Below are 70512 nucleotides of genomic sequence, written 5' to 3' on the forward strand. Positions count from 1 at the left end.
GAACAATTGTGTCTCACTACCACAAAACTCTGAGTTAGATTAAAGGCCATTTTCTACAGCTCTTTGAAGAAGTTGAAGATTATCTATCTATACTGAGTATAAACTCTATATATCTAAAGAACCTGATTAGTCTAATTATAAATGACAAACTTAGATGACTATTAATCTATATAATTCTCAATATTTATCTAACTTTAAGACTAAGAAAATAAACGACTGTGAAACAAATGAGGACAATGACCTCCAAATATAAACAATGTACAAATATATATTGCAGTAGGTAAATATATATCAATACACAAACATTATATAAGTATCTTAACCAGAGGTAGAAATGTACACTGCAATATGGTAAATATATACTATATATATCAATACAATATATGTCAATACATAAAAAAATTTTTTAAACAGAGGTAGAAACATGCATGCATACAATAGTCAATATAATTTAACTTTGTATCAATATACAAGAATCTATACCAATCTATTTGTCTAAAAACAGTAACTCACAAGTACAAATCTATTATCCCATCATCCCTCTTTTTTTTCAAAATGATCCCTGAGCTTATAAAATTCCTCCCCCAACCCTCAATCGTATACTAATTATAATCAACCCCTAAATGATGTCCCTAAACCCAAGGGCAAACTTTACTGGGAGAGGGGACATCGTCCTCTAGAATTACTTCCAGCTGATATGGGGGCGACATTCTTTCTGGGGTATCCTGTGAAAGTAAAATGATGGTTAAATTTCAAGATCAGTGTCTTTAAAAATTGCCAAATTTTATTTTGTGCAGGTCTTGCCAAAATGTTGTATAAGATGTATAAGATGTGCACCATTTCAGCTAACCAAGTTGGAACTGTCTTGTGCAGCTGGTACCCAAAGCAGGTCTTGTAGTAGCGCTATCAGTATCATGACGTCATATCAACCAGGTGGAGTTGTTGTTATGGGGCCCCATCTTCTTCCTGGAAACTTCAAATATCACTTCAGGAAAAACTCATTGTTCATTGTGAAAAACTTAAACATTAATCATATATATATATATATATATTCACTGAAAGGCATGATAGATATATTCAATGAAAAGTATGATAGATATGAAGAAAAGCAAAGATGTTTTCTAAACTCATATTTCTTTCTGTCCCATATCATGGCTCTTGACATGAGACAGAAACTCCAGAAACTCTGGGTTTTTCTCTTACTAACAGGCTTGGAATTGGAGAGGGACTGAGCCAGAGTCCAACTTCAAAACCAGCTTTATAAATTTAGAAATATGGTTTAATATATTTTACTTACACAACCCATTCAGTTTTCTTGATATTTCCTATTGGGCAGGTATTTTTCCATCTGTCAGTATCCAAACATCCAGGGTCCCTTGAAGTTTTCAAAGATGAGTGTTTTCCTGTGGAGATAAGAACAGAACCCTGCCCCCATTCTATATGTTTTTCTTACCACCTATATGAATATCATCATTGTGGATGAGTTGTCATTTCTCCTTTCCAAGAGGTTTCTCCTCTTCAAATCGAAACTTTATTAATTTTGATGGTATCCACAATTTTTCTTCTCCTGTGGAAACAAGAGCAAAACCCCTTCCCCAACGTAGCACATCTCCTGGCCTCCATTGAGAGGTCAGCACATCTTTGAAATAAATCGGTTGATTTAGTTCAGCAGACTTTCCCATTACCCAATGTCTTTCTGCTGCTGCCGTTCCTTTCTCATTAGCGTTAAGAAAATTCAAGGTTAATAAAGCATTATGTAATCTATTTCTGGGGGTATTTTCGGTCCCTTTCTGTTTGTTCAGCATATCCTTTATTGTACGATTTGATCTTTCTATAACTGCCTGACCTGTAGGATTATTTGGCATACCTGTAATGTGTTTTATATTATAATAATCAAAAAAGCGTTTCATTTTCTTAGATACATATGCTGGACCATTATCTGTCTTTATTTGTGCAGGTATACCCATGATGGCCATAACTTCCAAAAAATGTGTGATTACTGAATCAGCCTTTTCTGAGCTCAGGGCAGTAGCCCAATGAAAACCTGAATACGTGTCTATGGTGTGGTGTACATGGTTTAATTTACCAAATTCCATAAAGTGGAACACATCCATCTGCCAGATTTCATTTCTCTTAGTACCCTTTGGGTTACTCCCTGCAGGCAACGGTGTTTGATTATAGAAAGAACAAGTAGGACATCTCTTTATAATGTCCTTAGCTTGTTGCCAAGTAATGGAATGATGGAGGAAGGTCATTGGCCAATAAAGAAACTGCTTGGCCCTGTGGGTGGAGTAAACAGAACAAAATGCTGGGAGGAAGAGGAAGTGAGGTCAGAGTCGCGACAGCTCTGCTCTCAGGAGCAGATGCCTGAGAAAGACGCCATGCCCCACTCCCGGAATGAAGCTCCGACCCAGGATGGACATAGGCTAGAATCTCCCCGGTAAGCGCACCTTGGGGTGCTACATACAGATGATTAGAAATGGGCTAAATTAATATGTGAGAATTAGCCTAGAAGAGAATGGGCCAAGCAGTGTTTAAAAGAATACAGTGTCCGTGTAATTATTTCGGGGCATAAGCTAGCCGGGCAGGCGGCTGGGGTGTTGGGGACGCAGCCCCGCCACCGCCCTTTTTACTACAATGGAAAATTCTTTCTTTAGGCCTTTACTATTGACATGATGCTTCTTATGAAATTCTGAGGCTTGCAACACACTTCCAACCAATAATTGATCAATCTCAGCGTTGCCTTGGGCTAGAGGACCAGGCAGACCTGTATGAGACCGGATGTGTGTTATGTACATCAGACAAAGCCTGTTCCTGATTATGTCTTGTACCTGGATAAACAATGAAGTCAACTCTGTGTCATCTGGTATAAATTCAGCGGTTCCAATATGCAAGATAACTCTTTCTGCATTTTGTGAATCTGTAACTATATTTAGAGGTTCTTTAAAATCCCTTAGCACCATAAGAATGGCATATAATTCTGCCTTCTGGACAGAATTATAAGGGCTTTGTTCCACCTTACTCAATTCATCTGACTTGTAACCTGCTTTCCCTGATTTATTTGCATCAGTATAGAACGTATGGGCTCCAGTTATTGGAGCATCACGTACAATTCTAGGAAGAATCCAAGAAGTTCTTTTTATGAGGTTAAGTCTACCACTTTTAGGATAGTTGCTATTAATTTCTCCCAAAAAATTAGCACAAGCCACGGTTGTCTTCCCATAACTTTTTTATTTCTTCAGTAGTAAAAGGCACTATAATTTCTGCTGGGTCTATACCTGCTAGTTGACGAAGTCTCAGCTTACCTTTTATAATTAATTCAGAGACTTTTTCCACATAAGTTTTTAATTTATTACTTGGTTTATTAGGCATAAATATCCACTCTAAAATAATATCTTCCCTCTGCATTAGAATCCCTATAGGAGAAATTCTGGAAGGCAATATGACTAGGATGCAGCTAAGATTTGGGTTCACCCTATCCACATGTGCCTCCTGTAATTTTTCCTCAATCATTGTCAGTTCCTTTTCTGCTTCAGCTGTCATTTTTCTTGGACTATTCAAATCTTTATCACCATCTAAGGTTTTGTTTAAATGAACTATTAGATCAGGTGTCATCCGAACAGCTGGTCGTAGACTGGAAATGTCTCCTAACAATCTTTGGAAGTCATTAAGAGTCTTTAACCGGTCTCTCCTATTTTGTGCCTTTTATGTTTTAATTTCCCCTAACCCTATTCTGTAACCTAGGTAATTAATAGAATTTCCTCTTTGAAGCTTTTCAGGGGCTATTTGTAATCCCCACCTAGGCAAGACTTTCTTTACTTCTTCAAACATCCTTTCTAAAGTATCTTTATTTGAATCAGATAACAAGATGTCATCCATGTAATGATAAATTATGGACTTGGGGAATTATTTACGAATTATTTCCAATGGCTACCTTACAAAATAATGGCACAATGTAGGACTATTGAGCATGCCTGTGGGAGGATAGTCCATTGATATCTTCTGTTAGGCTGAGAATTATTATAAGTAGGCACTGTGAAGGCAAATTTTTCTCTATCCTTTTCTTGTAATGGTATAGTGAAAAAAAAATCTTTCAAATCAATAACTATAAGAGGCCATCCTTTTGGTAACAGAGAAGGCAAAGGAATTCCAGATTGTAGTGAGCCCATAGGTTGAATTACTTTGTTGACAGCTCTTAGATCTGTCACCATTCTCCATTTACCAGATTTCTTTTTTACAACAAACACAGGAGAATTCCAAGGGCTGGTTGATTCTTCAATATGGTGAGCATCTAGTTGCTCTTGCACCAGCTGTTCCAATGCCTGTAGCTTATCTTCAGCTAGAGGCCACTGTTTGATCCATATTGGCTTCTCAGTTAGCCATTTTAAAGGTAGGGCTGTTGGTACCTCTAAAGGTTTGGTATTTGCTGTATGTTCTTGTACAGCCTGAATGGCTGGTGACCTTTTTCCATAATACCTCATCATATCCTTCCCAGAATTATGAGTTTCTGGAACTACAGGAATGTTAATCTGGGTATTCCATTGCTGTAGCAGGTCACGGCCCCATAAATTTATGGCAATATTGGTTATATATGGCCTTAGTCTTCCTATTTGCCCTTCGGGCCCTATGCATTCAACCCATCTTGTGCTTTGTTTTACACGAGATAGGGTTCCAATTCCCAGGAACTGAACATCTACCTCTTGAAGAGGCCAATTTGGATGCCAAGATTCTGGGGTAATGATACTTACATCCGCACCTGTGTCTAATAAGCCTTCAATAAAAGTGCCATTTATACAGACTATTAGCTTTGGTCTTTGATCATTAATAGAAGTCTGCCAAAATATACGTTTACTCTGTCCTACTGGGTTTTTTGACTCATCCACACGTAATTCATCATTTAGACCAGTATTGCTTTTTACAGCAGAAATTGGAGCTTTTAATTTTCTTGGTGAGGCACGTTCTCCACTGTGACTGGGAATGACTGGGCCACTGTTGGCTTGGGGGCCTGCGAGAGGCCCCCCAAGGAGTTTCCCGATGATATCGGATTGCCCTGTCTGTCTGTTGTTCACCTGCATTCGTTGGACCAATGTCGGCCTTTACCACATCTCCTACATATACCTGAAGGCTGAGGTCTCCTATTTTTGTCATTCCCAGAAGAGATAATATTCCTAGAAATTATTTGCCTGTAATCCTTTTGTAAATGTCCTAATTTACCACAATTAAAACACCTGGAGTTTTATGTCCCCTCATTGCTTTGGAAATTGCTTCTCCTACCCAAAATTCATCATTATAGCTAAACGTCTCAACATTCATCGTATGCTGAATCCATTCATCCGTAGGTGCTGATCTAGACTTTAAAGGCCTAATTATCTTTTTGCATTCTATGTTTGCATTCTCAAAAGCTAGAGATTCAAGAAGTATTCGTCTAGCTTCTGGGTCTGTTACCCCTATGTCCAGAGCCTTCATTAATCTTTGCAAAAAGTCAATAAAGGGTTCTCTTTGTCCCTGCCTAATTCTGGTATATGATTCAACCCTTTTTGCTGGATCTTGTATCCTATTCCAAGCATTTAAAGCTGCTTGGTGACATAGACACAGTACTTCATTGTCATAAAGAGCTTGGACCTGTGGATCAGCATATTCTCCTGCACCAAGAATTTGATCTTGGGAAACCTCAACACCTTTTGCTCTTCCTTGATGTTCCATATGTTTGGATTCTTCTCTGAAATAAATTCCAAACATCAAGGAAGGTCCATTATCTAAAACTGCAGACACTAACTGATGGAAATCATAGGGGATAGCTCTAGCATTAGAAGCCCAAGTCCTTATCATTTCCTTTACATATGCATTGTGCAAGCAAAATTTACAATAGCTTGCTTAATTTCATTCATTACTATTGGTGTCCATCTAGCTTCTTTGACTCCCTTTGGGCCTTTAGAAGTTGATGCTTTGTCAGAATTAAGTATAGGGTATGTCGCTAGAACCCTGGGTAAGCCAGTTCTAATAGCTGGTGGAGGCATTGTATCCTGCCCTTGTGCCTCCTTACTCTGTTCACCAGCTGCAATAATTTCTCCAATCTTTTCAAATCTTTTTATCATTGTCTCTCTCAAATCCTGAATCTCCTGACCTGTATATATTTCCAGTGATTTCACTGAAGTATCAATTTTTTGGTCCCCATTCTGTACCTGTGATTCCAAAGCTTTAATTTTTTCCTTCAAAGATAACATGTCCTCCTTAAACTTTTCTTGTATATCATGTAGATTCCCATCTTGGAGGTACATTCTGTCTGTTACCTTATCAAAACTTTGTGATAAAGTCTGAACGTCAAATTCAAGAGCCTGAACCCTTTCAGGTAACTTTCTAATACCCTTGGATATGGAGTCAATTTTGTCTGTCATAGTATCCACTTGTTCAGATAACCTCTGATTTTCAATAATTTTAATCCTGTCAATTAGTTGTTCATTATTAGTTCGTAAAGATTCTATCGTTCTTAGGAGTGCCATATTCTTCCTTAATGATAGAATATGGAAAAGAAAACTGAAACCTAGTAACAAGCAAATTAAGGTATCCCCATAATCATATAAACCTTGTATGATGTAATCCATTGTATTAGTAAATATAAATTTACTAACCCATTGTATTAGTGAAAACAAAGCAGTAAAATTTGCGTTAGAAACGAAAACTGCCATATTACCTATTATCCAGCAGGTGGCGCTGTTGCCAAGTCGCGATGAAAATGGGGTCCTGTTTCAGTGCCTTAGTAGATGTTAAAAACTGGAAAATGCAAGTTTCTCAACAAAGTAAATGCAATTAAATCAATTCCAGAGACGGAACCAGAAACCCTGAATCCAGGGGTAGAGAAGAGCAACCTGGAAGCCGCTTATGCCTCCACGTGACAGAGTCACCCTGAGGGGTTGCAGCTTTCAGCAACCGGCAACTGCGTGCTCTGGTTCGCGCTACTTAAGAGTTGTGCTTGCAAGGGTGATTTAAAAACGACTCAGAAAAGAGCAAACCACGCGGGCAGAGACTATGCAGGCCTGTGGAGTTTAAATCCTCGTGGGGAGGCAGACGATAGGGTGCGTGGGGACTTGAAATCAATCTGAGGTGTCTAAGGGGAAAATATAAAGAACTGCAGCAAGAAAAGCCAGTGCGTGATGATTTATATTAAGCTGCTGGCTCCACGCACAAGACACAGGTCACAAGGCTGCCGCCGCCTCCGCAAGGCACAGGCCTTGGCTGAGAAAGGGAGGCTCGCACCAAGCTGAATTCATGGCCGGCAGCAGAGCGGTGGAAGGAGAGGTCCTAACACCAAACGTTGGGTGCCAGTTGAAGGCACCCAATTGAAGGCACAAACAATGCCACACCAGTTTGGAATTATGATTAATAGGGTGGTATTTATTTAAGGGGAAAAAATTTACAGATTACCGTCCCAGACAATAGCCCTCTGTGCAACCAGGAAGGGAGTCTAGTCGCAGAGCAGGAAGTGAAGAGAGAGGAGAGGGAAGTGGCCGCTTTTTTAAAGGGAGAGAGACCGCGCCCCAATGGGCTGGTATCTCAGCGGCTATAGGCTGGAGGAGCAGGAGGACCTCCTGCAACAAGGAAGGGACTATTTTCAAAGCTACAAAGGGAACTTATCTAATCTCTGACCCTCTCAGAAATGCAAGATTCAAAGGCTGAGGTGAAATTCTGCTCCTCAGAGAGGGTGAAGAGCAAGCGCTCACCTCCTCTCCTTGGTCTCTTCAGAACCATTCTGCTTCTCCTCATCCTTCCTTAAAAACCCTTCTCCACCTGACCTCCCTACTACTTACTGTCAGCCAGTGCTGGTGCAGCCTCTTGACTGCAGGTGAATTTTATTTAATCAAACACATCTTTGCATCATTAAACAAATGTTCCAGAGCATAAATAAGTAACACACCTTAAAATAATATCCTACAACAGAGTTTCCTGTACTGGGGGTGCTGGAGATCATCAAGCTCGGTCTATGAGCAGTATTTGAACATGCAGTAAAGGCAGAAGGTTCATCCTCAGACAAAGTAATGGTAATAGCTTTGCTGCAAACAGCTCCTTCAGGATGGAAAAGGCCTAGAGCCAGGAGTCCTCTAACTGGACTCTGAGTTGGGTGTTTCACAGACTGTTTCCCCTAGGGGTCCTGTTTAGATACAGACCACACACCTCATCTTCTCTCCTCACAGACATCTAGGAACAGGGAGCCTGCTCTCACCTTCCCTGTCTGCCTGAGGGACTATGAGTTAGATTCCTTGCTAGGACAGAGCGAGAGGGTCTAAAGATGGGGAACTTGAAAGATGGCTGGCTCCTTCCTCCCCCTGCTGGTGTGAGACAGAAGCCCGAGAAAGCTGAAAGAGGCCTGAAAGACTCTCCCGCCAGCAGGCCCCCACTGAGGGACTTGCCCTGAGAAGGGCTGGCTAGTACAGTTTACCCCAAAGTTGCATTCCCTTCGGCTACCTTGTCTTTATTCAAACTGACCAACTCCTAAATTAGGGAAGGAAGGGCCCTCAAAAGCTGGTTTCAGATTCCTAAATCCTCCCTCTGCTTTGCCATGGGTCTCTCCCTCCTCGCCTGAGTTTCCTCACCCTGATAAAAGCATCTTCTCTGTTTGAGAATTCCTCTGCTCTTACTTGTTGCTCCAGAGATTCCACCCCCTCCCCGCCTTCCATTCTTTAAGTGTCAGAGAAAAGGAACCTCATCAAGACAGTGACAGGCCTGTGTTCCCCTGTCTCTCATCCCACTGAAGCTCTCTTTGACTTAGTATTTTCATTTCATAATGATTTCTGTTTGGATTTTGTTCAGAATTTTTGTCTATTTACTGAATTATATTGTCATATCCCAAATGTGACTTCTTTATATCATTCAGATAATCTGTCTTCTCTTAGAATTCGTTCAGGGGAAAGGAGCATGTCCTTGAAGAGGAGAGCCAGTCCTCAGTGAAGAGGCCAAGAATAAGAAAATAAAATGTAGATTCCAAAAGTAAGACTGTAGAAATAAAGAAATATACAGTTATAAGTCTCGGAGAATGAGAACAGACTGTCAGCAGATTAAGGACCAGTCATTCACAGTGAGCTATTTTCTCAGATGCTTGGGAAGCCTCCATCAGCCTAGGTCATTTCATTTTACAACTGGCTGTTCTATTTACAAAGCCTGATATTGAGAGTAGTATCCTGGCCATCCTTGATAAACAGCAGCGTGAACTCCTCAAGGAGACAGAGAGACTAACCTCTGGGTTAGGCACTGTCTCTGTTATGGGAAACTGGCACCATCAAAGGGGAGGCATGGGACTCCAGTATACACTGCCTGAAGGCACCAGGAGAGACAGTGGACAAGGTAGAAACACCTGGTTTCACTAATGAGCTCTGATAATGGAGGCTGTAAAGTAAGGCAGTCGGTATCTGAGTTTTATCTTTAGATAGTGTTATCCTGATTTATCAACCTTCTAGTATTACTAGCAGTCCCTTTTTCTAACTAATTGTTAAAGACATCTGTTTTCTTGCAATTAGTGACTTTCGCTGTAATCTCCTCTAAAACATATTTCATGAAAGCTGCCTAGTTTCCCATTGACATTAAAACCCACTCCCCTCCTTAGGGTCTATGTTGACTGACTGTGGTCAGGGCAAGATCATAAAAATTCCTTTGTTCAGAGCTAATGCTTGGTGTCCCTACTACAAAAAGTGGGTTCAGAAACTGGCCGTTTGCCACAGCCTAAAAAAACATCATCTCTGGCTGTGGTCTCAGCTCGCTGATAAGCTTCTGTGCCCCGTGGTGTCTTTTTTTTTTATTTTTTATTTTTAAGTTTGCTTCTTGTTTATTAAATTTGGTGGTGTTCTCATCTTTGTGCGACCCCCCTAGACCCAACACTCAGGCAGCCAGGAAGCTCGGGCCACCACGGGCCTACCTCACCCTGTGGGCTCCTGCTAGGACAGCAGGCTGGCCCATTGCATGAAGCTGTCACTACTGCAGGCGCCAAGGGTAGGATGGTGTACAGAGCCTGGATCTTTCCCAGGTCCTGCCCCTGGGCACACTGCTCAACCACAAGATCCTGACTCTGAACAGTAACAAGATATCCGAGACAAAGAAAGGTTCATTTTCCGGGCTAAGTCTTCTCTAAAGACTTCCGTGATCCATGCTGCAGCGAGAGACCATGTTGATGTTGGTGATCTGTGTTGCCACCAGAAGCCACACTGATGTCCAATGATCTGTACCAGAAACCATGTTGACGTCTGTGAGCCATGCTCCCGCCAGCTTCTATGGGTAGGGAAGCATCTTTTACAGTGGTATTGATGAGTGCAGACTCACAACTAAAAATGAATGATATTGCAGGCTTCTATGACAACACCCATCCAAAAGAAGCAGTCCAGACACGAAGCTATTGAAGAGAGTCCTTAAAACCTGTGCTAAAGATGCTGAAGTGTAGCTCTTCACAGCTGATGGATTCTGCACACACACACACTAAATTCTCTTTAAGGGCTGGTCCCTGGAGGTTGAGCATGCTCCAGTGAGTATATGGATAGCACAGATTGGACTTGGTTTTTCTTTGTGAGGCACAAGTGTGTGGGAAGGGGAACCTGGGAGGAATGGGAAGCAAGTGTGACTGAGGTGAATTGTATGAAATTCCCAATAATTAATAAAAGCATGATGATGGGGAAGAAAAGAATTCGCTCAGGAGTTTGTGTTTTCTATGAGCATATTTTAAATTGTTCTTTTGTTTTTTTTGGTCTGGATTTTCACTTAAGTTGTTCTTCTTAAGGGTTACTGGGTGTTAGAGATTTTTGGAGGAAACACGTTGTTATGGATTTTCATGTTGCTTGTGTTTTGTGCTGGGCTCTTCCCATCTGGGGTTAGATTGTTGGTAACATTTTTGCTGTTGTAGCTCAGATAACCTTCCTCAAGTCCAGGAGCGTCTAGGTTGCGGGAGTGTCGAGGTAAGTCTCTTTCCCCAGACCTCCCCGAAACGTGAGAGCTGTTTCCACAGGAAACAGTCACTCTGCTGCAGTAAACCCACCCTGGATCCAGGGTAAGTGTTTGCCACCACCCAGTCTGCAGTAAACCCGCCCTGGATCCAGGGTAAGTGTTTGCCACCCCACAGTCAGCTCCTTCAGTACCGAGTGTTCTCAGTATGCAAGGAACATTAAATATTAGTCTTTCTGTTAAACACTGTAAAGTTTCTGTTTCTGACAAGGAATTTAATTCTTTTTTTGTCCCCTACCTGGTAAAACTTTTGTTTACACAGAGGCCAGGCTGCATTCTTGGATCTTGAGATGCCTGCCCATTCTTCCTTTCACTTCCTTTGTGCCAGTTCTTTTCAAACTAAGCAACCGTGAAAGGCTGAGGTTGGGGCTGGGGGGGGGGGGGGGGGGGAGGACACGGTTCTCCTGCATTAAGATAAAAGCTCCTGGGTTTCTCACTCTGTGGGTTTGTTCTGCTCCTGTGAGCTGCTTGCCCTTATACTTCAAGCTTTGCCTTGTCAAGATGCTTTTGTTGGATTGGTAGTGCTGTCTTCTGAACCCTGCACTGACTTCTAACAGATGGAAAAGGGAAACCTGCTACTGTGTTTGCTAATCTCTCAGTTCGTGGATCCAACTGGGGAGAATGAACGACCAGCAGCGAGAAATCACAGTGGGCTCAATGGTCAGTGCTAGGTTGTTACACAGGAAGGAGCAAAGGGGATGCTCCAAGCAGAAAGGGATGCTGATGTGCCCTCGGATACTGTGGAACCAATCTCGTTCCTCAGAAGTTGAGGCATCAAGGCCCTAAGTACCAGGAAAGGTGAAAGGAAAGGAAAGAGTTCAGGACAAAGGGAAAGAAAAAATGAAGAAAGAAAAGAAAGGAAAACCAGAAAAAAATACGAACCATATGACAGAGTAGGGGCTGGGCAGATAGATCCCTGAAAGACAGATAAGAAAAGGGACCCCTGATAGATAGCAAAGATAGCAAGTGTCCAACTTCATCCTCACTTCTCTGTAAAGTCCCCCAAGAGCCTTTTCCTCCCACAAGCTGGGAGCTTGTGTCTGACTGGGCCAGGTGGGACAGATTCGTTCAACGTGGGTCCTAAGAATGCCCCTGAAGTTGTTAGTAACAGTTCTCTAGAGGAACAGAACCAGCGGGACACACACACACACACACCTGTTTAAAAAGTCGCAGCTCACTCACACCCAAGAGCTGAGAATCCAGCCGTTACTCAGTCCTCAAGCATGCAGAGCACTCCACAGCGGTGTCTCTCACCGAGATGGGAAAGAGTAACAACCAACAATCGCTCAGTCCACAAGACCTCAGCAATCCCAGTCTGGTGCTAAAAGTTCAGAAGATTCCTGGGGAGCAGCTGGTCCCTAGGCCACTAGGAAAGCCTGGAAAATCTGATTCCTATAGCCGTGAAGGAAGCAACAGCCACAGCTACTGGGCAAATTAACTCAGCGGGGGAAAGGACAGGCTGGTCGAGCAGACAGCAAGAGCTGCTTTTGACCACTTCTCTCTTATCTCAGGTGCGACCAAAAGGTGCCACACCCAATTGGGAAGAGTCTTACACATCCATCAGGGCGGTCAGCACACTTCCTCCAGACAGGCTCTGTGTTCAAGTGATTCTAATTCCTGGCAAGTCGACATTAAATAGAACCATAATGGAGGATAAGCCTTCGAAGGTCACCAAAGCCACTTAGAATCCCAGACCTCCATAGGAAAATGGACCGGCCCCCTCTCTGCTCTTCAGGAAAGTTTTCTTTCTGTGCCCCTCCCCTTTTAATAAAGTTTGTTTTTGCCTATGGCCATCTGCTGTGTCTGGGATTTTTATGTCAACATAACACAAATTTTCAGATCCTGGAGATCTGAATTTGAGCCTTCACACTTGGGCATCAAGTACTCCCCAGTAGCCCTTCTCCCCAGGCCCTAAAGACAAACATTGTAAAGAGAGAATCAGCAGATGCTATCTGTCTGTGGTTGACGGAGGAAGAGTTTTGAGGGTTTGTTTTGTTTTTTATTTTTCTCTGGGACTAGAGAGACGCATCAGTGGTTAAGATGCTTCTCTCGGAGAAGACCTGAGTCTGGTTTACAACATCTACCTCCAGTGCCTTACCACCACCAGAAACTCCAGCTTCTGGGGATCCAGCACCTTCTGGCCTCCACAGGCACCCCCCACACATACATCATAAAAATTTAAGTCATTAAAATGTATATTACTCGTGTGTGTGTCTGACATGTATGTGTGAGTGTGTTGTATGCATGGCGTGACATGATGCATACAAAAACCGGAGGACAATGTAGTATCATGAGTTCCTTCCACCTTTGGGATAGTTTCCAGGGATCAGTCAGGTCACTAGGCCTGAGGGCACGGTCTCTTCCTTACCTGCTGGATTAGCCATTTTTCTGTGGCTATGATAATAGACCACAACCAGAAACAACTTACAGAGGAGGGGCTTTATTGTGACTGTGTTCTAGAGAGAGAGAGTCCATAAAGGTGGGGAAATATGGCTGCAGGTAGCTAGAGCAGGAAGCCGAGAGACCGCAAGTCCGACCACATTCAGAAGGCAGAATAATCAAATTGGAATTTGAACGAGGTTATCAACTCTCTGAGACTGTTCCAGCAGTGTGCTTCCTCCTGAAAAACTCCATTACCTGGAGGTTCCCCACCTCACCAAGCAGCACCACAACTGGGAGCTAAACGTTCAAATGTGTGAACCGAAGGGACACTCTCACTCAAACCTCCACACCCACTGCCGAGCCACACCCACTGCCGAGCCACACCTACTGTTGACCACTCCCACTGCTGAACCACACCCACTGCTGAACCACACCTACTGCTGGACCACACCCACTTCTGGACAAAACCTGCTGCTGAGCCACACCCACCATTGAGCCACACCCACTGCTAAGCCACACCCACTGCTGAGTCGCACCAACTTCTGTTTTAGTCAGGGTTGCTTGTTGGAACACTGTGAGGCTTCATTTGGTTTACATTTCCACATGACTGTTCATCGTTACTGAAGGAAGTCAGGACAGGAACTAGAACAGGCCAGGAACCTGGAGGCAAGAGCTGATGCAGAGGCCATGAAGCCGTGCTGCTTACTGGCTTGCTGAACTTATTTTCTTATAGAACCCAAGACCACCAGCCCAGGGGTGGCCCTTCCCACAATGCACTAAGTCCTCCCACATCAATCTAATCATTAACTAAGAAGATGAGCTAAAGGTTTGCCTGCAGCCTGGTCTTATATAGGCATTTCTCAATGGAGGCTCCCTCTTCTCTGGTGACTCTAGCCTGTGTCAGCTTGACATGAAACCAGCCACTGCAACATCCCAGCAAAGATTAGTTTTGATCAGGCTGTGTTTATGGCTTGTGCACAAACAACAGTCTAATATCTGCCTTGTTTGTTTTTCTTTTTCTTTCTTTTTTTTGGTTTTTCGAGACAGGGTTTCTCTGTGGTTTTGGAGCCTGTCCTGGAACTAGCTCTTGTAGACCAGGCTGGTCTCGAACTCACAGAGATCCGCCTGCCTCTGCCTCCCGAGTGCTGGGATTAAAGGCATGCGCCACCACCGCCCGGCTCTGCCTTGTTTTTATAACAGATTTATTTTTATTATTTTTGACTATGTGAAGGCATGTGTCTGCATGTGGTTACGTCACAAAGTGCAGGTGCCCTTGGAGGCGAAGGGTGTTGGATGACCTAGAGCTGGTCATAGACGGTTGTAAACCCCCTGATATGGGTTCTGGAAACAGCTTGGGTGCTCTGAGGAGTGGCAAGTGTCCTTACCTACAGAGCCTTTTCTCTGGCTCCCCTACTATTTGTTTTGTGTTAGAAAACTTCTACAGTCAGGGAGAACAAATGACTGGAATACTTTTCATGTATGTTTTATCAAGGTCAAAATAAAAATCCTAAACCAAAGGATAAGAAAGGAAAAAAAACAATAAAAAACTATACAAACTTCCTGGACCAACTATTATGAGCCAGAGACATTGCAATATTATTTGAGCCAACTTGGTAGTTTTCTGCTCCCTTCTGCCCTGATTTCCCGTTCACTGGCCAAATCAAGACTTGTGTTTACCCTAGCACACAGGCCTATCCACATGCATGTAGGTGCACACATGAAATGAGCCCAAGTGTAAGGTTCTAGTCATACTTCAGATAACAGGTCACTACACTACTCATACTAACACACAGTACAAACTCTGCATGCATACTGTGGATATCTATGACACACAGTGGAATAACGATTTATTTGTGGAGGATCATTCAGTTTGGATAGGCATAAAGATGATAACATCAGAAAAAAGAAAAAGAAAAACCTGCATGAGTCCAAAGAAGATGCATTTGACTTGGCTGTCCCGTGTCCGACCACAGGCTCCTGTGCTGATGACTTCTTTGCTGGGTCATGAAGGTTGTAACTTACTTTGGCGATGGAGCCATCCATTGATGAATTCACAGCTGAGTGGGTCTGAGGGTCCAGCTGGAGGAGGTAGGCCACTGCAGCGACGACTGTCACCTCTTGTCCCCACACCCTCCCCCTGCTTCTCTTTCTACTTCCCGGGCTCCTCCACATTTTCCCACCATGATCCTCACTTTTCCCCAAGGACAACAGAACAGCAGACTACACACGGAAAGCCCTGAGACTCGGAGGCAAATAGTTCCTCCTGAATGATTTCTCTTTGTCCCAGCGACAGAAGCCGTGCGAGCCGAGTCAGGGCAATGTGAATGGAAGTAGGTAGACAAGGGAGGAACGGTGTTGTGGGCAGAGAGCAGCATAGCATGATCATAAAACGAGAATCAGCGTGGTGGGGAGACACTGACATTCAGTCAAGTGGAGCAGCAGCGGGTACTGTAAGTAGGGGCTGACTGGAGAACGCTAACAGCTCTCCCAGAGAGCCGGGAGACTTTCTAGGCTAAGATGGGCTCCATCAACATCATGTCCTCTATGCCATCAACATACCCATCTGCGTTACAATGGAACTGAACATAGTTGTAGTTTCTTATCTCTGTATATTTCTTTTTGAATTTCTCCCAATAGCAATAGAGTACCTTAACGGGAGTCTGAGTCCAGACATAGGAGTTTTTGTAGCGATATTTCCAATTGCCGCTAATACATGTGTGCTCAACTTTGTACCATGGCATATAAACAAATATGTGTAAGCTCTTGGGTTTCAGGCCTTTCTCTGTCATGAGGGCATCGCAGCTGTATAAAAAGAATCCTTTGTCTGTATTTAGGTGATGTTGATCCAAGAACTCCCGCCTGGAGGAGCTCTGTGCACATGGGCTGAGCTGCAGGCACAGCAGGGGAGCAAGCACACCCCAGGCCTTCAGAGAGGATGCCATGGCAGGCACCTGGGCCACCTACGTGGGCACAGAGAAGAGAGAAGAAAATACTGAAATACTAACCTGTAGGCTGTATTCATGTAACACAATTTTGTTTTCCTGGAGATATCCTTCATTAGATAGTAAAGTTAATTGCAAATTTAAAAAGTATGTTGCAGACTGAGTGAGCCAAGAATAAAACTGCAAAAGAAGATGGAATTTATTCTGAAAACTCGAAGTTCCTCTTAAATGCCCTGGCTTCTCCGCAACGGGCTCTTGCTAACTCCTCAGCACGCACACGGCAGTCTAAAGACCAACCAGGGAGAGCACTGCTTGGGAGTCTCTGCCAAGCAGGAAAGTTCTGGGTCCCTGCAGTTGTAGCCCAGGTTGCCTGTCACACCGATTGCACCCCAATGCTTCTCCTATCTTGACCCCTTCCAGCATTTCCCCCCAAACCTAACGGAAATGCGACCCCATTACAAACTCTCATATTTTCTCAGGAACTTGATGTCTTTGTTTCTTCCAAACCCCAAGATTTGTCAGAGGTACCTGCTGAGCACGTCTAAAGGAACAGAGTGTCTGAGAGTGTTGTTTCAATTCTCCAAATGCCAAGACTAGCTTCACAGAAGTGACTCTGGACAGAAGGTAGGCTCCCGTGTGTGGAAGGACTTCCGCTTAAACAGCGTGCCCTCATTATGTGAATGTACCTGGCCCTACTGAATCTTTCGTCTGACTCATAGCCTTGACCACATATGGGCCTGTGAGCCAACAGAAATGCTTTGGTAGACTGTATGAGGGTGGGGTAGGGTAGGAGCCACATCTGTGGGGTTAATGCTGAGCTGAGTTTGAGGTCTTGTGTTCTCTGATTTGGGTCAGTTTTCATCCTTAACCCTAAAATGTCAGTCAATCTCTTTCCTATGATGCCTGGCCTTTCAATCAAGCTTCCTATACACCAGTCCTCACTCACCTCGTCAGCACACACGTTGCTGGTTGAGGTGGGTACAGAGAGATGGGGATCTGAAGAGCAGAGTCTCCGTTCTTTCTGGAGATCCCAAGAAGTCCACAGTGGTAGAAAAAAAGGAATGGCAATAGAAAGTATAGCTGGATTTGCGGAGGTGGTGGCATCTGGCAGGGCCAGGAACATTTTTTTATGCAAGCCTGTTCTTGTGTCTTCTCATGTGGAACACTTGGGTTCGCCCTGAGAATAGCCGTAAGCAAGGTCTGCAAACATCAAAGAAGGATGCCCAGGCGGAAAGGAATTTCAAAACATTGGAGAGCGATAACTCCAGACGGGGGTTGAGGGTAGACAACCAGAAAACTGGCCCTGAAACTTGCTTCCCAACAGACTTTCTAGGGAAAGCCCACGAATGGCTAGGCCATATTATGTAGGGAGTTTGGCCATGTCACATAGCCAAAAGTACGATCTGTAGGCAGGTGGAGATAAAGGAACGTGCTTTCTATTGATAATGCAAGGACAGCTAGTAGCTCAGCTGCACTGATGGAGCTTCTTTTCAGTTGTTCTGGCATGAAAATGTCTGCCTACAGCAGTTTACAGTTAGAACTTATTTCCAAAGCCAGGTGTTGGGAGGTATGTTGGGGATCTTAGGAGGCCCAGTTGTTTCAGGCCAGCCTCTGTACCAACAAGGAAACCTGGTCACGAGACAAAGGAAATCCACCACCTGGTGTCTGCAGGATCCTGCATCGACAGGCTGGGGCAGGGGATTGGCTCGAACTACATCCCACACATCCTCCTCTTCTCCAGCTATTCGAGGGACCCCAGGGAGAAACTGAGTTTAGATAACTTAGAGATTAATATGAGGAAAAACAAAGTGGCAATCATATGCACAGCTGTCTGGAGCCCTTTCTAGCAAGTCCCACAAACTATTCAAAACTTCAATGCAAGTAGTGACTTGATGGATATAGAGAAGAGGGAAGGACCTGCTGAGAGGTGGCAGAAGAAGGAAGGAAGGAAAGAGGGAGGGAGGGATGAGGGAGGGAGTGAGAGAGGGAGGGAGGGAGTGAGAGAGGGAGGGAGGAAGGAAGGAAGGACGGAGGGAGAGAGGGTGGGAGGAAGGAGAGAGGGAGGGAGGAAGGAAGGAGGGAAGGAGGGAGAGAGGGAGGAAGGGAGGGAAGGAAGGAAGAAAGAATGAAAGAAAGGAAGAAAGGAAGGAGGGAGGGAGGGAGGGAGGGAGGGGAGAGGGAGGAAGAATTCTTCTTTTTGGTGGTGCTGGGAGTTGCACCTAAGACCTCGAGCACGCTGGGGTGATGCTCTAGTACAGACTTGCTTCCCCAGCCCAAGGCATAAGTCTTTGAAGGCATCTGTCTTAGAGTGTAGCACAGGCTTCAGCAAGTTGCTCTGCGAATTCTAAGAATGTGTGAGCGTGAAATGAAAGCCTGTTCCAGTGCCTGTCGTCCATATCAGGATCACATGCCTTCTGCCTCCTAGTCAATCCAATGTTCGTCAAATAAAGAATAACCCGCTTTTAATGTGGAAAATGTCTTCTACACATACATCCACAAATCCTACTCTGAAGTGAAGCTGGTGTTACAAGGGCCACTTGGATACACAGCCATGTTAGGAAGCAAAGCAGGCCAGATGGGAGAGCAGTACCCCTGTCTAAATGTGAAGCTACTGCTGTGGCTCAGAAGTTACAGCGACCCTTAGTTCTGGAAACTTCTTACAGGGTCTCTCTCTCTCTCTCTCTCTCTCTCTCTCTCTCTCTCTCTCGACAGGGTTTCTCTGTGTAGCTCTGACTGTCCTGGAACTCACTGAGATCCACCTGCCTCTGCCTTGTCAGAAAGGCTTCTGCCAGGAGACACGGAGAGGAGTTTGTTACATAGAGAACAAAAAAAAGGCAGGCTGTTCAGGAGGGCGTGCATGAGCTCTTCTTTACCAGACTCCATCTGCCTGAGGCTTGGACAAGTGGCTCCATTTAGTCTGACTGACCATATCCACTTTGATAAGCCCCTTCTCTGGTGTCCTCTTCAGTCAGGCCATGGTGGACATGGTCTAGTTTAACTAATCCCACAGTCGAGGAGAAAGTCTTCAATAACTATGATTCAAATTCAAAAACAGAAAATGGAAACAAACAAAAGTAGCTTCTGGTCACATCTGAGTATTGGGGACTAGAACTGGAAAACGGTGGATAAGACAGGATGGAGTTTATTACTAAATTCTGCTCTCTGAACAGCGGTTCATCGAAAGGATGCACCGACTGCACCAGCGATCCTGAAATCAGAATTTGGTTCACAATGCCTGGCATAATAAACTTGTTCAAACCTTCCAGTCTGTAAACCCTGCTGCATTTGGACAGTCAGTTGTCTGGGAAGTCAGAGGGAAATCTGTCTGGCTCATAAGTGTATTTCCTGGCAAACCAGAGTAAAACCATTCCAAAGTCTGGTCCTCTCCTTCCATTCAGGTCATCGGGCTTGTCTCTGAGACTCACCTCTGACTTCATCGTTTCTTGGTGCGAATGGGAGGTAAGTACACTAACACACACCAAGGCCCCCTAGTCTTGCCTTCTTCCTGACCACTGTGGATAATGTGTTAACTGAAAGGCTAGCAGGTGTACAGCTGCACTACTTAGGTTTGTGGGAAGTTTCCTCTGCAGAATGAAGAACAATGGTACAGACAAAGAATGAGGGGGAATTGGACTAGCTGATCTCGGTAGAGGGTCTCTGGAGGAGCGTAGTCTCTGGAGGGGCTTGGTCTCAGGCTGCAGGCGGGCGGAAGGAGCTGTGGGTTGATCTGTTCTCAACATTGGAGCTCCAACCACGGAAAGCCTTTGTTATTCCTCTGAGCCTGGCTCAAGAAAGTCATTGCCATGACTCCGCGTGCATTAGGGTCCGTGCTCACAGCAACAAGACACTTCACTCGAGACTGCGTCTGATCCTTACAATAGTGTATCTGTGTTGTGTGGCAAACAACAGGCAAAGCTTGAGTAGTACAAGATCGGGGGTTGGAGAGCTGGCACAAGGGTTAAGTGTACTTGTTGATCCTGGAGAGCAGTGTTTTTCAGCCTCCTGACGCTGCGACCCTTTAATACAACTCCCAACCATAAAATTATTGTCCCTACTTCATAACTATAATTTTACTACTGTTATGAATCATAACGTAAATATCTGTGTTTTCCAATGATTTTAGGCGACATGTGGAAGTGTCTCTGTCGTGATGGCTCTGATGAGCATTTGCCTCTGACCAGATGTGTGGTGACACCCAGGACATGAGAGTTCACAGACTCGACAGGAACCTAAAGAGATCGGGGGAACACAAGGCCATGACACAGTACTTCAGCTGACACCTCTTTATTATAATGAACATGCAGAAAATCTTTCAATTAAGGAGGGTAAAAAAATCTTGGTGATCTACTATCTTTTTTGATATAGCATTTAAAAAATCTTAGTAGCCACAAACCATAATTAATATCAAACAACTCATATCTTTTAATTTTGTTGGCATGTTATTTCCAAATTCTTTTTTTAATTTTTTTATTTATTATGTATACAATACTCTGTCTGCATGTATGCCTGTGGGTCAGAAGAAGAAGACACCAGATCTCACTATAGATAATTGTGAGCCACCATGTGGTTGCTGGGACTTGAACTCAGGACCTATGGAAGAGCAGCCAGTGCTCTTAACCTCTGAGTCATCTCTCCAGCCCTCAGTTCGATTTTTATCTGAGAATTTCCAATGTTTTCATGGTCTTCAAAGTCTTTAACTCTAACAGTCTGAATAAAGTAGCAGAATAGGCATGGGGTAGGGAGTTAGGGCACTGGAATGTGACAGCTTAAACTAAGAAGGCACTTTGTGATAGCTGTAATACTGTCTAAATACACGTGATGCAAGCGTCAGAAGACACTCTGGGAGTCAGGCTGTGAGGAGAGGTTTCCCTCTTCTCCATTCAATACAATGGGATATATAGGGTATACATGGGTATACGGCATGAGCAATGGGAACAAAGCCCGAGGCCTATCAAAGGCATCTCTCATTGCTATTGTCACTTCCTCTGAGGCCAACTGCAGTTACTAGCTGTAGCAGCCGCAGGGTGGCATCTATCTATCTATCTGTCAAAGTGCACCGGGACCTCTGGGTTACCCTCGCAGGCAATGACAACCCGCCTGGTGCTGGCACTGGCCCTGTATCTGCAGTTGGGAGCCCTAGAGCTCCCTGTCTCTCTGCAGTCTGTGACCTTCAGTACACCCTCGTGACAGTTCATCTGGCCATTCTTGCACTGGATACTGGCAGTACTGCAGATGCTACGAATGTTCCAGATGTCTTCGTGGATGAAGGTGTTGAAGCGTTTGCACTGATGAGAAGTCATCTTCCGTCTCTGCATCATCAGGTTGCAGTAGCTGTCACTGCCTCCGGTCTGCTGAGAGTCAACATGCTGCCGCAGGAACCGCTGGTACATTCGGTCCTGGCCGTAGGAGGGCTGCACGAGCCCTAGTCCCAGCAAGGCCAGGATCAAGAGCAGAAGCAAGGACTGGGTCCTGGGCAGAGCCATCATGACCTAGAAAGGGCCTGAGAAGAAAGCAAAGACAGAAGGAAAGAGGGTAAAGACTGGGCACTGGCCTGCTGAGAACGGCAAAGTAAAATCTCTGAGCATCTGAGCAGAACATGCTTGGCTTAATGAGTTAAAAAAAAAAACGTAGGCTGTGAAGTTGGGTGGGCAGATGATGGGGGGACCTGGGAGAGCTCGGAGAGGACAGTGAAAATGACCAAAAGCACCTGTGTGAAATTCTAAAGACTTAATAAAAATAGACAGGAATGGCTTAAGGAAGGGCTATCAGATGCTGCCATCTGGTGGTCAGTCCTCAGATTGACTTGCAGGTTGACTCACAAGAGAAAACTAAGTGGACACCCCAAAGTAACAGGGACAGTTTTTTTCAGAGTCAAGCAGACTTCACAATGCAGGTACAGTCCAAGAGCCGTGTCTTTCGGAGCTGGTTTGAGGTACACAGATACACATGTGTACTTCATCCTACCTGAAGCCTCTGTTTTGCTACGTGATAACTACCAGTATGAAATGCAAGTATTACTCTTTAACACCCCCCATGTTCACAGCCATGCCTGTGCCCTGCTTCCGTGCCTCCAGGTATGAATTTGAGATAGCGTTGCTGCAGTTATTAGCAGCCCTGGAGGTCACTGAGGATGGCCCCCTCCCTCATTTTTGGTTTGGCACCCTACTTCCTGTTTCCCTGATTCCACTAGAAAGGTGAACCTCTGCTTGGCACTCACTGGGCCTCCCAGTCAAAATAGTGAACTATCTCCTCTGGGTAGAACAGATATTCTGCTCCAAAGATTAGAACACAGCACGTGTTCTCTCCCCTTCAGGGTTAGTTAATCCAGCCTTCAGAGACCTTTCTTCAGAAAGATTAGAACACAGCACGTGTTCTCTCCCCTTCAGAGACCATCCTTCAGAAAGATTAGAACACAGCACGTGTTCTCTCCCCTTCAGAGACCATCCTTCAGAAAGGCTGATTCCCCTGAGAGCACACCTAGGGGATGGGCGGGCTGATGATTCCGTCAGTGAGACAGAACAGTTAACCTTTCCAAGAGGGTGACTGCTTCACACAGGCTGCTTTTGAAATTCTCTGTGTGAAACCATGATTCTGGTTCGGTTAGAGTCGAGGTTTCTAAGAGAATTAAGGCACTTCATCAGGTGGGTGAGAACAAGAGCGTGAGGTTTGTCTGCCCCTCAGCGCTGATGGTCTCACAGTGGTTTGTGCTTAGGGGTGTGTACAAGAAGGGAGGAGAGGTGGGGAGGATGCCTTTGGTCCTAACCCCCTTCCCCCAAGGGCTCCTTTAGTGACCTATTAGTTCACAGACAACTTAACTCTTTTGAGAACTCCCATCTGCCTTGTCTGTAAACAATTATCATCCTCACTGCCACAGAAAGATGAAGTCCCTCCTCCCACTGATTGGCAGATAAAGAAGAACATCTCTGTTTCCGTCCCTCTCCTCGAGAGCAACTGAGTAGAAAAATTAGGAAACACTAAATTTCCTAGGAACTCGTGACTCTGCCAGACAGATTCTTAATGGCTTTAAAGACATCTTTATTTCTGTGCGTCGTAAATCAGGAGACACAAGTTTCAGATAGTTTGTATTCTTACAGTGACCGTTGCCATCAGTGTTCTGGGATAAGGAGGGGATCAAAAGAATGTAGAACCAACTCTGTGCCAGGGGCCTGCTGACTATTGTCTGAAGACAGACTCATCTAAGTGGACAGGCAAGCCATTTTCACAGGCAACAACAATGTGTCTGGACCCTCTGGAGGCTCGGTACTTGCATGGAGGCCGGGTATTCCCCCCTCTATGCTTGCAGTTGGTGACCTGGAATTGAGAGGTGCTTATTATTAAGTTATTTTCGTAGGGCTCTCCATCCTTTCTGCAGATAGCCTTGATGCTGTCCTTGCTGCCATGAACAAAAGTGTTGAAGTCCTTGCAGGGAGAGGTCAGGCCTCGCTTCCTCATGGTGCTTTCACAGTATCTATCGTCACGGCCACTTGGATTGGCATCATAGTGCTGAGTAAGGAACTTTTTATACCTGAGGTCATTCTGAGCCAGAGCTGGTGGGATCACAACCAGACCCAGCATGAAGACCAGCAACAGGGGGCCCAGACTCACTGTCATCTCTTCCAACAGAGATTCCTGCCAAGAACAAAAAGTAGCAATGATGGGGTCATGGCACCACATTCCAATTTAGGCTAAAAAAGTGGAGACGTTTCTCTGTGATAGGACATTATAAATCAGTTGTCCCCAGGCATCGAATTCTATCTTTGCTTTCCCCTTCCTAGTTGGCACCATGATCTACATCCTTCTCTTTCTTTTAGGATCACCATCAGTCATAGCATAATTTAAACTGTTTATATCCTTAGCCACTTATTACTTAACTTGATAACAAACATCACTCAGCTCCCTGTTGGCCCAGAAACAGGCTAGATCCTGGGACACAAATACCTTAAGATATACCAAGGACAGGGGCAGCGGTGTCCTCCCAGCTACTTAGGAAACCGAGCAGGAGGATTGCTCAGGCCCTGGAGTTCCGTGCTAGCTTGGCCAACACAGATGACTCTGGGGGGGGGGGGGGGGAGAATAGAGATGTGGCACCCAGGGGACGCTACGGGACCTCCTGAGGTGAGGTAGACTGTAACACAGGAGCTGAGAGCCATCTGGCGGATGTGAGCACAGGGACAGCCAATGCCCCAAGGCCACTAAGGTGGCTTCCGGGCATTCAGGTGTAAGGAAAGCTGTTGAGAGCAGATGCCTTGGTGTGAGGGGGCAGGTCTACTTCTCCCAGAGGGCAGAGTTCCTGTGCAATGCGAGGAAGAACGGACCAGCGTGTAGCCCTTGTAGAGGATCTGGGAGCAATGTCTGCAGAACAGAAAGGGGAACAACACAAGCTCGTGCTCCAGACTGTCTCACTTCAGCATCGTTTGGAAGATTTGAGAGAATAGGTGCTAGTCTTCTGTGTCTGTAATAGAGTCACACGAGCACGTGATCTTACAGTGTGGCAAAATAAAACATAAAAAAACAAACTGAGATCTCTTCATGAAGCCAAAGGGTTCACAGTCTGCTGTAAGATCTCTCTGAAAAGGACAGAGGAGAGCGCTGCCGTGGTCTCTGGAGAGCTCTCGGCTCACCCCATACCACACACACCATCACAAACCACATACCTTAGAGCCAAAGGCGCCTTCTGCTGGAGCTTGGCCCCCTTATGGAGTTTTAAAAGATGTTATTTTTAATGTAATTTGAAATTCTGAGAACCAAGAGGCATTAGGTGTTTGTGGCAAGCAGTTTTTGATAATACCCGTAAATCTTTGAAGAAGAATGTAAAGACCTAACAACCCTCCTCACAGTGGGGCTGCAGAGATGGCTCAGCAGTGAAGAGTTCAGTTCCCAACACTCACATTGAACGGCAGCTCACACCTACCTGCAACTCCAGCTCCCAGGGATCTAATGTTTCTGGCCTCTGTGGGCACATACACTCTCTTACTGATACCTGCCCACAGACACGCATGCATACACTTAAAATAATAAAAATAAATCTTTTTAAAAAGCTCTGTAAGAGCCGGACAGTGTGGCGCACGCCTTTAATCCCAGCACTAAGGAGGCAGGGACAGATGGATCTCTGTGAGTTCGAGGCCAGCCTGGTCTACAAAGTGAGTTGCAGGACAGCCAGGATTGTTTAACAGAGAAACCCTGTCTCAAAAAAACAAAAAATGAAAACAGCAGTATAAAGAGAAAGTAGTTCAGTCGTAAATGCTCGGCTTGAAGATGCTGTGACAGGAAACTTAAGGAAGCCAAAGACCAGTGACTGCTGAGCTTCAGGTCCCAGGAAACATGGCCTGAAGGAACATGGGCACAGAACCACGATAGACAGCCAGACAGCCGTGAATGCCCCACATTTAACAACAACAGCAACAAAGTTTTGAGTTTTTTCTTGGATACAGTGTCTTGCCGTGTAGTCCAGGTTACCTCAAACTCTTGATTAAAAACTACCATGTCCAGTTAATGTAGTTCTGGGGAGATGGAGGCAGGATAATGGGAAGTTCAAGGTCATCTTTGGCCCCACAGTCGGCTCGAGGACAGCCTGGGATATTCAAGACCTTGTCTGTAAATAAATATAAAGACTGTTGCATCTTTTAGCCTGAAGAAATGTGTTGTTGAAGGAGAAGATCAGCCCCAGGTAAAGGGTTTTTTGTTTTGTTTTTTCTTTTCCTTAAAGTGTGGTACATTTTCAGCGGCGTTAAGTTAATCATTAGCTTTATTTTGTGTTTCTCTCACGTGTAAGCCTGAACACTTTTACTTTTACCTCGTGTGTGTGTGTGTGTGTGTGTGTGTGTGTGTGTGTGTGTAAACGACTGTACTGGTACTCAGCTTGTATGTAGTCTGTTCCTCGTGCAGGGTCCGGGAGGATAGCAAGACTCTAGGTCAGGTGGGTCTAAGGCCCTACTGAGCATGTGCGAGACAGGTGATGGAGCGGGGGGAGGAGGGGGAAATGAACTGCTTTCTAATTAGCCCCTGACGGTAACTCGCCCTGTGCGATTCATGATGACCTCAGACAAACTCGGTGTACGGCTAAAGAACACCACATTTCACAGTATCGAAATAACATGCGCATTATAATGTGCTACAGAATCAAACGCTAGTGCGTCTTGTTCATGGAGGAAAGATAGTGCCCGGGTGCAGAAGGGAAGGTCACTCTGAAGAATAACCAGCGTTCACGCGCTGCCTCTGCTCTAGAGGAGCTGCCAGCTGCTGGACACGGGCTTGCTGAGCTCTTCGCATTGGTCTTGGGGTTATCTTTCCTGGGTGTGGGTTGTTTATTCCCTGAGAAATTAGGAAGAGTTGTGTGTGGTGCTGCATGCATGCCTGCAATCGTAGAACAGGCACGGGGACTCTCCTGGCTGCCTAGTGAGATCCATGCAGACCTAAACACACGTAGTAACAAGAGCTGCAATACTTGAACGACTCAGCAGGTGGCAGTCGTGGATAGGGATGCTGCCATTCGGCAACCACGGTCAGCCTGTACTGAAAACCTTATAAAAGTACAGACTGTGGGGAATGTGAATCGGCAAGCAATCTTGCCGGGCTTTGGGTAGTTAGGACACCAAAGCAAAGTCCACAATGTGGAGAATCCAAACGCCGAGGATATCACAAAGCAGATGTTGACCAGCTCTCGGGTTTCATGGCGGCTGTCTCAAAAGCACATCGGTACTCATGAGATCCTGTCCATATTTCCCGATGCTGTATAACCTACGATTGAGTAGGATCCGTATTCTTTGCCTTGAATCATAGTGCTTGCGCACGGCAGGCTCTCAGTATGTCCCGTGATTAATTTCCCTTCCCTCTCCAGGCCTATGGTACCAACGGAAGAAAGAGGTGATGGGGTAACCTTGGCCCAATCTCTGAAACACATCTCCATGAAGGTTGTCTGTGTAAGCCCAGTCCGTGTATCGACTAACACCACGCCGTGTTTCACCTCCTAAAAAGACACTTCCTTCTAGACTTTGAAACCAAGCACGCCTGTGTGGCCAGGTAAAGGGCTTGCCAGGTCAAACTGCGTGAAAACAACGACAGCTGGATGATCTGGGGTGCGGGTGTAAACCATCAAGACCAAAGGGCCGAGCCTAGTCAGTACCCAGCACGTGACGTCATTCGGACTTCTCTGGACTCATTTTACCCGCTCTTAAGCTGATCCTGCAGTCCTCACAAGCACTGATGCTCTCTTTTCTCCCCACTGCCAGGGCTTTGTACCAAGAGACGGAGCAGGGCTGACCATATGGGGCAACCCTTTCACAGCTACGCCCTCATTACCTGTGTCTCCCTAGCAATGCTTGCAGAGGAAGCCATAGCAACAATGTCTCACCTTCCTTTGAATCCTCCCTCCCTCCTTCCCCCATTTACCGTCTTTTGATCTTAGAACGCTTTCCGCTTGTTTCCAAAGAGCATCCATAATTGTTTTTTTAAAAGGAACTGCCGGAAGCTCTTCTCTTTATTCCTGCGAAGCCACATGCTTGCCCAGGAAGGTGAGCACAGTCCCATGCCTTAGGAGATTTTGTCACAGCTGAGCCTCTGATCTCTGCCCTCACCTCCCACACCCCCATCTCCTGGCTCCCAGTCTCATTCATTACCTTCGCCCAGAAACAAACTATCCCAAAAGAAACCTGCTTTCATTTTAAATTTAGACTCTGACTTATTTTCTTTTTAAAGCATGAGGTTGGGTCTAGAAGTCCTAAGGAGGGATAACTGGTTTCTTTATAGATGAATGGCTAGACAGAGTGCAGGGGAGGAGAACAGAGCAGAAGGAGGCAGAATCTTACAAAAGTTGGCCAGCTTTCCTCCAACTGGAGATGAGTCCAGATGTTTGCTCCTGGAGACCAGGTCCAGCGGTGTAAAGCAAAGGCTCTCTCAGTCTGGTTTTATACAGGACTGTGTGAGGGGGCGGAGAGACCGTTTCTAAGGACCAGCTTTGTCCGACAGATGTAAACAAGGACACCACTAGGGGACAAACAAGGGGTCATTCACCTTTTCCTGGGCGTGACGGGGTCAAACATTAACCGCCTGGCAGGGCTGATGTTTGCTCAGAGACAACAATGTTTGCTAGGCATGGCCTTTGTCCCAAAGCCACCTCTTTTCCGATGCCCATGGTCCTTACCCTTCCCATGGTAGGGCTGAGGTCTCATTCTTCATATGCCGTGGAATGATGCAAAAACATGTTATCTCTGACCTTAAGTTCAACTTTGGAAGGAGGAGTGAGGCAGCTGTGCTTCCCACCTCCTTCCCAGCATTTCCTGGGCTCGTCTTCCCGTCATCCATCCACAGGAGACAGAACCTGACTGCCAACCTGATCCTAACCACGTAAAGAAGGCAGTGTGTCCCTCTGCTCTGCTTCTGAGGAAGACCATGACTAAGCAGTAGTAGATAAGCCACGTGACAGATTTCCTCTGCCCACAAAGCACACAGGGAGGGAGCAGAGAGCTTTCTGGAATTGTTATGTATTCATCTTCAGGACTGGACAGAGTGCTCGGCTACAGGCACAGGCAGCTCTTCAGAGGACCCAGGCTCAGTTCTGGGCATCCACATGGCAGTTCACAGTCATCTATAATGATACATTTTTCTGGCTTCCCTAGGTATGGCATATACCTCGTACCCAGACATACGTGTAGGCAAAATACCCCCACAGAAAATAAATAAGTATATAAAATGTAAATAATTGCTGTACACTTATCTTCCGTGTAGGGCAGGATTGAAACAGTTTAGCTTTGTCAGTTTCTAGATTTTGCTCAATCATTTTGTATAGATATTTATGTGTCATTTAAGCTGCATTTATTTCTAAATAAGTAGGGAAAAAAACACCTACAGGTTGATGATGAGGGAGGAGAGGTGCAGGCAAGCAGCAAAACATCTTTCCCCACATGAGAACCTTGTTCGGGATATTTTGAGTGAGTCTGGGCACGAGAGCTATTAGCCATGAGCTGACTAACTTGCTCTAGCAGGAGGAAGAAGACGCATGTCAGCATCATCTCCAGACTCCCTCAGCGGGGCTCTTCCTCTGCATAGCAGGAACAGAACCCCCTCAGGAAGCTCAGATGGGAAAGAGGTACGTGGGCAGCCTCAGGACCCAACTTGCTTGCATGCTCACACCTGGCCGTGGGTGGGATGGTTCTAGCTTTACTTCAGGTTGGTGTAACTGAAAAAACAGGCAGTCAGTTTTCCTTGAGGGTTAATCTCGTTGTCTCTTCATTAGGTGGAACCTTCCCAGAAAAGAATATTTGCTTACTCATTTCTGTATTCTTCGTGACTCGACACCCAAGACCCCATCAACTGACCTAGAGCCTCTAGTTGTGCAAACTCCCTGCGCTTCTGTTTAAAGGTTCAGAGATGCGAGATTTCGTAGCAGTTATTAAATAAAGCTTGATCGCTAAGTAGAGCGAAGTCTGGCTAGGGAGGCTGGCTGATACTCACCCTGGGGGCTGATGAGGCAGTCCAGTTGTGGCCATTGATATGGGAGTGCTCTGCTGTTGCCTGCAAAGAGTTGCTGAAGTCGCCTGTTTTGCCTTTGCCAATGAAGTATTGTTCCCAACTACAGTGTAAAATCTTTCTTTAAAAGCTCATGCTTTTAATACTAGCACTCTGAGTTCGAGACCAGTCTCATCTACAGCACCACTAGTTCCAGGACAACAAGGGCTACACAGAGAAACCCTGCCTCAAACAAACAAATATAAAGAAGCTGCCCAGAATGCGATCAGCCCGAGGGACACGCAGCCCACGACAGCTTGAGAAGGTGGCATGGGGACCTGGAAGGTTTGTGTTCCCCTTCCCTTCCCCCCACACTCCTAACCCAACTGTGGCTGTGATCAGATGACCAGCAAGCTATGCAGCCTGCCCTCTCTCTGCCCTGGTGACTTGAGGGTGCTAGAGTCTCTGGAAAGGAAGGCACAAGCACACTTCTGACCACAAGCACACTGCCCTGCCCCTGTGACAAGTGCCAGACTTTGCTCTGCCAAAACGTGAAGTGTTTCCAAAGTACAGAAGCAACAGACCGGGGACCTTCAGGGTGAGACCCGTGCTGCTATCCGGCGGGGGATGGGGGACGGAGGAGGGGAACCGACGCGCTCCGTGTGCAAACATACTGTGTATGGCGGTGCCTGTTTTAAATTAATCCCACATCACTCTTTCAACAGATGTGGAAGAACTGAGTTCTGGAGTCATCAACCACTCGCTTGTTCAGAGAGAACAGCCAAGCGCATTGCAACACTCTGATGGCCTCATTGTCCCTCGGGGGTGGGAGGAGTACCAGCCAACCCCCACAGCCAGGGATGACCTTCCGCGAGGCCCTTTCCTGCTGAACAGTCACAAAAGCAGACGCCCAACCCTAACCCGCAGCACACACACAAACACAAACCGCCTTGCCCGATAGACAGACCAGTCTCCCTTTCGGGAGCCGTGTTAGTGTGCTGAGCAGCCAAATGCCTTCTCTGAAGTCGCTGGCCCTTCATCTGACCATTGAGAACCTGCTCAATTTCCTGACAAAAGCCAGGCCATTTTTTTTTTCAAACTTGGCACATATTGAAATAGAAATGGGTATTTTTTAAAGTTTTCTATTTTATTAAGATGCAAGGTATTATAGCCTAGGAATGATAAAGTGTGTGTGTGTGTGTGTGTGTGTGTGTTGCTAGGGCTCAGACCCAGGGCCTTGCTCGTGCTGTGGTAGACTACCAACTGAGCCACATCCCTGGGCCTGAGTATTTTATCTTTTTCAGTAATTTTAACTCACATGAAACAACTGCCAATTTAAAAAAATATTTATTAAAAAAAGTTTTAACCAACCAGGTAGTGGTGGTGCATGCCTATAGTCTTAGCACTTAGAAGGCAGAGGCAGAGGCAGGCAGATCTCTGTGAGTTCGAGGCCAGCCTGGTCTACAGAGGGAGTTCCAGGGCAGGCTCCAAAGTTTTAACCTCCTGAAAACCATTCTCCTTTCCTGGAATTTTTGACTCTCTTCTCCAAGCCAATAGTATCCATGGACACGTGCGACATGAAATTCTCCCTCCAAGACATTTCCCCCTTTAGATAGAGTGTATGTTTGATTCTGTTCTTCGGACTCATTGTAGGATCAGGTGGGAAAGATATGAGAAAATTGTGTAAATTCCTGTACAACGCTAACTTAACACAATCAACGATAGAAGTAGCTGAAAAGAAAAAAGTTCATAGGACTAGGGATTGAGGAAGTGGGGGCTCCACTGGTTGAGGGAGAACGGGAACAAAGTCCTGAAGACTTCCCTGAATCTCCAAACAAGATACAAATTAAACATTTACTTCCCCATACACTGGGCTTTGGCCTATTCCTGACTTCCAGTTATTCTCAGAATACCCTACAGAGATTGCACTCTGCTCAAATAAAGATATGATGGGAAATCTCGAGAGATGTTTACCCAGCCTGCGTCAGTGCACTTTTTAATCCATGTTTGGGTCACACTAACAATGCCGCCACTGGATGGCTCCACAAACCTTCCGTGAGACGCAGAGAGAACGGGACGAGAGGGAGGCTCGTGGGGAGCTCTGCACCCCACAAAGCTGAGACCCTGATGAACTGATGACTTTTGCAGGCCCGTCTCTGACCCTGGCCATAGCTAGTCCGCTTTTTCTAAACACCTTCCTCCCCCAGCGTAAAACTACAGGTCAAGTCCACAGTATCCGAACCCGTGTTACGACACCGCACCACCCCACGCAATCAAGACGGGAACAGAGGGAAGCCTGGGATGCTCCCAACTTTCGTTTTACAGATGTGGAAATTAAGAACAGGGAAAGGGACGTTAATTGACCAAGAGACCTTTTACATTCCTGTGACGGAATGATTTCTAGAAAAGTCAAAACTAACTTTTAAAATAATACTAAAAATTAGTTAAAGGAAACCAACACTGATTATTTCCATAAATCTCCCAAACATTTGAATTCCGCTTTCATCAGCAAGGAGTTTTTTGAACTAAAGCCGCTGGCTCAACTAGGAGTGCTGCGACACTTTGAATATCTGCAGGGAGTTGGCCAGGGCCTGTTCAGATAGACGACTTTCTAGCGAGTGTGAACGAACAGTAAAAATTGCTGTCGCCACAGAGGGAAGACCCTGGCATACTGCAGAAGTCCCAGTTAAGGACGAAGATACTGCACAGCCACGGTTGGATGCGCTGTATCAGAGCAAGAGAATCCCAGCCGTCCAGTGAGAAGGCACGGACGGAGGAGGCTGTTGACACTCATCTCCAAAAGTTTCACAACACTCGTCAGGATGAGTTGCGGGCGGGAGACAGGAAATAGAAAATGAAAAACACCAGTCCTCAAATGTTAAGTTCTGCGTGCACAACCTTGACAGCTTTTCCCACAAATCTGATTCCAACCTAGGAACCCCCAGGTCTTCCTTATCCGAGCGAACGCGCGCTCAGGTAAGATAAGGGTTCCTGGCACTCATTCCCCCCCACCCCCCTCCGCAGATTCTGTGGTCCCTTCTCAGCCTAGGTTCTACACTGTGCCAAGCCGGAAAGGGAACCGTGCAAAGGGGATCTTCAACTCTGGCAAGAGCTGATGTCCGCCACACCTCAGCTCCGCACAGCTCCCAGGACCCCCACATCGCCCCTGGATGGACGGGGTTTCCTTAGACAAACCGCTCCTGGAAAAACTATCTCCATAGTTTGGAGTAGAAACCCACACGGGCGTGGAACTGTGGAGGCGGCGACTTTGTTTCTCACCTTTTTTTCCTAGTGGGATGCCGAATAGGAGAACTGCAATTTCCCCTGTAATCTCGTCCGAAATATGGGTGAGGTCGGTGTAGCCCGGCCACGCAAACAGATTGGGGCCGGGTGCAGAGGAGCGAAGGGTGGGCGTTCCAGGCTCGGTGGCTGGGACCGCACCCCATCTCTGCACGGACGCCCCTCCCCGCTGGGCAGAGGAACTAGACAGGCAGGCGTCCCGAGGACCAATCGAGGGGGACCCCACCCCGGGAGGTTGGAGGCGCGGCAGAACCCAGAAATCTTTCCTTTTTTTAAAATATTTATTTATTATGTATACAATATTCTGTCTGTGTGTATGTCTGCAGGCCAGAAGAGGGCACCAGACCTCATTACAGATGGTTGTGAGCCACCATGTGGTTGCTGGGAATTGAACTCAGGACCTTTGGAAGAGCAGGCAATGCTCTTAACCACTCAGGCATCTCTCCAGCCCCCGTCTTTCCTTTTGAACAGAGGCCGGAGGTGCGGTCCTCTTTGGCGGGGTGGTCAGAGAAAGTTTGTAGATAAGTTAACTACAGGGGAATTATTTCCAGGATGTAAAGAAAGGAGGTGTAAAATTGGGCTCGTCCGGGATTTGAACCCGGGACCTCTCGCACCCAAAGCGAGAATCATACCCCTAGACCAACGAGCCGCAGTGCTTCGTGGCACTTTACATTCTGTCCATCCTTCGGCGCTGAACTGTGGGACCAGCCAGCGTTTCTTTTTTTTTTTTTTTCTTCTTACGGGAACATTTTTTTTTTTTGTGCTGTTTAATTTCCACCCCATCTTTCTCAACTCCCACCTATGAATTCTGGGTCTATCCCCTCTTGTTCTCTATCCACGTCCCCGACAGCTCCAGGCTCAGCATGGGATCAGATTTCAAGTCATACGCCTGTTTTCCCAGGCGCCCGAAGCGAGCCGGGGTGGCGCTGCCCGCTCCGGGTGGAGCTCAGCATCCGACTGGCGCAGGACGTGTTCTGCAGGCTTGCGACCACCGCTGCTTGCAGCGGCAAACGCTGCGGGCGGCCAGCGAGGCCGGAGGAGAATCGGAGAGAATTCTGCCGACACTCACAGGAACTGCGTTTTCAATCTCATTTCCTTTGCTGAACTTTATACTCTTCCAGTCTCATCTCCGACAAATACCTAAATGAATAAAAGCGCTTCTCTGCCAGTTGGGGGGGGGGGGGCGCAATCACCGCGGTCAGTTCTGGGTTTTGTTCCGCAAATCAGAGTCCTTGCGGGCCAGCAGAGCACTGAAAACGTGCACACCATCGGGTCCGTAGGTTCTGAACTTAGGACATAGGGCAGCAAATTAGGCTCAGCTAGAAACTAAAAGTAAACAATAAAACGTGAGCCAGGAGCCAAAAGTCCACTCTCACGGGGTCCCCAAGCAGCGATCGCTGCCCGTTCTGAGGATTGTTAGGAAGGAGCGGGAACTGAGGACTAGAGTTAACTAGGGACCGGGTCGGAAGCCCAAAATGCAGGCTACTCCTTCGAGCCGGAATCGAACCAGCGACCTAAGGATGGCTGTCAGCCAAACACTACAGTCCTCCGCTCTACCAGCTGAGCTATCGAAGGGAAGCACGAGAGTGAGTGTTCAGAAAGTGGTTTTCAGTCAGCCACCTCGCCGCGGGGACGACCCAGCGACAGTTCTCGGTGTCTGGAGACTGCAGGGAGCCCAGACACCTTGCCGGGTCCTGCGTCCGGCCCCACCGCGGCTTTCCAGACGCAGCCAGCGCTCAGTGGATGTCCGCCTACGGGGTGGGCGCATGCATGCGTGCGGTGAAAGGGGGTGCATGCACGCATGCGGTGGGTGAGAGGTGGGCGCATGCATGCACGCGGTGAGAGGGGATGCATGCCTGCTTGCGGTGCGCGGACGCCAGAGAGCTGAGAACGTGCTCCCGGCACTCGGACCCCGCGGCATCCCGCCGCACCCAGTCTGCGAGGCGGGACGGCTTGGGATGCCACGACAGCTAATTCCACCCAGGGACTGGAGGCGTGGCTTGGTAGCGCGGTTACCCAAGATGAGATTTTCCAAGTTCAACCTCAGCTCCTAAATGTAATAAAACCAAACCAAACCAAAACAAAACAAAATAATAAAAAAAAAAACAAAAACAAAACAACAACAACAACAAAAACCCTCTTCTTGGAGAGAAAGCATCTTTTAAAAGGAAGCCATAACCACAGACTCTTTGAGTTCTTATCATGGTTTGGTGACCAAAGTCTCACCTCCAAACGGCGGCGCTGTATTTGTTGAGCGAGACAGTTAAGTACGGAGATCCCCCGGCCTCCGCTCCTGTGCCGACTTGGCCTCCCCGTACAAACCCCTTCCTCCCTACTCCCTCTTCCCCTTCCCCTCGCACAGCCCGCCCGGGGTCAGGCCTCCCATCTCCCCGTTCCACACCCGCGTGTGGCGGACTGTCCGCGGAGCGCCTCAGGGAGAATCAAAAAAAAAAAAAACAAAGATTCTTCAAAAACTTTTATGAGTACAGGCCCCAGCGAGATTTGAACTCGCGACCCCTGGTTTACAAGACCAGTGCTCTAACCCCTGAGCTATAGGGCCACACGTGAAGGGTTTCTCTTTCTTTCTTAGAAAAGGATAACTTTGCTGGCTTCTTGGCCGCCCGACTGTCTGAAGGAAGATCATTGCCATACACAGTATATTCCCATACACACTCTAATCCCATATATAGTTTGGGAATTTAGTCTACAGACTCTGGGCTTGTTGGAACTGGCACAGTAGTGGATTCTGATGGGGATCACTACTCTGATAAATTTGAAGAAATGTCACCACCACCACCGCAGCAACAGAGTCCTCCTCTCGGGCTTCCTTCTTCTGACCGTGAAATTCAAAACAGAAATCCAGCGCAAAGAAACAAGTCTGCCACAAGTCTGGGCGGAAACGGACGCTTCCATATCTGAATTTCCCCCCTCTGCCTCTTAAAAGATCCTTCCCCTCAGCGTCAGCACAAGCAAGCGCCAGGTCGCCTTTTAACTCATTCCTTCATTCAAGAAGCTCCCAATTCCTATTCTGTGCTACGTTCTACACTAGAAACTAGACGGGTTCAGACTCTATCAGTAATTTTACTTCACTGATAATTATTTTCTCATACTTCTTTGTGCACCACGTGGGTGCCTAGTGTCCGTGGGAATTTTTATGGAACCAAAAATAAAAGCAAGTGTACCAAGTGTAACTTGCAAGTAAGCCATTTGGAGGGCCCTTAGAAAAGGTGGACTAAATCTCAGGATAGGGAGAGGCTGAGATTTGTACAGTAGGGGGTGTGGGGTATCAGACGGTTCCGGGCAAAAGAAAATTATAAATAAAGTTCAAGAAAGACCAGATTATTTAAGGGTACATTGTTAGAACATGGTTGGTCCACCCTCCTCGAAGGGACAAGAGCTGAGGTGGTTAGGAGACAGGAAGGACGTTAGACCCTTTGGAAAGAGAAAACAGAAATTCACCAAGCATGGAATGCAAAGTAAACGGAAGGGAGGAGAAACTAGAGAGCCGGAACACCAGAGTAGGGCGAGCACATGGCAGTGGCAGCTGCGGACTCAAAGGAAAGAAAACAAGACACAGACAGGGAAGCGAAAGTCTGCTGCTTTAAATACGGTGGACAGAGTGCAGAGGAGACGCTCAATCATATCTTGATACTTGTAAAAGGGAAATTTAAAAAAAAAAGAAAGCCATTTTTTCAGGATATCTGGAAAGGAGAGAGGTGCAGAAATATCAGGGTTCGGGTGGGATAAACAGGAGGTGCAGGAGCTCTCCACCGGACACGCCTGTGTTTAGAGTCCACCAACTAAGGTCGTGCTGAGATTAAACTATGTCTGGGAGGAGAGCGGAACGGCGGAGCTCGTTCCTGAACTGCAGCGTCTTGGGTTCAATATCCAGGATCACAAAAATAAATAAAATAAAATAATAAAAGTTAAACGGAATAGTAGCTTTCACCTGTAAACCTGATTGTAGGGACTGGGACCTGAGACTCCTGAGATCAGGGCAAGCAAGCCAAGGACAATCACATAGCAAGACGCTGCCTTGATCAATCAATAAGTAGAAATTTACTTTCCTGGCTGGCCTGGAACTCGCGGAAATCAGCCTGCCTTTGCTTCTGCCTCTATTACACCTGACTCTACAATCAGTGTGCTTCTCTTTAGAACATTGATCTGGGTTTGCATCTGTATGGGGCCTTTGAGTGCCCCAGCTGGAGTGTGGAGTCAAGACTAACCTTTCACCAAGTGAATTCCAGGGATTAAAAACCTTAGTCTACAGGCCATCTTGCCACCCCCACCTCGAATTTTTACTATTATTATTGCTGTTGTGTTTGTGTCTGATACGTTTGAGGGAGTCGGAACAACTGAGTGGAATCAGTTTTCCTTACATCTTTATTTACAAGAATTCTGGGGTCCAAAACTCAGCTTGCTGGGTAAGCAAGCCAAGTATAGACTCACCAAGCCATCACAAATGCCCAAAATTTAAAATAAAATAAAGAAGTTTGAATCCCGCAGGTCATCCACTAAGTTAGCACTTCTAAGAAGTCTATGGGGCTGGAGAAGCTCATCGGATAAGAGCACCTGATACTCTTGCTGAGAACCCAGGCGCAGTTCCCAGCACACACACGGTAGCTCACCACTGCTCTAACTCCAGCTTCAGGGAACAAGCGAGCTCTTTTGGCCTCTGTGCACACTTCCTGCACATATTCTTGCAGGCTCGCACATGTATCCATAAATGAAAAGATAAATATCTTTTTTTCTGTTATGTACTCTTGAAGGAAGATGGTAAAAGTGCCACTGGTAGAATCTCTGAACTGGGTGTTTCCATGTTCTTGGTGTCTTTCAAAGAACAAGACACCTGTGCACACAGCAACAGTAAATTCCTTTGCCTGAGAAGAAAAAGAGATTCAGACACAGTAACAGTTTTCTAGTCTTAAGGACCTGAGAGATTGGGAGTCAGACAGATCTCTGATAGCTAGACAGGGGAAGAGGGCACAGATAGAGAGTAAAGATGGCAAGCTTCTAGTTTCTTTGTCATCTTCTACCCACCATGTCTCCCCTTCTGTTTGACCAATCCAGGCCAGTCAGTCAGATATGTCCAAGACCAGTCTTGATACAGAAGTTCAGGGTCTATCAGCAGTACCCCCCCCCATACCCCTTGTTTAGGCAGATCAATATAAAACAAGAGGAAGGGTCCCATCCCATGCCACCAAAACAACTCAAAATTTCTAGCCTTCCAGGGGAAAACAGACCAGTTTCTGGATCCCCTTCCCATTTTGTGGGAAATGTCTCCTGTATATGTGCCCCACTGTTTCCCCCCGAATCTGTCTGTGTGCATAACGCCCTCATTCTCGTCTTCACGTTTAATACAGTCTGTTACCTCCTGTTGCTGTCTGCTGCGTCTGAGATTTTCCTACCTTTTAATTCTTTAATAGGTGGAGGAAAAGAACCGGATCCTGACCCCTAGACAATCTCAACTTTAAGTGCACTGTTTGCCACAGAGAGGTAAGCAAGGATCAGGGACATACACAGCCTCCAGACTTACTGCCTCTATGTGGAAATTTGCCTCCAAGTATAGAGTTTAGTCAAATGGAAGATGTAATTTGAATATCACTAGGGAGCCACAATTTCCTTTTAAAGAGACAGAATTTGTTCAAACATTCCCCAATCCCAAACCCGGCGTTTTGCTGGGATAGTCACCTGTTTTTGTAGAAAACAGTAGTGGGTTCAACTCTCAGGTACTGCCACACACAAACAAATGGGTCAGATCAACAAAGCGATGTTCTGTGATTTGCACCAGCTCCGATTAGGAGGCGGGGAACTTCTTCCCCGTTCAGGGAGTATGGAGGCCCATGTTTGGTACATCCTATGCCAGAAGCTAAAGGGTGACAACTGCGGTGTGACCACTCTTGCCAAAGTCGGAGGACTCATTTGGTCCTGAGCTTGGGGAGAAAGGGGAGTGGTGGGAGGGGGTGTGTGGCGAGAGGACACCGAAGTCTCAGAACCCTGGAGGCCTGGAGCCCAGTCCTGGTTCATCTCCTCCTGGGTCTGGGCTGGGTCATCTCCTCCTGCAGCCAGCAGCCAGCACAGCTTCCACGCAGTGCACATCTGCAGCCGCCCTTCAGGCTGCTTCCTCTGGGAGGGACGCACAGAGGAGACGCAGTCTGCAGGCAAGGGCTCTGGCTGCTTCTGCGCGCGGGTTTCCTGAGCACCCGGGAACTGCGCTGGCCTCCCTCTTTCTCGATGAATTCGTCTCCGGCCTTCCAAACCGAAAAACCCAAATTCCCAGACCAGAAAAACCCTTGGAGTCGCCCAGGCAATGAGGGGTCGCTGGGTCTGCGTGCGTCGGGAAGCCACTTCGGCCCTGCTCCGGTGCGGGCAGCAGGGTTGCGGGGCTGCACACAGGAGGATAGCTTGTTCAGTTGGCTCACTCCAGAGCCGAGCCAGCAAGCAGGGTGGCCGAACAACACAACGGGGAAGATCCTGCAACTCCGGTTTCAGAGCGCGGGCTAAAGAGTGTTGAATGATGTAAATAGTTAGTGTCCGCGAGAGAGAGCAGGCGGATTGGTAGTGTGGCCGAGCGGTCTAAGGCGCTGGATTTAGGCTCCAGTCTCTTCGGAGGCGTGGGTTCGAATCCCACCGCTGCCAGTGTTTTCTTCGCAGCTAGGCCGGGTGTGTGAACGGCTTAAAGACTAAAAACAGTCTGCACCTCCCACCCACCCTGTGTCCCTCTTCCGTCCTCCCTTTCCTACACAACCCCCTAGGAAGTGATGTCAGCAAAGACCTGAACCGAAAGTCCTAGGTTGGGTTTGAAGTAAGGGGCTTGCTTTGTTTTGCTTTCTTTTCAGACTGTTCTGGAGCTTGCTATGTAATTTAACATGGCCTTTGAGCGCCGAGACAAGAGGCCTGGTTTACCATGCATTGCCAGAATTTGAGGTCTCTTATGGTGCCCTTCTAATGAAATATGGCAAAACTGTCTCCAAATATTGTCGAATGGGACCTTAGAGAGCCATTTTGCTCTTTCTAGATCCAAAGGTGGCATGGTAGTCACTGAAGAGTTTAGCCAGACTGACTCAGACTATCATGTGCTGGTTTGAAGAAGAAACGCCCACCAGAGGCTCCAGGATTCGAACACGAGGCTGCCAGTTGGTGGCACTGTTTGGGGAGGGGGTACAGCCTCGCTGGGGAAGCGTGCCCCTGAAGCAGGCTTTGAGTGTTTGTCGTCGTACCCACTTCTAGCTCGCACTCTCTGGACGTGATCAGCCACTTTCCTGTTCCTGCCGCCATGCCACGTGTTCCCTCCTTAAGGGACTCCCATCCCTCTGGAGCCGTAAGCCCGCATAAATTCTACTTTTGCCTTGGTGATGGTGTTTTCCCACAGCAAGAGAAAGGAAAGTAACATGGGATTAAGACCCGCATTTCCTTCTCTCTCTAAGCAGATCCATGTGTGCGTCTCTCTCCATCTCCTCCCCAAAATACTCTGAGTTTCTCTTAATTATTCTCCTCTTCATCTTTGGGTGCCTCTGTTTTGACCTCCACCTCTCATTCCGTCAGTTGACTTCCCTCCGGCCCCCTCACTCACCCTCCGGGGGAGTTTGAATGAAAATGGCCCTCATAAGCTCACAGGGAGCGGTACTATTAGGAGGTGGGGCTTTGTTGGAGTGGGTGTGGCCTTGTTGAAGGGAGTGTGTCGCTGTGGGGATGGGCTGTGAGGTACTGAGGCTTGGGATACGACGTCACAATTCACTTCCTGCTGACCAAGATGTAGCCAGTACCATGTCTGCCTGCAACAGAAACCCTGATTGAGACACCCTCCTTCCTCTCTCCTTTCCATCAAACTATCTCTCTGTTCTCTCTTACGGTCCATCTCTCCTCTCTGTCCCTTCCTCCATCCCACCCTTTCTTTTCTCCATTTCTACCCTCTTCATCCCCATCTTTCTTCCAACCATTATTCTTTCCTTGTCTGTGTCTGACTTCTTCACTTTTCCTTCCACACCTGGTCCGGTTGACCTTCCAGTGACCTTCCAGTGACACCGCTTTCCATCAGTACTAGGATTCTTGGCTTGATGTAGAAACCACTGAGAGCTGCTGCTTGAGAAGAAATGAAGGCTCCTAGGTATTCCACCCCAAAAGGAAATGACCCCTCTTTCTCCACGAACATCAGAGAACTGAGCTCCTCCGGAAGAGGCTCCCTTTAGAGTTCCATTTGGGTCCCTGGCATTCCTGTTAGGTAGCCACTCCATCTTCTCAGAGGCCATCCCCGTCCTGATCCTGGCATGGCCCTTGTCCTGCAAACTCTCTGATTGGGCCTCTGCATCTTTCAACTGGAGTTCACTTCCACCTGGGCGCAAAAGCCAGCAAGAGCGCCCACCAGCGGCGACCTGTGAGAAGGCTGTGAATCTGGGTGCATTGCTGTCCCATCTAGCGTGGCTCCCTGCTTTTCACTCAACAGCTCCTAGTTTCCTGGGCCCCCTGACCGCTTCCCAAGTCCCTGCTTTAACTCTGTTAAAGCAAAGCAAGGAGAGCTGCTGACTGAGAGCCGGTCATCCTTGCTCTTCCGTCGAGTGTAGTAAAACCACCGGTACCAACATGGCGAGGTTGGTACAGGGAGGCACCATGTACCAGACCAGTCCTACTACCTCTGCCTCTCACCTACCCCTGCCGTCTTAGCACCAAGAATTAGCCTTCTCCACTACCAGGAGAAAGAGGTTGCAGCTGGACAAGAACCTTGCTGAGGGCACCCAGCATGGGCAGCAAGCCTGCCCAGAGAATTTGTTGCCACCTACCCCAAGGATCTGAGGCATAGGAGGCTGGGAAGGCTCTTATTTCTTGTCAGGAATCAAGTTTCCAAGGGTCCTTAAGGCTTTTTAAATTTTCCTTATGAGCCAGTGAGTTTCACTAGGAATTCTCACAACAGTGTGGGCGAAGGGTCCTTCCCTCCCTGCATCAGTGCTGAGTGAGGCAACCCAGCGTGGGGTTTAGGTTCCCAAAAACCAGCTCAAGTGCCGGAAACAGGTCCTGATCCACTGCGAAGAGCCCCACAAACAGACCAAGCTACAGAGCTGTCAAACATGCAGAGGGCCTAGGTTTGTCCCATGCAGGCTTCCTAGCTGTCGGTCCAGTGTCCATGAGCTCCTGCTAGCTCAGGTCAGCTGTCTCTGCGGGTTCCCCTGTCAGGACCTTGCCCCCCATCCCAGTCATACAATTCTTCCTCCCAGAGCTCGGCAGTGCGTGGCTATGGATCTCTGCAACTGCTTCCAGCAGATACTGGATGAAGGCTCTTTGGCGACAATTACAGTAGTCACCAATCTGATTACAGGAGAAGGCCAGTTCAGGCACCCTCTCCACTAATTGGTAGGAGTCTTGGTTGGAGTCATCCTTGTGGATTCCTGGGTGTTTCCCTGGCACAAGGTTTTTCCCTAACCCCCAAATGGCTCCCCTATCAAGACATCTCTTTTATTACTACCCCCTCCATCTCCCCCTCAAACTGCCCACCTGATCTCTTGTTTCCATCCCCCTATCCCCCATCCCTCTCCCCACCCCCACCCCCAGTTTACCCATAAGCTCTCCTGTGTTTCCCTTCCCAGGGAAATCCATGTGTCCCTCTTTGGGTTCTCCTTGTTACCTAACCTCTCTGGGCTGTGGATTTTAGTCTAGTTGTCTTTTACTTTACAACTAATATCCTCTTTTTTTAAATTGATTTTTATTAAGCTCTACACTTTTCTCTGCTTCCCTCCTTGCCTCTTCCCTCCCCTTCAACCCTCTCACATGGTCCCCATGCTCCCAATTTACTCAGGAGATCTTGTCTTTTTCTACTTCTCATGCAGATTAGATCCATGTATGTCTCTCTTAGGGTCCTCTTTGTTGTCTAGGTTCTCTGGGATTGTGATTTGTGGGCTGGTTTTCTTTGCTTTGTATTTAAAAACCACCTATGAGTGAGTACTATGATAATTGTCTTTCTGGGTCTGGATTACCTCACTCAAAATGATATTTTCTAGATCGATCCATTTGCCTGCAAATTTCAAGATGTTGCTATTTTTTCTGCTGTGTAGTACTCCATTGTGTAAATGTACCACATTTTTCTTATCTATTCTTCGGTCAAAGGACATTTAGATTGTTTCCAGGTTCTGGCTATGACAAACAAAGCTGCTATGAACATGGTTGAGCACATGTCCTTGTGGCACAGTTGAGCATCCTTTAGATATATATCCAAAAGTGGTACTGCTGGGTCTTGAGGAAGGTTGTTTCCTAATTTTCTCAGAATTCGCCATACTGATATCCAAAGGGGCTGTACCAGCTTGCACTCCCACTCCCACCAATGCAGAAGTGTTCCCTTTACCCCACAACCTCTCCAGCATAAGTTGTCATCATCGTTTTTGATCTTGGCCATTCTTACAGGTGTAAGATGGAATCTCAGAGTTGTTTTGATTTACATTTCTCTGATGACTAAGGATGTTGAACATTTCCTTAAGTGTCATTCAGCCATTTTAGATTCCTCTGTTGAGAGTTCTCTGTTTAGGTCTGTACTCCATTTTTTTAAAAATTAGATTGCATGTTCTTTTTGTGTCCAATTTCTTGAGTTCTTTGTATATTTTGGAGATCAGACCTCTGTCTGATGTGGGGTTAGTGAAGATCTTTTCCCATTCTGTAGGATGTCGTTTTGTCTTGTTGATGGTGTCCTTTGCTTTACAGAAGCTTTTCAGTTTTAGGAGGTCCCATTTATTAATTGTTTCTCTCAAGTGTCTGTGCTGCTGGGGTTCTATTTAGGAAGTGGTTTCTGTGCCAATGCGTTCAAGTGTACTTCCCATTTTCTCTTCTATAAGATTCAGTGTGGCTGGCTTTATGTTGAGGTCTTTGATCCATTTGGACTTGAGTTTTGTGCGTGGTGTTAGATATGGGTCTATTTTCATTCTTCTGCATATTGATATCCAGTTATGCCAACACCATTTGTCAAGTATGCTTTCTTTTTTCCATTTGATATTTTTTACTTCTTTGTCAAAAATCAGATGTTCGAAGATGTGTGGATTTATATCTGAGTCATCTCTTGGGTTCCATTGGTCCTCCTGTCTGTTTTTATGCCAATACCAGGCTGTTTTCAGTGCTGTAGCTCTGTAGTAGAGTTTGAAGTCAGGGTTTGTGATGCCTCCAGAAATTCTTTTATTGTACAGGATTGTTTTGGCTATCCTGGGATTTTTGCTTTTCCATATGAAGTTGAGTACCATTCTTTCAAGGTCTGTGAAGAATTTTGCTGGGATTTTGCTGGGCACAACTAATATCCTCTTATGAGTGAGTACACCCCATGTTTGTCTTGCTTGGTCTGGGTTGCCTCATGAGGAAGATTTTTTCTAGTTCCGTTCATTTACGTGCAGATTTCATGAGGTCATTTTTTTTTTAAAACCACTGAGTAAAACTCCACTGTGTAAATGTACACACTTTCTTTATTCATTCTTCAGTTGAGGGGAATCTAAGTGATTTCCACATTCTGGCTATTACAAATAACACTGCTTTGAACATAAGTGAGCAAGTGTCCTTATGATATGATAGACCATTATTGGGTATATGCCCAAGATTGATTCCCAATTTTCTAAGAAATCACCATATTGATTTCCAAAGTGGCTGTACAAGTTTGCACTCCCTCCAGCAATGGAGGGGTGTTCCCCTTACTCCACATCCTTTCCAGAATAGGCTGTGATTTGTGGTTTTGATCTTGTCCATTCTGACAGGTGTAATTGGTATCTCAGACTCATTTTGATTAGCATTTCCCTGATGGCTAAGGATGTGGAACAATTCTTTAAACATGTCTCAGCCATTTGAGATTCTTCTGTTGAGAATTCTCTACTTAATTGGATTATTTGGTTTTTTGATGTCTTGAGTTCTTTATTTTGGAGTTCAGCCCTCTGTCAGGTGTGGTTAGGTGAAGATCTTTTCCCATTCTGTAGGCTGCTGTTTTTGCTCAGGTTCATTCTTAAGATGAGAAAAAAGGGATGGTCTGTGTTAGAACAGGCTAGGATGTGGTGGTGAAGGAGATAGAGGGTGAGGGAGAAGGGGACAAAGGAAAAGGGGCAGGGGTATCTGCCCTGGAAGGACAGAGAACTGCCTCTGAATAGAGAAGAGACAGGTGTGGCAGGTAGGAAAATGGCGGTTTATAAAGGTAAAGGGGGGGCCAGGCAGTGGTGGCGCACGCCTTTAATCCCAGCACTCGGGAGGCAGAGGCAGGCGGATCTCTGTGAGTTCGAGACCAGCCTGGTCTACAGAGCTAGTTCCAGGACAGGCTCCAAAGCCACAGAGAAACCCTGTCTCGAAAAACCAAAAAAAAAATAAAAAAATAAATAAAAAATAAATAAATAAATGTAAAGGGGGGACCACATGTTAGGATGAGGTGCTTAATTTTAATTGGGCATGTTAATTAGGTGAACCAAAGGGGGCTGGCTTCTGATTGCTTGACTCTGATAGTCAGCCTCAGGAGGAGGAAGTGGCCAAATAAGGAATAACTACAGGTAGCTAGCTTTAGAAAAGTAATCTAATGGTTTTTAGCAAGGCAGAGGGAATGGGGAGAGGGGCAAGGCCTGCCAGAGCCACATACTCGAGAGGGCTAACGTCCCTTCACCCAGGACTTATCTAGGCTTAGGTTCTCAGTGACTTGAGCAGTGACTTGGTGTCAGGCATGGGCTCCATTTTATGGAGTGGTCCTTAAATTCAATCAGATCGTGAATGGTTACTCCACGGTGTTTGAGCCACTGATACACCTATATGTCATGTAGGCAGGTCTCTGTTGTAAATCATAGGGTATGTAGGTGGGCTGGTGTTTTCTCCTTGCAGAGAACCTTCCAGTACTGTGAACACTCGTTTGTAGGTTCAGTGGGATAGGTAAGTGTTGTCTTCACCATGAGGTTGTGGGGAGAACTTGCCTTGGCAATAGCCTGAGATGTACATAGATTTCAGTAGGCCCATTTGTCTAACAACTCGACTAGTTGTAACCAGTTCCTGACACTGGAAGTTTTACTTGGTTATGAAAGGTGTCTAGTTGGGGCATTGTCTCCCTATAGTTTGGTGATTCCATTTAGATTTCATGCACATAGATTTATACATACATATGTATACATATGAAAGAAAAGCTTCTACAGTATTAAGTTTCCATATGACCCCTCAAATGGTCCTTACTGTTGGTTATCCCTCCCCATATTCTCTCCCTCACCCCTCCCCATTTAATCCTTTGTTCTAGTCTTTCCCAGTCTCTGCATAACAATATACTATTTCTCTCCCTCTTTGGGAGTTCCCCTCCATTTCTTCGCTCTATACCTAATCCCTGTGGTTATATATACTATAGTGTTCCTATCAAATGCTACATCCACATACAAAATAATACACACCAAAGTTGTTTCCTTTGAATCTGGGCTATCCCACTCCAGATGATATTTTCCCTAGCCCTATACATCTACCTGTGAGTTTCAAGATTGTTTTAATTATCAGCCAAATACTATTCTATTGTGTAAAATGCCATGTTTCCCCTTAGCCATTCACTGTTGATGCTCAGCTAGGCCGTTTCCAATTTCTGGCTGTTATGAATAAAGCAGCAATAAACATGGATGAATGAGTGCCTGTTAGGTAGGATGAGGCACCCTCTGGATTCGTGCCCCAGAGTGTATCTCTTCCCAGCTTCCTAAGGGAGCGCATATGGTTTCCACAATGGCTGTACAAGTCTGCACTCCCACCTTCAATGGATGGGTGTCCCCTTTCCCACATCCTTACCAGCTTAAGCTGTCCCTGTTTTTTTTTTATTGATCTTACTATTTGGACAGGTGTAAAATGAAATCTCAGAGTAGATTTGATTTGCATATCCTTGGTGATTGAGGATGTTGCACATTTCTTTAAGTCTTTCTCAGTTTCACCTTTGAGAACTCTATTGAGTTCTTAGCCCATTTTTAACCTGGGTTACTTGTTTTCTTGGAGTCCAGTTTTTGTTGTTCTCTATATAGTTTAGATATTAACCCTCTGTTGGATGTGTAACTGGTAAAGATCTTTTCCCCTTCTGTAGCCTGCTGCTTTCTACAATCGATGGCATCCTTTGCCATATAGAAGCTTTTCAGTTTCATGAAGTCCCATTTATTAATTGTTGGTCTTAGTGCCTGAGCTATTGGTGTCCTGCTCAGAAGTCCTCTCCTGTGCCAGTGAGTTCAAGACTATTCCCACTTTCTCTCGTATCAGATTCAGGATATCTGGCCTTATGTTGAAGTCCTTCACCCATTTGAACTTGAGTTTCGTGTGGGGTAAAAACAGCCATCTGTTTGCTTTCTTCGGCTTTCAGCCGTCCAGTTTGACCGGCTCATTTGCAGAAGGTGCTGACCTTTCTAGTGTGTAGTTTCGGCTTTCTCAAGGCTCACATGTTCATGGATATGTGAACTTATGTCTTAGTCTTCAGTTCCACCAATCAGGGCATCTGTGCTTATGTCAGCACCATGTTTATTATTATTTTATTTTATTATTACTATAGTTCTGAAGTACAACTTGAAATTAGAAATGGTGACACCTCCAGAAATTCTTTTATTATTCAGGATTGTTTTAGCTGTACTGATTTTTCTATATTAAAGTTAAATTAAAAAGTTAAACATTTTCCTTTCAATTTCTGTGAAGAATTGTATAGGAATTTTGATGTGGATTGCTTTGAGTCTGTAGATTGGTCTGCTAGGAGGGCCATTTTTGCTATATTCAGTCACAATGGCTATTGGTAATTCAGATGTCAACCCACCAGATGAATTATTCTCTGATGGGGAAGAACCCCATTCAAACAAGGCTTACAGGAAACTGACTGCTTCTGTCCGTAAATTCCCATGTGCAAAAACAGCTGGGCAATCTCCCCACTACCAAGCATTTTCGTGTAATTTGTACATGTAATCTCATGGTTACATCTCAATTACATGTATTTGTGGATAGTCAGGAAGATGACTTCTCATTAATTTGTATAATTTTAATGAACAGCAATATACTAGGATATGCTTCATAACTAGATCTATTGTTCCTGAGGACTGTTAGACTCTTAGAATCCTATTTTGTTTCTTTACCCAGACTAACATAAGAAAACAGCAAGTTCTCCCCAGTCTAAGACAAACTACATACATTTAGCTGATTTAAAACCCCAGAACAGTTTCAAACTAGACTGGGTATCTCTCTAAAGGGATCATAAATTTAGAACCTCACAGATATGCACAAGGACATGGTTTTAGGGTCTAGACCAAGGTTATTAGTACAAACCAATCTAAAATACTATATGAGTTTCTCTTCCCAAGTGTTTGGTTGAAGTGTCACCCCAACCCCCTGGCACCCCTATATCCAAGGAGTCTGGGATGTTTAATTGGAGGCTTCACCCCAGCCATTGGCATCCGGAAGCCCTGGGAGTCTGGAATGTCTGGAATGTTTGGGTGGAACTGTCCACCCCAAGCCCCCTCCCTTGGGAGTTGCTGCAGTCCAGACTCCACCTCCGAGAAAGCCCGCCTTTCGGTCAAGACCACTCCCACAGGCTAAGCTGCCCCCCAGAACGAACACATGGTCATTCTGGTTCACCTTTTCCCTCTCTGCGTTTTCCCCTGAGGAGCGCTGGCACCCTTTAAACCTGGGCTTTTTCTTTTCTAATTCAGTTTGATTCGGTCTGATTTGGAGTATTGCATTGGCGGAGAGGCTTTACATAAAGTATGTTGATAAAGACCCACTTCCTGCACAAAGTCCTCAGCGTCTTGTCTCACTGGGCACCATGTCCTCTGGCCGCAGGGCTCAGTTTGTACACCGGGAACATTGAAACCGGGCGTTGCCATGGTTACCCAGCTCCCTCAGATGTAGGTTTGGTAATCTTTTTCATTGCCAAAAGTTTACTGTTGGGTGTGTATGTAAACTGTGTGAACAAAGGAGCCGCTGAAAATTGGAGCGAGAGAATTAGAAAGAGAGAATTGAAACGAGAGAGTTAGAACGAGAGAATTAGGGCTGGTGATTGGAACTGGAGAACAAGGACTGGAAATCCACGACCCCTTTTCCCTCAGACAGATAGGAAATTTCTCCTAAGACCCCGCTGCTCTGAAGTGTTCTTTGCTGTAACCCTGGGTGCAGATCCGGGATCTGGTTTCACAGGCTGCGGTAATATTCTACCAATGCGTGAGTAGGGAAGCTTTTTCCACCTTCTGGTATGTGTTTCAGTTTCTTTCTTCAGTGTCTTGAAGTTGTTATTACATAAGCCTTTCATTTGCCTGGCTAGAGTTTTCTCAGGGTATTTTATCATTTTTGAGGCTGTTGTGGTCTCCATGCTTTTCTTCTCAGCCTCTTAGTCATTTGTAGATAGAAAGGGTATTGATTTTCATGTATTAATTTTGCTGCTTTGTAGAAAGTGGCCATCAGATGTAGACATTCCTAGTGGGTGATTTTAGGGTCTTTTAAATATAAAAATAATATAATCTTCAAATAAAGATACTTTATCTTCTTTCCGATTTGTATCCCCATTGCTGGGGTCCGAGAGAAGCCCCAAGAAGACCAACAGCCACATATGCAATAACAAGAGCACTTTATTAATTCCAGTGTTGGGGTGGCACTTGGTGACCCCCCAAAGAAGGTCACAAGCTCCTTTTAAGTGGAGTTAGGGGAATCCCAGAGAGGAGGGATTAATCTGAGACTGATTGGTGGAGGAAATATTAGCCTGGGGGCTGATTGGTAGAGGCAAGATTAGTCTGGGGGCTGATTGGTGGAAAGTCCTAGTCGTTAGGGTCCTTCCAGTAGCAGGGTAGGGAAAGCTATCTTTAGTTATCAGGAGACTGCTGAGCCAGCAAAGGGGCTGTGGGGTACCTGCCGAGCCAGCAGAAGACTGTGGGGTACCCGCCGAGCCAGCAAAGGTGCTGTGGGGTACCTGCCGAGCCACCAGAAGACTGTGGGGTACCTGCCGAGCCAGCAGAAGGCTGTGGAGTACCTGCCGAGCCAGCAGAAGGCTGTGGGGTACCCGCCGAGCCAGCAACGGGGCTGTGGGGTACCCGCCGAGCCAGCAGAAGACTGTGGGGTACCTGCCGAGCCAGCAGAAGGCTGTGGGGTACCCGCCGAGCCAGCAGAAGGCCTGTGGGGTACCCGCTGAGCCAGCAGAAGGCTGTGGGGTACCCAGCAGAAGGTTGTGGGGTACCCGCTGAGCCAGCAGAAGGCTGTGGGATACCCGCTGAGCCAGCAGAAGGCTGTGGGGTACCCGCTGAGCTAGCAGAAGGCTGTGGGGTACCCGCTGAGCCAGCAGAAGGCTGTGGGGTACCCAGCAGAAGGCTGTGGGGTACCCGCTGAGCCAGCAGAAGGCTGTGGGATACCCGCTGAGCTAGCAGAAGGCTGTGGGGTACCCGCTGAGCCAGCAGAAGGCTGTGGCTTTTCTGAGGACTATCTCTCTGTTTAGCTCTGTCCGTTTTAGTGAACCGAAACTAAGGCTTAGGTTTCTGCCAGGCTACTAGGAGAACCTGGTCTGCCCCCATCCCCTCCCCAGCTCTCTCACTTTGATCTCCTTTAGTTTTCTTGTTTTTTAAGTTTTATGGGTGGGTATTTTGCCTGCATATATGGCTGTACACCACATGTGTGCCTGACGCCTTCAGAGGCCAGAAGAGGGTGTCTGTAGATTTCCTGTGGTGAGAGAGGGTTACAGATGGTTGTGAGCTGCCAGGTGGGTTCTGGGAATAGAACCTGGTCTTCTGCAAGAGCAGCCGTCTCTCCAGTCCCTACAGTTGTCTTATTGCTCCAGCTCAGACTTAAGCACTATGTTGAGTAGGTATGTAAAGAGTGGTCATCCTTGTTTCTGAGTTCATGAAATCGTTTTGAGTTTTCTCTGTTTAGGTTGATGTTGGCTGTGCACTTGCTATGACTCAAGCTCATCATGCTGATTCTGTCCCCTGTGTCTCTAGTCTCTCCAGGATTTTAATCAGGAAGGGTGTTTGCCGGGAATCTCCAGCTCTGGCCTCTCTCTCTCTCTCTCTCTCTCTCTCTCTCTCTCTCTCTCTCTGTCTTTCCTCAAACCCGCCCTTTCAGAAAAACTGCCCAAAGCTCTGGTGGTTCCTCTCCTGAAGCTGCCAACTCCCCAATCTCAGTCCCAAGCATATTCTACTTGGGTACAAACCTGGCTAGTAGAGGAGCATCCTCCCCACCCCCACAAGCCTACAGGGTATTTAAGCCCCCGCCTCCTCTAGAATGGCCATATGATTTCTTCCCTACCTTCTTACTTACTGATCCCTGTTATTTTGTTGTTATGATGTGTGTCCCCCTTTTGATTTTCAGGCCTGGAATTATTTATTCCTCTGTTTTCTTGGGTGTGGTTAATCTCTTCAGATTGAGGTTTTCTTCTGCAGAGCTGGATCGGTGGACAGATATTGCTTGGTTTGGTTTTATTGTGGATTTCCCCTTTCTGTCTATTGTGATTTGTAGTTTTGTGGGATATAGTAGTCTGGACTGGCATATATGTTCTCATAGTTTGTCCCTGCTGGCTTTTTAGAGTTTCCATTGTGAAGCTGGGTGTTATTCTAGTGGGTTTTCCTTTCTAAAAGCAGCTTTTAACATTTTGTTCTCTACATTTAGTGTTTTGATTATTGTGTGTTGAGAAAGTTTCTTTTCTGGTTCTGTCTGCTTGGTGTTCCCTATGTGTCTTGTACCTTGTTAGGCATCTCCTCTAGGTTAGGGAAGTTTTCTTATGTTTTCTGTGCCTTTAGCCTGTGTTTCTTCTTCCTCTATTCCTATTATTCCTAAATTTTGCCTTTTCATAGTGTCCCATATTTCTTTGCTATTTTGTGCCTGGAGTTTTTTAGGTTTTACATTCGTTTTGGCTGAGGTATCTATTTCTTCTACCTTGTCATTAGCATCTGTGATTCTTCCATCTCTTGTATGCTGTTGGTGAGGCTTACCCAAGGTTTTTGTTTGACTTCTTAAATTTTCTGTTTTTAATTTTATCTCAGTTTGGGTTTTCTTTAGTGAGCCTATTTCTGTTTTCATGTCTTGAACTGTTTTCATTATTTCATTCCATTCTCGTAGACTTGATTTATTCATCGTCTCTTTAAGGTCCTTGAACATACTCACACTTGTTATTCGGAAGTCTTGTGCTTTGGTTATATTGTATTTCTCAGGTCTTCTGTAGGAGGATTTCTGGGTTCTGGTAGTGTCTAGGTGTCTGGGGTTGGGATGGGACAGGTGGTTGCTGACGAGTGGGTGCTCTGGTTCCTGCCTCCTTTTGCTCTGTGTGTGGACCTCTGCATCTTAGGGAAGCTTGTAGGTCTCCTGGTGTTTGAAAGAGAGGAATAGAGCTGGGTCAACAGGAGAGGCTGAAAGAGGCTGTGGGAAAGAGGTAAGGGGATCCTGTCCACACCAAGAAGCACAGTCCCTAGGAGGTTTGGTGTGAGGAGAAGCTCCTGTAGGGCCTGACTGGGATTGGGAATTAGGGACACCTCTGAGGGACACCCTCCAGAAGGCTGGCAAACAGGTAAGTAACAAAGAGAAGATGAGAGGGTAAATTGTAAGAATGGGGGCAGATTTTTCCAAATCTGCTCATGTAAAGGAGTTGCAGGTACTACTGAAAAAAGTAGGGTACAGAGATTAAAAGAGAAAAATGTAAATAGGCTTGGGAGTGAGAAGAAAAAGAGTAAAAGAATACAGAAAAACAAGCCACATGAAGATGGAAAATAAACAGAAAGTCTGGATTATGTATATTGTTGTGTTTTCTTTGAATTTTTTTGACTATGAAGGACCTAAGTACAGAGAGACATTTTATTGTATGGGCTGCTAAGATAAAACAGCATAAAGGTATCTTGACTTCAGAATTTGGGTCTAAGGCTATGTTGCTTTAGAAAAGAGGTTCTTCTTCTGTCTCCACAGAAGATGAGAACCTGTGGATTAATTCCAGACTAATGTTGTTTGATGGATCAAGACCCCCCGAAAGATTTCTGTCAATACCCCCCAAAAATTACTTCCCTCAACAAAAAGCAGGAAGCAATTTGGAGAGAACTACACCAATATTCCCAAATGTTGTCTATAAATGTTTGTTTACATTTGAAGAGGGATATGCTACAGAGATTTATAGTTGCTCCCCTTCCTTCGGTCACATTTGTGTCAGCCCCAGCCAGTCAGAAACCTGAGTGCTACCGCCAGTCTGTTAAATACTAACAAGACTCGTGTTCCTCCCACTTCCACAGATTTGCTAACTAAGGGCATTCTTTATGGCCTAGGCTTGCTGAAGAGCTGGTCTGGGACTGTCACCCTATGGACTCTCGTAGCTGGAGGGTTTTTTGTTGCTCTGCCTTTATAACAGGTATCAATAGGAACAACAGATAGTGTTTTAATATCACTGCTAAGCAGCTAATGCTTATCCTAGTGAGCGGGCTTACTCTGAGCACAGTCTGGATCAACATGCTACAGTGAGCCAGAGATGGGTAAGACAGGAGCCTGTCACAGTCAGCCTAAGACAGAGGCTTTGTGTGCTGAGGCAAGTGTTCTTGATGATGGATAAGATGTGAATTTGCGCTTCTGCAACCTAAGACATACCTGGTCTAATTATATAGAAAAGCGGGAGCTGTTGGGGGCTTCAGACCCTCAGACCCTGAACTTTCTGTGACCTCTTGCCTGCTGGAGTAAACAATTTGTTTTTCTATGTTATGCTCTGAGCACGGGACCCTCATGAGTTCCTGATAACAAGGAAGTGGTTTCTGGTGAGTTTGCAGCGGAAAATCCCGAGAGCTAGGGCGTGGCCACTAGTCAAGGAGAGCCCTATATAAGCTGCCCTGGAATACATTAAATTGGCATTCTTGCTTAAAGAGTGACCGTGTCTCTGTGTGTTCTTTACTCCCCAGGCCCTTGCCTGACCGCTGTTCCAGGTGGTGCAGGTCCACAGGCTCCCTCAGATAGGCTGCAGTAGGACAAAGAATAATCTAGAGTTGGGGATGCTGGGTCTGTGCCAGGAATTGGAGTCTCTGGTGAATGGAGTGGGGGTGGAAGGAAGGGCATCTGTAAGCAGCCTCAAAGAGAGAATCACCTACAGAGTCCTGGCCCGTGTGGCCAGTGGGGGCCCGTGTGGCCAGTGGGGGCCCGTGTGGCCAGTGGGGGTCTGGGACCCTGGAAAGGCCCACAAGCAGACAGTGGGTGGGCTCAGCAGGTTGCAGGTTGTGTGTCTATAGCAACGGTGAAGGAAGAGGAGGCTGTGGATTTGGGAGGGGCTAATAGGAAAGGCAAAGATGGGAGTGTTACGGGAGGTCCTCCCACTCCTCCAGCCTGTCGCCGCTGAGATACCAGCCCATTGGGGCGTGGTCTCTCTCCCTTTAAAAAAGCTGCCACTTCCCTCTCCTCTCTCTCTTCACTTCCTGCTCCACCGGCGACTAGACTCACTTCCTGGTTGTGCAGAGGGCTGACAGTGATTTGTAAGTTTTTTCCCCTTTAAATAAATACCACCCTATTAATCATAATTCCAAACTGGTGTGGCATTGTTTATGACTTACGCCTTCAGTTGGCACCCAACGTTTGGTTTTAGAACCTCTCCTTTCCCCGCTCGGCTGCCGGCCGCGAGTTCGGCTTGGCAGGAGCCCTCCCTTCCTCAGCCGCCGCCGGTGGCCTTGGCCTCCCCACGTAGATTTAAACTCCACAGGCCCGCGTAGTCTCTGCCGCGTGGTTTGCTCTTTTCTGAGTCGTTTTTAAATCTCCCTTGCAAGCACAGCTCTTAAGTGGCATGAACCAGAGCACGCGGTTGCTGAAAGCTGCAACCCCTCAGGGTGACTCTGTCACGTGGAGGCATAAGCGGCTTCCAGTTTGCTCTTCTCTCTACGCCTAGATTCTGGGTTTCTGGTTCCGTCTCTGGAATTGATTTAATTACATTTACTTTGTTGAGCAACTTACATTTTCCAGTTTTTAACAAATACTAGGCGGACTCTGAAACAGGACTCTGTTTTCGTCGCGACTTGGCAACAGCGCCACCTGCTGGATAATAGGTAATATGGCAGTTTTCGTTTCCAACGCGAATTTTACTGTTCTGGTTGCGAATACAATGGGTTATATCATGCAAGGTTTATATGACTATGGGGATAACTTAATTTACTGGTTACTAGGCTTCAGTATTCTTTTGAATATTCTATCATTTAGGAAGATCATGGCACTCCTAAGAACCATACAATCTTTACTAGAAACTCATGCAGGTCAGGAGATTCAGGATTCAAAAGAGACAATAATAAAGACAATAATAAAAAGACTTGAAATGATTGAAGAAATGATTGGAGCTGGTGAACAGAGTAATAAGGCACAAGGACAGGATACAATGCCAACACCAGCCATTAGAACTGGTTTACCAAAGGTTTTAGCGGCATACCCTATACTTAATTCTGACAAAGTGTCAACTTCTAAAGGCTCAAAGGGAGTCAGAGAAGCTAGATGGACACCAATAGCAATGAATGATCTAAAAGAAATTAAGCAAGCTATTGTTAATTTTGGCTTGCACTCTGCATATGTAAAGGAAATGATAAGGACTTGGGCTTCTAATGTTAGAGCTACCCCCCATGATTTCCATCAGTTAGTGTCTGCAGTTTTAGATAATGGACCTTCCTTGATGTTTGGAATTTATTTCAGAGAAGAATCCAAACATATGGAACAGCAAGGAAGAGCAAAAGGTGTCGAGTTTCCCAAGATCAAATTCTTGGTGCAGGAGAATATGCTGATTCACAGGTCCAAGCTCTTTATGATGATGAAGTACTGTGTCTATGTCAACAAGCAGCTTTAAATGCTTGGAATAGGATACAAGATCCAGCAAAAAGGGTTGAATCATATACTAGAATTAGGCAGGGACCGAGAGAACCCTTTATTGACTTTTTGCAAAGATTAATTAAGGTTCTGGACAAAGGGGTAACAGACCCAGAAGCTAGACGGATACTTATTGAATCTCTAGCTTTTGAGAATGCAAACATAGAATGCAAAAAGATAATTGGGCCTTTAAAGTCTAGATCAGCACCTATGGATGAATGGATTCAGCATACGATGAATGTTGAGACGTTTAGTTATAACGATGAACCTTGGGTAGGAGAAGCGATTTCCACAGCAATGAGGAGACATCAAACTGCCAGGTGTTTTAATTGTGGTAAATTGGGACATCTGAAAAGGGATTGCAGGCACAGAATTTCTAGGAATATTATCTCTTCTGGGAATGACAAAAATAGGAGACCTAGGCCTTCAGGTATATGTAGGAGATGTGGTAAAGGCCGACATTGGTCCAATGAATGCAGGTCAACAACAGACAAACAAGGCAACCCGATACCGTCGGGAAACTCCTTGAGGGGCCTCTCGCAGGCCCCCAAGCCAACAGTGGCCCAGTCATTCCCAGTCATAGTGGAGAACGTGCCTCAACAAGAAAATTAAAAGCTCCAATTTCTGCTGTAAAAAGTAATACTGGTCTAAATTATGAAATACGTGTAGAGGATGAGTCAAAAAACCCAGTAGGACAGAGTAAACGTGTATTTTGGCAGACTTCTATTAATGATCAAAGACCAAAGCTAAGAGTCTGTATAAATGGCACTTTTATTGAAGGCTTATTAGACACAGGTGCGGATGTAAGTATCATTACCCCAGAATCTTGGCATCCGAATTGGCCTCTTCAAGAGGTAGATGTTCAGTTCCTGGGAATTGGAACCCTATCTCGTGTAAAACAAAGCACAAGATGGGTTGAATGCATAGGGCCCGAAGGGCAAATAGGAAGACTAAGGCCATATATAGCCAATATTGCCATAAATTTATGGGGCCGTGACCTGCTACAGCAATGGAATACCCAGGTTAACATTCCTGTAGTTCCAGGAACTCATAATTCTGGGAAGGATATGATGAGGTATTATGGAAAAAGGTCACCAGCCATTCAGGCTGTACAAGAACATACAGCAAATACCAAACCTTTAGAGGTACCAACAGCCCTACCTTTAAAATGGCTAACTGAGAAGCCAATATGGATCAAACAGTGGCCTCTAGCTGAAGATAAACTACAGGCATTGGAACAGCTGGTGCAAGAGCAACTAGATGCTCACCATATTGAAGAATCAACCAGCCCTTGGAATTCTCCTGTGTTTGTTGTAAAAAAGAAATCTGGTAAATGGAGAATGGTGACAGATCTAAGAGCTGTCAACAAAGTAATTCAACCTATGGGCCCACTACAATCTGGAATTCCTTTGCCTTCTCTGTTACCAAAAGGATGGCCTCATATAGTTATTGATTTGAAAGATTTTTTTTTCACTATACCATTACAAGAAAAGGATAGAGAAAAATTTGCCTTCACAGTGCCTACTTATAATAATTCTCAGCCTAATAGGAGATATCAATGGACTGTCCTCCCAGAGGGTATGCTCAATAGTCCTACACTGTGCCAATATTTTGTAAGTAAGCCATTGGAAATAATTCGTAAACAATTCCCCAAGTCCATCATTTATCATTAAATGGATGACATCTTGTTATCTGATTCAAATAAAGATACTTTAGAAATGATGTTTGACGAAGTAAAGAAAGTCTTGCCTAGGTGGGGATTACAAGTTGCCCCTGAAAAGATTCAAAGAGGAAATTCTATTAATTACCTAGGTTACAGAATAGGGTTAGAGAAAATTAAAACGCAAAAGGCACAAATTAGGAGAGACCGGTTAAAGACTCTTAATGACTTCCAAAGATTGTTAGGAGACATTTCCAGTCTACGACCAGCTGTTGGGATAACACCTGATCTAATAGTTCATTTAAACAAAACCTTAGATGGTGATAAAGATTTGAATAGTCCAAGAAAACTGACAGCTGAAGCAGAAAAGGAACTGACAATGATTGAGGAAAAATTACAGGAGGCACATGTGGATAGGGTGAACCCAAATCTTAGCTGCATCCTAGTCATATTGCCTTCCAGAATTTAACCTACAGGGATTCTAATGCAGAGGGAAGATATTATTTTAGAGTGGATATTTATACCTAATAAACCAAGTAAAAAATTAAAAACTTATGTGGAAAATGTCTCTGAATTAATTATAAAAGGTAAGCTGAGACTTCGTCAACTAGCAGGTATAGACCCAGCAGAAATTATAGTGCCTTTTACTACTGAAGAAATAAAAAAGTTATGGGAAGATAATGAACCGTGACAAAGAGCTTGTGCTAATTTTTTGGGAGAAATTAATAGCAACTATCCCAAAAGTGGTAGACTTAACCTCATAAAAAGAACTTCTTGGATTCTTCCTAGAATTGTACGTGATGCTCCAATAACTGGAGCTTGTATGTTCTATACTGATGCAAATAAATCAGGGAAAGCAGGTTACAAGTCAGATGAATTGAGTAAGGTGGAACAAAGCCCTTATAATTCTGTCCAGAAGGCAGAATTATATGCCATTCTTATGGTGCTAAGGGATTTTAAAGAACCTCTTAATCTCATTACAGATTCACAAAATGCAGAAAGAGTTATCTTGCATATTGAAACCGCTGAATTTATACCAGATGACACAGAGTTGACTTCATTGTTTATTCAGGTACAAGACATAATCAGGAACAGGCTTTGTCCGATGTACATAACACACATCCGGTCCCATACAGGTCTGCCTGGTCCTCTAGCCCAAGGCAACGCTGAGATTGATCAATTATTGATTGGAAGTGTGTTGCAGGCCTCAGAATTTCATAAGAAGCATCATGTCAATAGTAAAGGCCTAAAGAAAGAATTTTCCATTACTTGGCAACAAGCTAAGGACATTATAAAGAGATGTCCTACTTGTTCTTTCTATAATCAAACACCGTTGCCTGTAGGGAGTAACCCAAAGGGTACTAAGAGAAATGAAATCTGGCAGATGGATGTGTTCCACTTTATGGAATTTGGTAAATTAAAATATGTACACCACACCATAGACACATATTCAGGTTTTCAATGGGCTACTGCCCTGAGCTCAGAAAAGGCTGATTCAGTAATCACACATTTATTGGAAGTTATGGCCATCATGGGTATACCTGCGCAAATAAAGACAGATAATGGTCCAGCATATGTATCTAAGAAAATGAAACGCTTTTTTGATTATTATAATATAAAACACATTACAGGTATACCAAATAATCCTACAGGTCAGGCAGTTATAGAAAGATCAAATCGTACAATAAAGGATATGCTGAACAAACAGAAAGGGACTGAAAATACCCCCAGAAATAGATTACATAATGCTTTATTAACTTTGAATTTTCTTAACGCTAATGAGAAAGGAACGGCAGCAGCAGAAAGACATTGGATAATGGAAAAGTCTGCTGAACTAAATCAACCGATTTATTTCAAAGATGTGCTGACCTCTCAATGGAGGCCAGGAGATAAGCTACGCTGGGGAAGGGGTTTTGTTCTTGTTTCCACAGGAGAAGAAAAATTGTGGTTACCATCAAAATTAATAAAGTTTCGATTTGAAGAGAAGAAACCTCTTGGAAAGGAGAAATGACAACTTATCCACAATGATGATATTCATACAGGTGGTAAGAAAAACATATAGAATGGGGGCAGGGTTCTGTTCTTATCTCCACAGGAAAACACTCATCTTTGAAAACTTCAAGGGACCCTGGATATTTGGATACTGACAGATGGAAAAATACCTGCCCAATAGGAAATATCAAGAAAACTGAATGGGTTGTTTAAGTAAAATTAAACCATATTTCTAAATTTATAAAGCTGGTTTTGAAGTTGGACTCTGGCTCAGTCCCTCTCCAATTCCAAGCCTGTTAGTAAGAGAAAAACCCAGAGTTTCTGGAGTTTCTGTCTCATGTCAAGAGCCATGATGTGGGACAGAAAGAAATATGAGTTTAGAAAACATCTTTGCTTTTCTTCATATGTATCATACTTTTCACTGAATATATCTATCATGCCTTTCATTGAATATATATATATATATGTCTATATGATTAATGTTTACGTTTTTCACAATGAACAATGAGTTTTTCCTGAAGTGACATTTGAAGTTCCCAGGAAGAAGATGGGGCCCCATAACAACAACTCCACCTGGTTGATATGACGTCATGATACTGATAGCGCTACTACAAGACCTGCTTTGGATACCAGCTGCACAAGACAGTTCCAACTTGGTTAGCTGAAATAGTGCACATCTTATACAACATTTTGGCCAGACCTGCACAAAATACTCAGAGACTATTGGCAATTTTAAAAGACATTGATCTTGAAATTTAACCATCATTTTACTTTCACAGGATACCCCAGAAAGAACGTCGCCCCCATGACAGCTGGAAGTAATTCTAGAGGACGACGTCCCCTCTCCCAGTAAAGTTTGCCCTCGGGTTTAGGGACATCATTTAGGGGTTGATTATAATTAGTATACGATTAAGGGTTGGGGGAGGAATTTTATAAGCTCAGGGATCATTTTGGAAAAAAAAAAGAGGGATGATGGGATAATAGATTTGTAATTGTGAGTTACTGTTTTTAGACAAATATATTGGTATAGATTCTTGTATATTGACACAAAGTTAAATTATATTGACTATTGTAAGCATGCATGTTTCTACCTCTGTTTAAAACATTTTTTATGTATTAACATATATTGTATTGATATATATTGTATATATTTACCATATTGCAGTGTAAATTTCTACCTCTGATTAAGATACTTATATAATGTTTGTGTATTGATATATATTTACCTACTGCAATGTATATTTGTACATTGTTTATATTTGGAGGTCATTGTCCTCATTTGTTTCACAGTCGTTTATTGTCTTAGTCTTTAAGTTAGATAGATATTGAGAATTATATAGACTAATAGTCATCTAAGTTTGTCATTTATAATTAGACTAATCAGGTTCTTTAGGTATATAGAGATTATACTCAGTATAGATAGATAATCTTCAACTTCTTCAAAGAGCTGTAGAAAATGGCCTTTAATCTAACTCAGAGTTTTGTGGTAGTGAGACACAATTGCTCCTGGCAACACCACTCTATTCCCGAGAGAATGTTGAGCACCAAAGACACTCCACCTGGAGCCTTCTTTTTGGCAGAACTGGCCTTGGGGCAAAGAAATGCCCATACCTCAACCACTGACAAAGATACAGAGCATGCATCAATGGATAAAACAGGGCTGTCATATCCTGCCAAGACAGGGTAAGATAGTTTTGAAAAGTTGCTTGCCTTTGAAAATGGTATGTCAGTTATGTTAGGCCTTAGCCAATGTTGGTTGCTTCAATGCTGCTAGTGTGACTTGGGTGATTGCCTAGGTAGCTAGTTGTCTCTGTGATTTGTTGCATGTTTTGGAAGTTGTTTTACTGAACTTCCTAATTACCCAGGTAACATTATTTCCCTTCTCAGATCTTCAATGGGGTTGAAGACTATATAAATGCAGTTACTTTCTCTCATGACTTGGCCAAGTTATTTATTATACAAGACCTAAGGTAGTTAGAATAGGATATTTGTACTTATTGTATATAATTTCATAGTAGGTTTAGAATTCTCTTATTTAAACAAAAGGGGGAGGTGTTACGGGAGGTCCTCCCACTCCTCCAGCCTATCGCTGCTGAGATACCCGCCCATTGGGGCGTGGTCTCTCTCCCTTTAAAAAAGCTGCCACTTCCCTCTCCTCTCTCTCTTCACTTCCTGCTCCACCGGCGACTAGACTCACTTCCTGGTTGCGCAGAGGGCTGACAGTGATCTGTAAGTTTTTTCCCCTTTAAATAAATACCACCCTATTAATCATAATTCCAAACTGGTGTGGCATTGTTTATGACTTACGCCTTCATGGGAGTAGGAGGAAAGAGAGGAAGGAGAAAATGATGTAATTATATTTTAATTAAATTAAAAATAATCGTGAGGTATTCAATATCCCTTAAAAAAATAACAGAGTTATTTGACCATAAACTGAAAACCTCTGAAACCAAGAACCAAAATAAACTTTTTAAAAATGTTTGTTTCAGTTATTTTGTGGCGGCACCTGAAAGCTTGTTAACACAATGAACTTAAAAATCAGGATGATTTATTTGGGTTATAACAGGCTTGCTGTGAGATCACACATCTCTGGTGAACAGGAGAATATGGTCAGAACAGCAGTTGTATCACAACAGCCTAGCATGTACATGTTCCTCGCTTTAATCCTCAACACCATGGAGGTGCTCACCTTGAACGGCAGCACTCAGGAGGCAGAGGCAGTGAACTTGAAGCCAGGACTGTTCTAAAACCAACCAAACAAAAAATTTGTGAGCTAAATGAAGTGTTTTTTTTTTCTGTTATGGGACTTCCTGCAGGTTTCTGAAGCTGGTTTGATCTGGAAATGTTAGCGTCTAGCTTTGGTCTGCCTTACGTGACTGTTACCTTTGTCTCCGTTAACCTTTTTTTGGAATATATAATTCTTGAATGGGTTTCCTTTAAAGATGCCAAGCCTATGCAAAACTCGGTTGAGGAAGAACTCAGCAAACCAAGTTGTCTCCTAACTGAGAATTTGTTTGTGGCATCCTTCGGAGACCTTAGATTAGGTCTTGGTGTACAGAAACTGGCTTGCTAAAGGTGTGAATTGGGTAACAATAAAAAAGCCCTTTGCTAAGCTACAGTGAATCAGTTGCCAGAGGCTGATCCCCTGCTGCTGGAGAAGGCTAAGACCACACTCAGAGTGTCCCCCCACCCCCGCGCCATCGATCCACAGACTCTGTGAACCCACACCAGATATAACATCTTTGAAAGTTGCTTATCTTAGGTTTCTGTCGCAGTGACCGAAAGCTGACTAGCACAGGGTAGAACACTCATCAATGGAATTAGCGCCTGTGTTCTAAGATGGAGACAGAGATAGCAGGCTCTCCTCAGATGAGGGCAAGAAAACCAGAAAAAAACTCCTCTAAACGCTCAGTGCCTCACCACTACGACCCTGGCTCCCAGCTTCTGTCTTCAGTATTGAGAAAATAAATGCTTGTTTGTTTGTTTCCACAGTGCTGTGGGCCAAGACTGGAGTCATCTTTGCTAGTCAAGTGCCCAGCCACTGGCTTCTACCTCCAGCCTGCCTGGTTCCTGGCAGCTTGCTACAGCAGTCTGCACAGAGCTAAACTGTTGTATCGTTTTGTGGAAACATTTTTTTTCTTGCTTTCTATGTTGTAAAAACTTTAATGGGACAAAAGAAAAATAATTAATTTTAAGGAATCTGTCATAATGAAAAGGAAACTTCTATGTTCCCACCATTATTCTAATGCAATCTCTGCTTCCTAACCGAGATTCTCTGTCTTCTTCAGTTTCTACCTTGCCTCCACACTGTCTGGACCCAGAAGCAGGTTACTTCTGATGATAAACCTGAATTCCCTTAGGAGTTCATTATCAGTTTGCATTCCTGGGATCTGTAAAACCCCATGGCATTTGACATTCCCCAGAGACTGATTGGTTAATTCTGCAGAATTAGTTTCTATCTTTAGGGAGGTATTTCTGACTTTAGTTTTTAACCAAGGAGATACTTTATTTCTCCAAACTCAGTCATCTCTCGGATTGCCACTATTATGTGCTTACTCATCTCCATCCTCCCCTCTCTGCAGAGGTCTCTGTGAGAAATTTCCCCATGGGCTTGGGTATTTCAACACTCCAGGTGGTGGCTCTGTTGCAGGGGCGGGGGTGGGGGGGGGCGAGGGGAGGATACGTGGTGAACCTTACTGGAGAAAGTACATCACTGGAGGACAGGCTTTGAGATTAAAAGCCTCATGCCATTTCCAGTTCCCTCTCTCTGGTTCCTCCTTACCATTGGAATTTTTGGCTTCCTGATCCTGAAGCTACGCTGGCCATGCTGCCGTGCGTCCCCCCACGACAGACTCCTGTCACCCCGTCAGCCCGAACAACTCCTCCTGAAGTTGCTTTGGTCACAGTGTTATCACAGCCCCAGAGAGGTAGCTAGAGCAGAGCAGATGAGAAAAGCTCAAACTGAGGTAATCCGTATGTGGAACACACCTTAGTTACTTCCTGCCATCTCTGGAGCAACTTAAGGAATGGAGGTTTATTATTTTGGTCACAGTCTGAAGGTGCAGCCCTTTATGGTGGGGAAGACGTGATGTCAGGACTGTGAGGAGCTCACATATGTTTGTGGCAGTCAGAGGCTCCTGCCTGATTTCTTCCTCTATCCCTCTCTGCCTACTTTCTAAGGTTTCTCACCGAATGTGGAGCCCACTTGTTCTGTAAGACCAGCTGGCTGGCAGCCTCCAGGATCTCTCCTGTCCTTTCCTTTCCACAAGAGGAAAATGCCACCACTCTCAGCTTTTATGTAGGCCTAGGGGATCTAAGCTCAGGTCTCATGCTTGCAAAACAAGCATCTCACCAGCTGAGCTGCCTGCCTACCTCCACTACCTCACATTTTTAAGGCTTCTTATTGTGAAATTTTGAAGCATACTAAAAATAGCCAGACTAGTACAATGAATCATGGTATTACCAACATGTAGTTCTACAGATCACTAATTCATGGCCAAGCCAGTTTTATTTATATTCCCATTTGATTTTGAAGAAAAGCCCAGATGTGTGAATTTTCATAACTAATTTTTATGTAGTTTATAGCAATAGTTGTTACAAATGAGGAAAACTGAGGGGGAAACCCAATAAGCAATGATTAGAACCTAAGTTTATTTCAAGAAGATTGCAGCTCATTTAGCACAATAGATTCATTGTGACGGCTAAACTTGATTGTCAACTGGATGGGGCTTGATCATCGGGAAAACCAATCTCCAGACATATTTGAAAAGAAGTTTCTAGGTTGAGTTAATTGATGTGGGAAGGCCCACCCTAAATGTGGGTGGCATCATTCCTTGGTCCTAAACTGGAGGGGGAAAAGGGAGCCAGGTGTGGTGGAGCAGGCCTTTAGTCCCAACACTTCGTAAGTAGTGGCAGCAGGGTTCTAAGACAGTGAGTTCAGGCCAGGGCTACCCGGTGAGACCTTGCCGACGTAACCACCATGCTGTCCTGACTGTGACGGGAGCCACAATCCCTTTCTTCCCTCAGGTGCTTTGGTTAGATATTTTGTTCCAGAAAAGCATAAAGTAACGAATAGATTTTCCACATTAATAATCTGAGTTAAAACATTCCCCACCTGTTTTCAGTGTCCAGAGAAAGGAGATTTTTGCAGGATATCTTATAAACAAAGACACAGCACAGACTCTGAAAATCATGAAAAACACAGGAACATTTTTGCCTTTTGCTGTCATATATCAGAAAAAATAGAAGAATCCACACAAAAATAATGAAAATGGCTAATTGGATGATGGGGAATGAGTGGGTGTGGGCACAGGAGGGAGCAGAAGTAGTTTCTACACAGTGGGTTTATACATGTCATTAGCACAGTGAGCTGTACCTCGCGCTGTTAGCCTATACATTGATGTAGCTTTGTTTTTGTACTATGTGCATGTACCTTAAAGGTAAGATCTAAAATATCATAAGCATATAAACATCACAATAATAAGAAAGCTTTTTTTCTAGTATGTTCTACTGTTATATGATCAGCTAGGTTTGACTGTATTATTACCTGAGTACCAAAGCCATTTTCATGCAAGTAGCTCTGTAATTTTAATACTTAATTGTTAACAAAGGCATCATAAACATATTCTGGTACGAAAAGTCTCTTCAGCAAATAGTTCTAGAAAAATCGCATGTCTGCATGCATGTCTGCATGTAGAAGAATGAAACCACCCTCCTACCCTGAAGAAAAACTCATTCAAAATGGATGAAATGCCTTAGGATTAGACTTGAAACTTTGAGATTGCTAGAGAAAACAGGAAAAACTCTTCAAGAATAGACAAGGACTTACTGGAAAAGATTCTAATTGTACAGGAAATAATCTTAAGAACTGACAAACAAGATTGCATAAGATCTTCAGTGCCGCCAGGTGATGGTGTCTCACGCCTTTAATCCCAGCACTCGGGAGGCAGAGGCAGGCGGATCTCTGTGAGTTTGAGACCAGCCTGGTCTAAAAGAGCTAGTTCCAGGACAGGCTCCAAAACCACAGAGAAACCCTGTCTCGAAAAAAACCAAAAGATCTTCAGTGCCGCGAAGGACGCAGGCACTGGAGAGAGGACCCAGCCTGCTGAATGGAAAAAAATAAAATCTTTACTGTGTCTGACAGATCAATGTTTGAAAACTATACAGAACCCAAAAGTTAAATACCAAAAATCATATAACTAATACCAAAAATCATATAACTAATACATAAGCTAATGGATTGAGTAGGTAGCTCTCCAAGGAAATGAAATACAAATGGCCAATAAAGATTTCAAAGTGTTTAATATCCCTGCCATTATGAAAAAAATTAAAATTGCTTCAAGATTCTACGTCACCCCAGTTGGAATCACCAACCAGATAAAGGACAGCAAATGCTAGCCAGGACATAAGAAGAAAGGAATCTTCATTTACTCTTGGTAAGAGTATAAACTGACACAGCCTATATGAAGATAAATATGGAGACTCTCCAAAGTACTAACTACCCCCATATAATCCAGCCATACCCAAGGAGTCCAAGTCAGCAGGCCACAGAGATCCTTGCACACCTGCCTTCATTGCTGCTGTATTCGCAGCAGCTAAGAAATAGGGTCAAACAGCAATCAACAGACAAACAGAAAAGGGACAATTGGGTAAATACACACAATGGAGTCATCTTCAGCTGTAAAATTTGAATGAAATGACATTAATAGAAAAAAATGGAAAGACGCCAAACTCAGAAGACAAATACGTTTTATTTCGTATGCGTGTTCTAGATTTAAATTTATACACACATTGTACAAAACATATTGTTTATGTATGTATGTAGGCTATGGAGATAGGAAGCGACTATAGAAAGCTAAAGAGAGGGAACAAGAGAGGATAATAGGATGTGTGTGCCATGAAATCGGAACGTGGCAGGGCATTCACTCACAAGAAACTAAGAAGGGACATGAGGAAGGGTATTAGGGGCTGTTGTTAAAAGCACTGGCTGCTCTTCCAGAGGTCCTGAGTTCAATCCCCAAAGACCACATGGTGGCTCACTACCACCTGTAATGAGTTCTGGTGCCCTCTTCTGGCCTGCAGGCAGAACACTGTATACATAATGAATAAATAAATTTTTTAAAATAATAATAATATGTATTATGAAAGCATCTCAAGGAAACCAATTTTTCTGTATACTAGCCAAAAATTTAAATTTTGAAAAACTAGTTCTGTATTTAAAAAAATATCTCACCTCATTCTTTTTTCTTTTTTTCAGTAACTTTAACCAAGAGGTTTTGTTTTGAGGCAGGATCTTATTATATATCCCAAGCTAGCCTCAGATTTATGGCAGTCCTCCGAAGTGCTGGGATTACATGCATGAGCACTAGGTTCTGTTTCAGCAAAGGGTTAAAGTTTTGTACAGATGCGTCCTTCCCTCTAGCTTTCTCTGACTTGGTGTGGCAGCTCTCCAGTCCTCCAGCCCGCTCCGGCTCCTTCCCTCACAGTCTACTGATGGCTGCTCCCTTCCTCCAGGCTGGCTCATTAAGGCTGTCTCCCATGCTCTCAGAAGCGTTATGTCCAGAAAGGATGCATTCAGTCAAACCGACCCTAGAAAGCTGAATCAAAACCCAAATCATATTTATTTCAGAAGAGCAGTTACTCTTTCAGTCTGGAGTTCAGAGCAACTTAGCACACTTGCTGGGTTTAAGCAGTGAGGCTCGTGCCAGAATGCAAAGGCAAACTCTTGGCACACTGGTTATTAAGAGAGTAGAAGATAGGCCAAGACAAAGAAGTCACGATTTAGCAGGCTGGAGGGAAGGCATCAGAATGGTCAGGAAGATGGGAAGGAGAGGAAAGGGCAGGACAACTGAGGGAACTGAGGTTTGAACCAGAGTCGAATCTCCAGTAAGGAGCATATGATGGAAACACAGAGATCCAGGATCCTTGGCAGTGTTTAGGGTGTGTGGGGTCACATGTGATATGTTTGGTAGGATATAAAGAATATGGCAGGGAGAAGCAACAGAAGAGAGACGGTATAGAGTCTTACTATCTTATCACACCCTTGGGTCTCCCGTTATTTTCTGCCATAGAACCCAAGGGAAAGATTCACACTATCATTTTAAGTCCTCAGGGTGAAGAGATGATGTCTGTGTTACTGGGGTTACACGTTTGTCCCTGAGTGTCATGAAGAGAGAGGCAGTTGATGTGGGCAGATGCTGTGATTTCCCTCACTTCCACAGTTAATCCTGCTTTCACGGCCACCTGGCGGGACAGCTGACGGCTTTCATTAAGAAAGCATTTCTCGTCTCCTTTCCAGATTTACCAGGCAGGGTCTAGGATTGCCTCAGAAGTATAAATTTCTCCTGAGACCCTTGGGCCGTGTTTGCACCTTCACCCTCTCCCCTTTTCTTTGGTAAGCTCCTCACGTCTTGATCAAGTCTTGTTTCCTGACCAGAAGCCGAAGCCGCTCATAGAGGATCTACCTTTCAGTACAGAGATCTATCAGAGGGCTCCAGGGCTCTTCCCTGCGCTCAGTCTAAAACCAGGAGCCAGGAAGAATGGGGTCTAAGAGCAGAAAATGGAGACTCTCTACCTGAAATCCATCAGCAAGACAAGGAAAGAAAGATAGTGCTACTAGAGATGAAACCAGCTATTGGTAAGTGTCTTGTATTCTCAGTGTAGAAGTGACCCTCTGCGTACACCCCTTGCCATCCAGCCACTGCCCAGTAGTGACACTTTAGAGCTCTGAGACAGCTGTCGTTCTCATGCCTTGAACCAGCTCGGCCGAGAGCACTGGTCGTGTTGTAGAAGTATATCCAGGAATGGTGGTTTATGCCTTTAACCACATCACTCAGGAGACAGAGGCAGACCCATCTCTGAATTCAAGGCCAGCCTAGTTTACACAGCAAGTGCAGGCCTGTTTAGTGAGATGCTGTCTCAAAAAACAAGCAATCAAACAAAGCAAGCTTGTAAAGGAACAGTGTAGCACCTCCTCAGGGTCAGAAAGCCCTGTGCTCACCAGACAGCAGATCAGCACCAGAGGTTAAGCCAGGGCGGAAGCCCAAGGGGAGAGGTGGTACCCAATTCCCTTTGTTTTCCCAAGTTCAGCCCCCATCCCTTGGAACTCCGAGGATACCAGGTTACTGTCAGCGTCACAGCATCCACAGGTTTGTGGATGAACCAAAGGATGGAGGGGACATTGACAAATAAACTGGGAAAGATCAATATTTCAGGGTCCTACACTTATGAAGATATGAACGGCATTTGGGAGCCGGTGAGTCACTTCAGATAAAGACTGGCTTAGGCCAGAAAGTGACTTCACAGGGAATGACAGAGGGCTGAGAATAGGTCTGCGTTAGATACCCAGTACTTTCTGTTCTTAGGTCAAATGCATTGCTTCTGTGGAAATGCCTCTCTCCCCTCAAGTCTCATTTGAGACTGTGGATTTCTGGTGTGTCTTTCTTGAGAGTACTACTTCCCCCACTGAGGCTCAGTTTTGATGTCCTTCTTAGCATTCTACACACAGCAGCACTATCTCCTCCTGTCACAAGCCCCAACTTTGCTGTTTTATCTCCAGCAATGTGGCCTGTCTCTGAGTTGCCAAGGCCAGGATGTGGCACGCGATGAAAGCAGAGGTAGCATGGCAGCCCTGACCTACACACTGTGATTTCTGTAAAAGCTGGAGGGAGGACTGACACTGGGTGAGCCCCTAAGGTCACGAAGCTGCTCTGTCCTAGACAGAAGGTACCAGTGTTTCCCATGCACACAGAGGTGAGGAAGGAGAAGAGAGTGGAGTGAGGGTCAAGAGTCCAAGGTGTGGCTCGGCATTGGATGGTTGGGTATGTTCAGAATGGCGCGGCTGGAGAAGAATCAATGTTTTTAAAAATAATTCTGATGTTTTGCTACTGAGAGTTTTTAATTAGTTTTTTCTTCCATGTTTTCCTTATCTTTTTTTAACAGAGACTTCAGAATACCACCATGTTGGCTATTTTTATTTATTTTTTAGTTGGTGGGACTGGAAGGACTTAAATCAACTCGGTTTCCAATTTAATTAATTATAGCCAGGAATTTGTGGCTCTGTTTCTGACAGTCCAGTGGAGCTGGTTTTGGAACACTCTGGACTGTGGTTCAGAAGGGAAAGGGTCACAAATTGGAAAAACCTTTATGAACTCATATTCATATTAACAAGCACTGAGCTTAAAGGCAGCAGACTAACTGCATGAAGTAATGTGGTTTACTATTGTGTCCTCTCTTCACATAGTACAACCTGCTTCAGAAATGCATTTTGTGGAAATCTGAGTTTGGTTAAATTCTTCGTTCATTATGAAAATTCTCCATAAAAGGGAGAATTGGTGTATAAAATGGCCCGGCTTCTACTGCTAATTGTTTAGTTAGTAATTAAAATGCAAGCAAGGGCTCCATTCCTTGATCATCTTTCCAACGTGGTGGCAAACCAGGCCTAATTCTGACTCTCATCCACCTCATTTGTTAGGTTGGCATGGGAAACTCTTTTGAATCCTGTGTCCTGTTATTTACTTGCTTCTTACCAAAATAAATAAATAAATAATGCAACGGAGGAACCCAGTGTTC

General features: G+C 45.1%; 3 protein-coding genes and 4 non-coding genes across 9 annotated transcripts; 1 reads left to right on the forward strand and 6 right to left on the reverse strand.

Annotated features, from left to right (window-relative positions):
- Nucleotides 1-15866: 15866 nt before the first annotated feature.
- Nucleotides 15867-16313, reverse strand: Eddm3b (epididymal protein 3B). Its single transcript, XM_041638808.1, has one exon. The coding sequence runs from the start codon at nucleotides 16299-16301 to the stop codon at nucleotides 15867-15869; it is 435 nt and encodes a 144-aa protein (XP_041494742.1). The 5' UTR covers nucleotides 16302-16313.
- A 4256-nt stretch (nucleotides 16314-20569) lies between these two features.
- Rnase4 (ribonuclease A family member 4) lies at nucleotides 20570-33163 on the reverse strand. 2 transcript variants are annotated; one of them, XM_041639043.1, is made up of 2 exons: nucleotides 33024-33163; nucleotides 20570-21801 (listed from the first exon to the last, which is right to left on the reverse strand). In XM_041639043.1, exon 2 carries the CDS (start codon nucleotides 21785-21787, stop codon nucleotides 21341-21343), a length of 447 nt encoding a protein of 148 aa, XP_041494977.1. In that variant the 5' UTR covers nucleotides 21788-21801; nucleotides 33024-33163; the 3' UTR covers nucleotides 20570-21340. The 2 variants fall into 2 exon arrangements, with proteins under 2 accessions (XP_041494977.1, XP_041494978.1); XM_041639044.1 differs by lacking the exon at nucleotides 33024-33163 and adding an exon at nucleotides 28106-28217.
- Ang (angiogenin) lies at nucleotides 23316-33134 on the reverse strand. 2 transcript variants are annotated; one of them, XM_041639047.1, is made up of 2 exons: nucleotides 33024-33134; nucleotides 23316-23930 (listed from the first exon to the last, which is right to left on the reverse strand). In XM_041639047.1, exon 2 carries the CDS (start codon nucleotides 23910-23912, stop codon nucleotides 23475-23477), a length of 438 nt encoding a protein of 145 aa, XP_041494981.1. In that variant the 5' UTR covers nucleotides 23913-23930; nucleotides 33024-33134; the 3' UTR covers nucleotides 23316-23474. The 2 variants fall into 2 exon arrangements, with proteins under 2 accessions (XP_041494981.1, XP_041494980.1); XM_041639046.1 differs by lacking the exon at nucleotides 33024-33134 and adding an exon at nucleotides 28106-28245.
- Nucleotides 33164-33621: 458 nt separating the features above from the next.
- Nucleotides 33622-33693, reverse strand: Trnap-ugg. Its single transcript has one exon. It is a non-coding gene; the product is annotated as a tRNA-Pro (tRNA).
- Nucleotides 33694-34530: 837 nt separating this feature from the next.
- Nucleotides 34531-34619, reverse strand: Trnay-gua. The gene is given in 2 exon segments: nucleotides 34531-34566; nucleotides 34583-34619. It is a non-coding gene; the product is annotated as a tRNA-Tyr (tRNA).
- A 912-nt stretch (nucleotides 34620-35531) lies between these two features.
- Nucleotides 35532-35604, reverse strand: Trnat-ugu. The gene has a single exon. It is a non-coding gene; the product is annotated as a tRNA-Thr (tRNA).
- Nucleotides 35605-39601: 3997 nt separating this feature from the next.
- Trnal-uag lies at nucleotides 39602-39683 on the forward strand. Its single transcript has one exon. It is a non-coding gene; the product is annotated as a tRNA-Leu (tRNA).
- Nucleotides 39684-70512: the final 30829 nt, after the last annotated feature.

The sequence above is a fragment of the Microtus oregoni genome, unplaced genomic scaffold (assembly GCF_018167655.1).
Source record: "Microtus oregoni isolate MIOR12 unplaced genomic scaffold, Mior012 000056F_ref0000123, whole genome shotgun sequence".
Classification (NCBI taxonomy): Eukaryota; Metazoa; Chordata; class Mammalia; order Rodentia; family Cricetidae; genus Microtus; species Microtus oregoni.

Bases quoted from the DNA above. Each gene is read 5' to 3' on its own strand.
- Eddm3b (XM_041638808.1), bottom strand. From the start codon at position 16,301: ATGGCATCCTCTCTGAAGGCCTGGGGTGTGCTTGCTCCCCTGCTGTGC.
- Ang (XM_041639047.1), bottom strand. From the start codon at position 23,912: ATGACAGTGAGTCTGGGCCCCCTGTTGCTGGTCTTCATGCTGGGTCTG.
- Rnase4 (XM_041639043.1), bottom strand. From the start codon at position 21,787: ATGATGGCTCTGCCCAGGACCCAGTCCTTGCTTCTGCTCTTGATCCTG.